At 43.2% G+C, this 67,221-nt stretch overlaps 1 protein-coding gene across 1 annotated transcript; it reads left to right on the top strand.

The window, feature by feature from the left end:
- Positions 1-31,036: 31,036 nt before the first annotated feature.
- LOC137419512 (uncharacterized) lies at positions 31,037-33,256 on the top strand. The gene is made up of 5 exons (XM_078785071.1): positions 31,037-31,070; positions 31,174-31,899; positions 31,948-32,250; positions 32,419-32,991; positions 33,114-33,256. The coding sequence occupies exons 1-5, from the start codon at positions 31,037-31,039 to the stop codon at positions 33,254-33,256; spliced, it is 1,779 nt and encodes a 592-aa protein (XP_078641197.1).
- Positions 33,257-67,221: the final 33,965 nt, after the last annotated feature.

The raw sequence follows: 67,221 nt of genomic DNA, 5'->3' as shown, positions 1-67,221 counted from the left end.
CTCCGGTGGTTGCAGGCAGATGAACCGGTGCCAAAAAAGGGTAGTGATGAGGTTGTTGACAACTAGCATGCGACCCTTATAGTAAAGGTGGGGAGAGCTCTTTTCCATCGGCTCAAACGCCCATCTACCTGGTCAATGATTCTGTCCCAATTGTTCTGGGCATACTGAGGAGGACCGAGGAAGACGCCCAAATACTTGATGCCATTGTTTGCCCACACTAGCTCTGCAGGAAGGGGAGGTGGTGGTAATAATGGTGGCACAGGTAAGTCATTTTTTGGAAAGGGGAAACACAAAGCCTTGCTTTTCCCCCAATTACACCTTAATGATGAGGCAAGGTTGAAGTCCGACAAACACTTTGCCATGGCGTCACTGTCGCATTTTCTTTTTATGATTACACATAGGTCGTCGGCATAAGCAGACAGGGTCAAAGGTGGGTGTCCTGGAGAAAGGACAAGTCCAGGGATATGCTTTCTGAGGGCGATTAAGAGAGGCTCCAAGCCGAGGGCAAATAATAGACCTGAAAGTGGACAACCTTGCCTTACCCCTCTCTGAACCTTTATGGGTGGGCAAAATTTGTTGTTAACTTTGATCAAGCTGGAGATGTTTGCATATAACAAAGCTATGTAGGCTCTAAAATTAGCACCGAGCCCGCAAGCTTGTAACACATGACACAAAAACTCATGATCAATGCTATCAAAGGCCTTTGCAAGGTCAAGAAACACCAATCCAAAATCCTCTTTGACACATTTACCAGTTAACAAATCTCTGATTAGGAATATGTTGACGTAGATGGATCTGCCAGGGATGCCGCAACTTTGATCAGGTGACACCAGGTCCCCAATAACTGTCTTCAACCGGTTCGCAAGGACCTTGGAAAACAGTTTGTAATCCGTGCACAACAAGGAGGTCGGGCGCCAGTTTGACAGGTGTTGGAGATCGCCAGTCTTGGGTAGCAGGCAGAGTACTGCTCTTCTAAAACTGAGCGGTAATTCTCTGGATAAAAGAGACGCATCCAGAACATTGAGCAGCTCTGGGCCCAAAATGTCCCAGAATGCCGAAAGAAATTCGGTGGGTAGGCCATCGATGCCAGGGGCCTTTCCCGACTCCATCTCAGCAAGTGCACCGGTTAGCTCTGGAAGGGTAATTGGAGCATCCAGTTCCAGACGTTGGACCTCAGCCACAGAAGGAAGATGAGAGGTCAAAACATTCATCATTTCGTGAGAAACTGATTTGGCCTTGAAAAGATCAGAAAAGAAATCGATTACATTTAATCTTATATCACTTGGATTTGTTAGGATGTTCCCCCCTGGGTCCAAAACCGAAGATATAAGTCGTGCTGGTTTCTCTACAGTTTCTAGGTGAAAGAAAGACTTAGTTGGGGTATCTGAAACCTTTATATTCTGTATTCTTAGCCTGACCAGTGTGCCCGCTTCTTTTTCATGCATCAAATCCCTTAATTGGGCCTTCTTCTCGAGTAGCAACCGATAGTTCACCGCGTTGCTCTCATTGGCCAACTTGCCCTCTAACCTTAAGATATCTGCTTCCAAGCAAGCCATTGTGATATGTTTTATGTTGGTACTGTGTGAATTAAATTGTTGACAAAATACTCGAATTTGCGCCTTTAGGTTGTCCCACCAAAGACTAATTGAGGAGAAAGAAGATTTTTTAGTACTCATTTCAGCCCAGAAATCACGAAAAGAGTCTGTAAATAAACTATCTCCTAAAAGTTTAACGTTAAACTTCCAGTAACTATTTCTGCATGTGGGTCGAGGAAAAGAAAGATCTAAGGTTACCATATGGTGGTCTGAAAACAATGACGGAAAACAACCTGAAGAAACCACGACGTTCCTAAAGGGTACATTAATGTACCAGCGGTCGAGTCTTGCCGACGACACCCTACCATTGGCACATCGACACCAGGTATACTGGGCTACGTTGGGGTGATGCAATCGCTAAACATCCAATAGACCGGCCGTCTTAAAGAAACGGGATAGGTCCGCATGGGACACGGGGTGGGGTTCTGCAGAATTTCTGTCCTTCGAAGGGTCAAAGGTGCAATTAAAGTCGCCACCAATGCACACACATTGGTCGAGATCAACTGATTTCAGGTGGTTTACCATGGAGGTGAAGAAGGCCTTTCGGTCCCTGCTCTCACTAGGTGCGTACACATTGAAAATGGTACAGCGGAAGTTTTGATGTGCAAGCTGAAGGGAAATAAGCTGGCCTTTTATGACTTCCTGAAAATAGCAAGACTCAAAAGCTAGACCTGGCTTTAGAAAAACCCCAACCCCAGCAGATGAGGCTGACAGATTGCTAAAATAGCATTGTCCTTTAAAGGTTTGGCACCAGTCATGTTCCACATTAGGTTTGATGTGGGTCTCTTGCAGTAAAAGAACATTTGCCTTTTTACGATCAAACAAGTTTTTAACTTGGGCCTGACGGAGGTGACTTGCACCCCCCCCCCCCCCCCACATTCATATTTAAGGTCGCAAAGGAAATGTTTTTCATTCCGTGTTAATGAAAATGCCCTGTGCTTGGGAACACTCTGTACCTGCTCGGGTAACAAACTTTCTTAATCTGTGGAATTGAGATTTCGTCAGGTCAAAATCCTCATGCGCTTTGATTATTGACTTTGCGGTGCAAATGAATGCTGCCAAGTCAGGGAAATAGTCTTTAATTACAATCTTGCTGTGACGATACATTTTGTTAAGGAAGGTAAGAATGGGTTGAGGGGGTACCTGTGAGTGACCTGTCATCACTTGTGACAGCTCGGTTGCCTCACTGTCATCCTCGGACTCAGACATGTCAGATAACATGTCGTCAGGTTCTGGGGTATTACCCGCTGCCCCCGCGATCTTGTCCGGAGGCACCTTCACAAGTTTCCCATGGTGTTCCCATGAGCACTCGTTAACACTTTGGTGGATATTTGTATCTGGGGTTGGAGCTTGGGTTTGAGATCCCAGCAAACTCAGATTTATCGGCCCCGTTTGTACAGTGGGAACGTTTATTGAATCCATAGTCTGCTCGGTATTTAAAGGGGGGACAAGCGGAAAAACATTTCCCAGCTCGAAAATGGTAATACTTTCACTGGAGGTTTCGCACATGGAAACTTCCAGGTGAGAGGTACAAATTTTATTTTTCAGCTCATTTACATAATGGGACTCGCTGGTGTCATTGACAACGGTATTCATGTACTCAGTTAGTGAGGGAATGTCAGAGGGACACTCGAACACATGTGCACCGGGAATGGTGCCGCCCATGACCGCCTTCTTTGCAGCACCAGCGAAATTGCTTAGTACTGGAGCTTTTCGCTTTTTAGAATACAATATGGATTCTTCCTTCATGGGTTCGGGAAAGGGGGCAATGCACGTTGTGTCAGTCACATCGGTGGGTGTCATCACATTGGAATCGGAAAGCACCGGTGTGTCAGACGACTCAGTCGGGGTGTCGAAGGTACGGTCAAGGTGTCAGAAGGTACAGTCGGGGTGTCAGAAGGTACGGTCCGGGTGTCAGAAGGTATGGTCAGGGGGTCAAAGGGTACGGTCGGGGTGTCAGATGGTACGGTCGGGGTGTCAGAAGGTACGGTCGGGGTGTCAGAAGGTACGGTCGGGGTGTCAGAAGGTACGGTCGGAGTGTCCAGAGGTGCGGTCAGGGTGTCATAGGGTACGGTCCGGGTGACGGAAGGTATGGCAGGGGTAACAGGAGATACGGTCCGGGTGTCAGCGAGCACGGTCGGGGTGTCAGAAGGCGCGGTGGAGGGATTGGCCTTTTTACAATCCCTTTCATTATGTCCCGATTCACAATACTTCGGACAAGAGGCCTTAGGACAGAATCTTTTAACGTGTCCGAATTCTCCACAATTAAAGCGTGTTAAGGAGGCTGAGGAAGCATACATGTGGTATTCCCGATCATCCAACGATACTTTAAAGGATATGTTTAAACCTGTGTCGGCTCCGCGATCCGGGAGAATCATGTACACTCGCCTCCTAAAGCTCATTACGTGTTTGACACGATCGCTGCGACACCCAAGCGGATTTCATTGAGATTCGGGAGACAATTTTACCATAACGAGACAGAGCGGATAGGAGTTTCTCGCCTGGCATGAACGGTGGAACGTTGGATATTGTTATCTTGGTAGCTGGCGTATCCATAGGGGATACCGTAATATAATGACCCCCTTTTATGGTTAGACTGGTACTAATGACGTCATGAACGAGCTTTTCTTCTGACACGAAGAGAACAAATTTCTGGTTCATTTGTGATGCCGCTCGAACATTACCGTCTCCTATGATGGATCCCATGGCAAGGATAATGTCCTCAGTAGGAGCTCCTTCAGGCGGAACACATGCGAATGCATGCTTACGCGTTAAGTTTTCGAATGCCTTGTAACAAGAGCGTATGTTCACCATACCAGCGAAATTTCCCCCCCCCCCCCCCCCACCTTGTCCGAACCGGACAAGAAGGTATCAAACCTAAATAATCGAACTGAAGTAAATAATAAACATGCATTATAAGCACAAAAATGGCTTACAAAGCACCGTCAAAGCCAGTAGGCCGCACCCAAAATGGGCCCGCTCTCAATCCTCTCTCTCTCGCAGACAAGGGTGCAGAACGGATGAAACACAATGCCGAAGCACACAGGATGGAAAAGGAGAGGGAGGGGGCAGGGGAGGGCAGGAGAGGGGGGAAAAAACTCGCAACAGACTCACCAAAACACAGAGCAGTTGCTCACAGCCGCCATGACAACGCACCGACAGCCGACAGGTGGTGACAGAGAGGGAGACAGAGAGAGAGAGAGAGAGAGAGAGAGAGAGAGAGAGACACACACACAGAGAGAGAGACACACAGAGAGAGACACACAGAGAGAGACACACACAGAGAGACACACACAGAGAGACACACACAGAGAGAGACACAGAGAGAGAGACACACAGAGAGAGAGAGACACACAGAGAGAGAGAGAGACACAGAGAGAGAGAGAGAGACACAGAGAGAGAGAGAGACACACAGAGAGAGAGAGACACACAGATAGAGAGAGAGAGACACAGAGAGAGAGAGAGAGACTTTGAGTCTTTTTATTATAAAAATATAAAAAGTAACAATATACGTGTTTTACAATCAAATCAATACTGCCAACAAAAAGAAGAACCACCAAATGATCATCAAATAAGAAACATAATCAGTATCTCATAACAGTATTTTCAATTCGTTTTCTTCAACTCCACAAAAACCACCGACACACCAAGTATCAATAAAGTTTTGAAGATTTCCGGTCACGTTGGAAAAGGTAAACTCAAGTTTCAATCTTGCTGAGACCAATGCATTAAAAGACAACATGATATTGCAGTGCTCTGTCGGTTTGCCAGATAGTTTCTCTTTTCTTGTTAAATAAACAAGTTTCGCAGTTGCTATTAGGAAACTAAACAGTTTAGATACAGGATCTTGTTTAGGGGCAAAACAAAAGATGAAATTTCTCAAAGAAAAAGTAATATGCATTTTGTGTGCAATATAATTCAACCAATGAAACAAAGGAAATAATCGTACACAGTCTATGAATGCATGAAACAAATCTTCATTGACTGCACAGAAGGGACAACAAACAGATACAGGAGAAAAATGTCTAATAAACATGTTGGAGGGAACAATCCAGTGGGCCAAACGCCACTGGAGATCACCTGTTCTTTTGGATGTGGGCTCACTGTACATGGCTTCCCAGATAGGTTCGGAGGGGGGTCCTCCGGGTAACAATCCTTTCCATCGGGTAACTCCATTTAGCGACGGGTTCCCATTTAACAGCTTGAGGCACATCTTGTAGATGCCCTTGCTGTCCATTGTCTGGAAAAGCTTTGACCCATCGCTAACAGGGGGCAAATCGTTTTGAATGGGTTCAACAATTAATTTAGGCACTGTCGGCTCATTTGGATCTTCTTCTGTACCTCGAGTCCAAGTTAGGCCAAGTTGCCGTCCCAACTGAATCATTTTCCTCAAAATTTTTGCAATCATCCTATGGGACCAAATCCCTGTCAGGTCGGCGATTTCACTTACGGATTTCCAACCATACCCTGAGTCATGTCGGAGATGCCGCACCTTCACAATACCAGCTGCTATAAAGTGTTGGCAAAAATCTCGACTCTTTGGAATGTCGGGAAAGAGAGGGTTATAGAACAAAGGCTCGTGTGCCAGCATTTTCGTTACATATGTGTCCGCCTGACGACTCACAGAAAGGCTCTGCCAGGCATTTAAGAGGCTTTGGTAAAAAGCAGGGAGAACCGATATGTCGACATGCTGGAGGTTCATTTGAAAGAGTTCAAACCCGTACCCGAGCCTACCCGCTCGCTGCAGTACAAGGCGTGCAGGGAGCCGGCCTGGCAGATGTTCCATGTAGAGGAGACGTTGAATGGACCGCAGCCGGAAGGCCATTAGGCGGGCTTTGATGTCGACGAGGTTGTGGCCACCCTCAGCCGAGGGGCGACATATCACATCGGGTCGTAGCCAGTGGTAGCCTCCCCAGAAGAAGTCCACCAGTTTGCCCTGGAGTGCTTTGAGTAGGGCCTCCGGCGGTTGCAGGCAGATGAACTTATGCCACAACATTGTGGCAACTAAGTTGTTGATCACTAGCACACGGCCCTTGAAGGACAAATGAGGTAAAACCCTTTTCCATCGGTTCAATCTTTCTCCCACTTGCTCAATTACCCCGTCCCAATTTCTTTGAGCATACTGTGGGGAACCAAGGAATATGCCCAAGTACTTAATTCCCTCACTTCCCCACAGCAACCCTGCGGGGAGGGATGGGGGCGGCTGTGGTACAGGCTGAAGAAGGTTGCGATAAAGGGAGGGTATCCATAACGTCTTGCTCTTGTTCCAATTGATTTTTAAAGAGGAGGCAGCGTGAAACTTTGACAGGCACTCAACAACGATATCGATATCATCCTTATCTTTTACAAAGTTGCAGACGTCATCCGCATAAGCACATAGGGTTAGCGGTGCACTCATGGGAGTGAGTGCTATTCCAGAAATCTTCTTTCTCAGTAGATTGAGAAGAGGCTCTAAAGAAAGAGCAAACAATAAACCAGAGACTGGGCACCCTTGCCGGACCCCTCTCCGAACCTTGATGGGGGGAGCCAGCACATTATTAATCTTAATTAAACTAAATACATCCGTGTATAGCAAGGAAATGTAGGAACGAAAGTTTGCTCCGAGGCCGCATGCCTGTAACACATGATGCATAAACTTATGGTCGATACTGTCAAATGCCTTTTCAAGATCAAGCGACATCATTCCAAAGTCTTCTTTAACACGGTTACCATCAATGAGATCTCTAATTAAAGAAATATTATCATGGATGGATCTTCCAGGAACACAGTAACTCTGTTCTGGCAGTACTAGATCACCGATAACCTTTTTTAGTCGATTAGCTAGTACTTTTGAAAAAAGCTTGTAGTCTGTGCACAGCAGGGAGATCGGTCGCCAGTTCACCAAAAGTCGGGGATCTTCAGTTTTCGGGAGCAAGCACACTACGGCTCTTCTTAGACTCAGCGGCATTATACCAGTCTGTATAGAAGTGTCCAAAACATTCAGCAACTCAGGGCCTAAAAGGTCCCAAAATGTCAGAAAGAATTCGGGAGGTAGACCGTCAATACCCGGAGCTTTCCCTGAATCCATGGCAGCAAGAGCACAGGTTAGCTCAAGGAGGGTGATTGGTAGGTCAAGCTCCAACCGTTGAGCCTCAGTTAGGGAGGGGAGGTGAGAGGTTAAATCCATCATTGTATCATTACAAACAGTCTGCTCCTCAAAAAGTTTTGTAAAGAATTCAATAATGTTTATTCTAACATCATCTTCGTTGACAACAACGTTGCCTCTTGAGTCCAAAACAGAAGAGATTAGCCGTGATGGCTTGCTTAAGGATTCTAAATGAAAGAAAGACTTGTTTGGGGTGTCTGATAACTTTACATTCTGTATTCTAAGTCTAATTAATGTTCCGGCTGCTTTCTCTTGGACTAACTCCCTTAAAAGAGCTTTCTTTACAAGCAATAACCGGTAATTGGCGTCATTGTTTTCATGAGCCAATTTATTCTCCAAATGTAGAATATCCAATTCCAACCGGGCCATTGTAATGTGCTTGTCGTTTGTGCTGTGTGATTGGAAACATTGACAAAAAACCCGAATTTGAGATTTCATGTTATCCCACCATATGCTGGATGAAGAAAAGGAAGATTTCTTTGCTACTAGACTTGCCCAGAAAACACGAAAGGCTTCCTTAAACATACCATCTTCTAGAAGTCTAACATTAAACTTCCAATAAGCGCTCCTACTTGCGGGTTGAGGAAAGGAAAGGTTTAGGGTTACCATATGATGGTCTGAAAACACGGAAGGAAAAATATTTGAAGAAACCGCAGTATTTTTAAAGGGTACGTTGATGTACCATCTGTCAAGCCTTGCCAAGGATACTCGACTATTGGCGCATCGACACCAGGTGTACTGGGATGTGCTTGGGTGGTGCAACCGCCAAACATCAACGAGGCCCATTGTGCTAAAAAAATTGGATAAGTGTACATGGGACTCAGGATGGGGTTCGGCAGAATTTCTGTCAACCGATGGGTCGAAGGTGCAATTGAAATCACCTCCGACACACACACAATGATCAAAATCAACTGATCTTAAGTGATTTATCATTGCGGTGAAGAAGGACTTACGCTCTACGCTATCACTTGGCGCATACACATTAAAAATAGTGTAATGGAAGTTATGGCTTACTAGTTTGAGAGAGCTAAGCCGACCATTTATTACCTCCTGAAAATGGCATGACTCACACACGAGGCCTGGCTTCAGCAAGAAGCCGATTCCAGCAGATGAAGCTGATAAATTGCTGAAATAGCATTGGCTCTTAAAAAGTTGATGCCAGTTATGTTCCACATTTGGTGTGATGTGAGTTTCTTGAAGTAAGATCACATCCACCTTTTTCCGTTGAAATATGTTTTTTACTTGGACCTGGCGGAGGTGTCTAGCACCACTACCGTTAATATTTAAGGTTGCGAGTTTTATAGTTTTCATCCTGTATTGATGAAATCAGCCTGTGGCTGGGAACACTCTACACCTGCACGTGTGATGAATTTTCTTAACCTGTGGTATTGTGACTTATTCAGGTCGAATTGTTCAGGCGTTTTAATTATGGATTTTGCAGTGTGGATGAATGCAGCCAAATCGTCAAAATGGTCTTTAATGACTATGTTACGCTGTCTGTATGTTTCGGCTAGAAACGACACGATGTGTTGGGGGGGTATCTGTGACTGAGATGCTGATGACTGTGACAGCTCAGTCACTTCCGCCTCGTCCTCAGACTCTGACAGGTCTGATAATGTCCCACCTGGATCTTGGGCCTTACTTGCAGCTCTCACAAGCTCCTCTGGAGGCATCTCCTGAGATTTCGTTGGGTACTCTGGTGCACACTCACGAGCAGACTGGTGCTTACTTTCTTTATGTGTGCTTTGGCAAATGGCTGCAGATCTCTGCGTAGCCGGGGTTACGATTTCTGTTTGTGAGACAGAGCAATTTGTTTGGTCACCAGTCCGCTCAGCTACTGGAGGGGGGACCGGTGGGGCTTCGCGTTCAGGCTCAAAAATGGCCGCATTGTTCGGATCAATGTCGGCTTTATTCTCAGAGCTTGGGAAATCAGTAACATCTTCTTTACCACTTTGGCGTTCGATATTTTCGTTTGCTGTAAACGTTTTGCCCTCTTTTGCAGAGACAGTGTCTCTGCCCAAGACAGCCTTCTTTATCGCACCATCGGGGCTATTTGTTAGTGGTGCTTTCCGTTTTTTGGTCAGTATGACAAGTTCTTCATTCATGGGTTCGTCAGCAGTACTAGCATCACCAAGTGCCATCTCACTGGGTTTGGGTAGCACCGGGGCGTCGGGAAGCACGGTCGGGGCGTCGGGAAGCACAGTCGTGGCGTCGGGAAGCACAGTCGGGGCTTCGGGAAGCACGGTTGGGGCTTCGGGTAGCACGGTTGGGGCTTCAGGTGGCACGGTTGGGGCTTCGGGAAGCGTAGTCGGGACCTCGGGAAGCACAGTTGGGACATCAGGAAGCACAGTCGGGGCGTCGGGAAGCACGGTCGGGGCTTCAGGTAGCACGGTTTGAGCGCCAGGAAGCACGGTTTGAGCGTCGGGGAGCACGGTTTGAGCGTCGGGGAGCACGGTCGAGGCGTGAGGAAGCACGGTCGAGGCGTGAGGAAGCACGGTCGAGGCATGAGGAAGCACGGTCGGGGCGTTTTCTTTTTTACAGCCCACATTGGTGTGTCCCAATTTGCCGCACTTCGTACAAGATGCTTTGGGACAAAACCTTTTAACGTGTCCGAAGGCTCCACAAAGGAAGCACGTTAAGGTGCCTGACGAAGCGTACATTTGATATTGACGATCATTTACCGAAATTTTAAACGAGATGTTTAGTCCTGTATCGTCGCCGCGATCAGGAAGCACCATGAATACTTGTCTCCGGAAACTCATAACATGTTTCACTCGTTCATCCCGACATCCCAGGGGAATCATCGAGATTCGGGAAACAACAGTTCCATACCGGGTCAGAACAGCCATTAATTTATCATCTGTGATAAACGGAGCGACATTTGAAATAATAACTTTAATCGCCGGTGTGTCCATCGGGGAAACCATGACGAACTGCCCACCTTTCAATGACAGACCGGTACTAACAACATCATGCACGAACTTCTCGTCCGACACGAAAACAACAAACTTTTGGTTCATCCGCGACGCGGCGCGGACATTTTCATCGCCGATAACATTCCCTACAGCTAGGATAATGTCCTCGGTAGGAACACCTTCGGGAGGGACACACACGAAAGCATGCTTCCTTGTTAGGGTTTCAAACCCTTCCTGCCGTGCACGAACACTCGCCATAACGGCGATGTCTCACCTTTCCACCTTGACCAGGCGGAAAGGACACAAAATAAATAAAGTCGAAATGAAATAATGAATAATAAAGTTCACACGACGCGAGTAAGGTAAACAGCACCGACGGAGCAGGTAAACTGAACCGAACGGGTCTGCTCTCACCTTTGGGCTCTTCTCTCACTCTCTCTGTCTCAAGGGGGGGAAAGGGATACAGGTGGTAAAGAAGGACACGACAAAAGCGCGATAGGAAAGGAAGGAATGGGGGGGGGGGACAACACAACACAAGCACGGAGCTACAGCACACGAACACCAGTGCACGCCATCTTGCCACGCCCAACACACGAACGGCCAGCAGGGGGCGCGAGAGAGAGAGAGAGAGAGAGAGAGCGAGAGAGCGAGAGACAGAGAGAGAGAGAGACAGAGAGAGAGAGAGAGAGAGAGAGAGAGAGAGAGAGAGACAGAGACAGAGAGAGAGAGAGACAGAGAGAGAGAGAGAGAGAGAGAGAGAGAGAGAGAGAGAGAGACAGAGACAGAGAGAGAGAGAGAGAGAGAGACACAGAGAGAGAGAGAGAGACACAGAGAGAGAGAGAGAGACACAGAGAGAGAGAGAGAGAGAGAGACACACAGAGAGAGAGAGAGACACAGAGAGAGAGAGAGAGAGACACAGAGAGAGAGAGAGAGAGAGACGCAGAGAGAGAGAGGGACTTGACTTGACTTTTAAGGTCTTTTATTACAAAAGTATAAAAAAAGCACAACAAACCAAGTAATTCAATAGCAGTCAACAAAATAATTAAATCAAGGAATTGAAAAACATGACATTAATTATAATTAGAGCAGCAAAAAAAGTTCATCTCCCTCCACCTTACACAGGATTTCAGCTTTGCACCATTTTTGAACAAAGTGATCAAGCCGAGAAGTCTCTCGGTAAAAATTAAATTCAATTTTAAGGCGGGCAGACACAAGGCCTTTAAAGGCTAACAAAATACTGCATTCCGGTGAGCTTGTCCCAGAGACCCGACTCTTCCGCGTAATATATATCGCGAGTTTCGCCTCGGCAAGTAAAAAATTAACGATTTGAGAACCGACATTCTCGTTAGACACAGGCATGCAGTACACAAAAAGATAAGAAGAAAAACAAAAACCGAAATTCTGGAAGACATATTTCAGGAGTTGAAAAAGTGGAGCCAGCCTTTGGCATCCGACATATGCATGGAAAGTGTCCTCAGAGTGATGGCAAAAAGGGCAGTCATCAGATATCACGAGGTTCAGTCGTTTAAGAAACGCGTTGGAAGGCAAAGAATAGTGTGCAAGCCTCCACTGTATATCACCGGCACGTTTAGACACAGGTAACGCGTACATCGACGACCAGGTAGGAGAGGATGGAGCCCCTGCAGGTAGAAGCTCTTTCCAGTGGGTGGTCAGTGGGCTATTGGGGTTAGCAGAGATGACAACATTAAGACATTGCACGTACAAAGTAGCCTTTGCACAGGCTTGTAGAGGCTTTGTGGAAGGAGCACCAGAAAAACAAAAATCAGGGAAGTCAGGGTGCATTGTTTTTGTGTTCTGAACATCATGCAGTAGAGGCCATGATAAATTAAAAGAGATGAACACTTTAACAATTGAACGAAGAAGTTGTCCAATTAGTCGGGCTGAGGTAACGTTGCATACTTCCGAAATCTGGTTGGGGGTCTGCCATCCAGAATAAGTATGATTAACAAAATCCTTGACAAGAAAAAAACCAGATTCGATAAAAGATTGAATGAGGGACCTACTTTGGCAATCATGGCAAAATAGGCTGTTGTAGAAAACGGGTTCACACATTAAATTCCAAAACTTATATGTATCCTTGTTTCGTACTGGAAGGAGGCACTGACCGGCATTCACGAGACTTCGATAAAAGGAGGGCAGCAAGGAGATGTCTATTCACTGCAGATCGAGTAGAAAGAGCTCGGGGCCACACCTGAGCTTACCCGCTTGCTGCAACAAGCAAGAAGCCAGGGGCCGCCAAGACAGGACTTCCTTGTATAGAAGTTGGCGCAAGGTGGTTAGTCAAAAAGCCAGTATTTTACTGGTAATGTCCACAAGTCCTTGACCTCCTTTATCCAAGGGGACACTTAGAAGATCAGCTCGGAGCCGGTGCATGCCATTCCAGAAAAAATTAACAAGGATATGCTGCAAGTTAATGACTAGCGATTTGGGCGGTTGTAAGACAGTCATCCGATGCCAGAGTTCGGAAGCAGCCAAGTTATTAATTATCAGCACTCGACCTCTATAAGACAGTAGGCTGGACAATCTTTTCCAACAATTAAGGATATGGGCGATGTGATCAACCATCTGATCCCAGTTCTTTAAGGAAAAGGTCTCATTTCCAAGAAACACACCGAGATGTTTAACACCATCATACCTCCACTGCAAAGCATTAGGCAGGGAAGGTGGGATAAATAACCCAGAAGGACCAAGACACAAGGCTTTACTCTTACTCCAATTGACAGTAGCAGAGGATGCCAAATTGAATTCACATAGAGCACTTGTGAGGGCAGCAATGTCAGACTGAGTGTTAACAATCACACACAAATCGTCAGCATACGCAAGCACCTTAACAGGATTAGCAAGAGGTGTCACCAAGAACCCAGAAAGTTTGTGGCGTAAGTGAATCAGCAAGGGTTCAATGGAAAGTGAATACAGGTACCCGGAAAGAGGGCAGCCTTGTCTAATGCCTCGCTGAATAGGAAAAGGTGAACATAAACTGTTGTTGATGTTCACCAAACTAAAGTTGTTGTGATACAGCAGCTTGATACAAGAAATGAAGAAGGAACCAAACCCAAACCCCTTCAAAACTTCAAGTAAATATGAATGGTCAACACTATCAAAGGCCTTTTCCTGATCTAAAAAGATCAGCCCGGTGTTAACATTCTGACAATGACAAATCGAAATCAAATCACGAACAGAAAAAATATTATCAAATATCGATCTGCCGGGAATACAATAAGACTGGTCGGGGGATACAACGTGCCCAATTAAGGTCTTTATGCGATTAGCGAGTAACTTAGACAGGATTTTGTAATCGGTACAAAGTAGAGAGATCGGGCGCCAGTTCTCAACAAGTTGAAGATCTCCCTTTTTAGGGATTAATGAAATGATGGCACGTCTGCAGCTCAAGGGAAGTTCAACAGTTTGTATGCTTTCTATGAAGACAATTAATAGACATGGTCCCAGTAAATCCCAAAAGGTGCTGTAGAATTCCACTGGTAACCCGTCTAAGCCAGGTGCCCTGCTGGTGGGCAAGGTCTTTAAAACACTAGTGAGTTCGTCCAATGTTATTTCGCCTTCAGCAGTCGAATTCTGGGTCTCAGTAAGTGTAGGCAAGGATGCGGTAAATGAATGTATATGGTTTGAGAAAGTGCGCTTGGAGGAGTAGAGGTGAGAAAAGAAAGTCTTAATAGTAAGTTTAATGTCACTTGGATCAGTCAAAATCCTTCCGCCAGCAGAACGCAAGGACAATATTTGTTTTTGTTTTTTTGAGGCAGTTTCCAGCTTGAAGAAAAGTCTGCTCGGGTTATTTAGTTGTTGCAAATGAGTCATTCTCATCCGAAGGAGTGCACCCTTTGCACGTTTGGCCAGTAATTCATTTAACAGGGCTTTCTTTTCATACAGCATCTGCTGCTGCCCATTATTACGAGAGGAGGACACTTTGTTTTGCAAGTGAAGAATTTGTGTCTTCACCAGATCTATATTTACATCGTGATCCCGAGTACTGTGTCGTGAGAAATTTTGACAAAAAACTCTAATTTGAGCTTTAGCGTTGTCCCACCATTGACGTAAACATGAGAACTCTTTATCCATCGTGATGTAATGTGCCCAAAAGGCCCTAAAGGATGCAACAAAGAATTCGTTTTGAAGAAGTGTTGTGTTGAACTTCCAATAAGGGCTCACCACCTTTATGAGTGGCAACTAAAAATGCATAGTGATGATGTGGTGATCGGAAAACCCAGATGGGAGAATAGAGGTGTTGAAGATGAGGTTGAGGAAATGATCAGAAACGTACAATTTATCAAGTCAAGCTAGCGACACTAAGTTGTTAGAGCAGCGACACCAAGTAAATTGTTGCTGCATCGGATGTTGCAATCTCCAAATGTCTGTCAGCTTGAATCTTGAGATTGAGCGAACGAGAGGTCTTGTACTGGCTGCATGTGGCTCAGCCCCATTCCTATCAAGGGAGGGGTTAAGTGTGCAATTGAAATCTCCTCCAAGACATAGAAAGTGGTCAGGGGGGACACCAGCAAGATACGAGTCAAGACAGTCAAAAAAGGAAGATCTTTCAGCATTTGTACTTGGTGCGTACACATTAATTATTGTGAAAAGCTGCTGACCAACAGAGAAAGTCAGCGAAGCTAAATATCCCTTCACAATTTCTTTAAAGGAAACCGAAGTCAAAGGAAGAGTTTGCCGAAAGAAGACGGCTATCCCAGCAATTGGGCTTGATAGATTGCTAAAGAACCAATGCCCTTTAAGAAACAACTCCCACTCAGCTGAAGAACCTTCAGTAGAATGAGTTTCCTGCAACAACAAGATGTCAACCTTGTTGCACTCGATTAGTTGCTTAACTTGCACTTTACGAAGAGACGTGCGACCACCGTTGATATTAAGGCTGGCAATGCATAGTTTCATTGTGATGGGGGCACCGGCAGGACATCAGCCATGGTCTTTGAGTTCGCTCCGAGCACGACTTAGAAATTTCCTTAACCGGTGACATTGAGGGTCTGCAACGTTGTACCGATCCGGTCTAGAAATCATTAGTCGAGCCACTTGAATGAAATCTTCTAGGACTAGAAAATGATCTTTAATTTTGACCCCCTTTTTGCGAAAACTTTTGTGTAAGAAGGCGTGAACGGCATCGGGAGATACTGAGGAATCAACCTCAAGGTTGTGAGGAGGAACATCGCTGCCTGTGTCACTTAGGGTCGAAGCAACAGAAGATGTTCCATCAGACTCGTAACCCATGCTGTCAACCACAAGTTCCCACGGTTCTTCATTAGCAATTTGTCCAGATGCTGCAGGTACAGCCACATCCAGATCACAATCAATTTGTACATCCGGTGCATCGATTTTAACTGTGGCATCTGTGCATGGTGGGGGTTGGGAGAGGGTCTCATCGACTCCACGAAGGATCTCCGGTTCTTCAAGCACAGTGGGAGTAACAGTTTCATGTGTACTCACAACAGGAGTACAGGGCTGCTCAAGAGGCAAGTCCGTGGGAATGGGTTCAGATGGTTGTTTGGCAGGTGTTCTTATCGCTTGCGCATAGGAAGGAGACCTCTTGGGTTTCACTTGATTGTCTAATTTGGTATCAATTGCCCGCATCTGTGCTTTATTCCGGGTTACAACCGTGAAGCCATCATCTGCATCATTCGTCCCTCCTGGGTGAGCATTTTGCGAAGGAAGTGATTCCTGTCCCTCAGGTGAAGAAGAAGAGTCCCGTCTTTCAGTCGCAGGAAGAAATTCCTGTCCTTCAGGTGGTGTGGTGTTCTGATTGGATGCTGAATTAGCATCAGGGAGATTTTTCGGACAATCCCTCCGCAGGTGTCCATGTTGATTACAGGCATAGCACGTTAGCACCTCTGTTGTTGCATACATTTGATAATTGTAGTTCTCATGCTTTATCGTGAATTTAACGTCAAGGTCACGACGGTTTTCATTCAAAATCGTAAATAATTGACGTCTGAAGGAATAAACGTGTTTATAACGATCGTCACGGCACCGTAAGGGAACCATTGAAATGCGCGACACGACTGTGTCAAAATTACGAAGAACAAGCTCGACTTTTTCGTCCTCCAAAAATGGAGGAATGTTGGAAACCAGAACTTTTACTGATGGCGAATCAAACGGTGAAACTGCGATAAAAATATCGGGCTAGACGGATAAACCCGATTCCACAACACTCGCAACCATTGCTTGTTGTAGCACGAAGACAACAACTTTCTTGTTCATTCTCGAAGCTGCGAGGACATTTTCAGCTCTGATAATTTCACCGACGGCGATAATAATCGCTTCGACCGCAACATGAACTGGAGGGACGCATGTGAGGCCATGCTTCCTGCTCAACGATCCGAACACGGTACTGCGAGAATGGACGCTCGTCATGCCGGCCTGGGCCATGATAAGTATGGCGACGGCAAAGTGAGAATGTAGTTAATTCAAAAAACAGATCTCGTCACTTTACACGAAGCGATAAGAACATGCGGATGCAATGGAAAGCAACGAACTCACTTACCATCACCCACCGCATGCGCTCTGTCTCTCTCTCGTCTCAAGGAAGGGAATGGAGGGAAAAGATAATACAGGGGAAAGGTTCGAGCACAGGGGAGGAAACACGAATACGAATGAAGTAATGATATGAGAACAACAGGGGGGTCGTGGTTGGCGAGGGAAAGGTTGAAATAATAAGGGAAAACAGCCGGAACACTCGACAGCCAGAGCAACTCACACCTCCCCGAACTGCACAACTGCCATCTTGCCACGCCCAACACACGAACGGCCAGCAGGGGGCGAGAGAGAGAGAGAGACACATAGAGAGAGAGAGAGAGAGAGAGAGAGAGAGAGAGAGACACACAGAGAGAGAGAGAGAGAGAGACACAGAGAGAGAGAGACAGAGAGAGAGAGACACAGAGAGAGAGAGAGACACAGAGACAGAGAGAGACACAGAGAGAGAGAGAGAGACAGAGAGAGAGAGAGACACAGAGAGAGAGAGAGAGACACAGAGAGAGAGAGAGACAGACACACAGAGAGAGAGAGAGACACAGAGAGAGAGAGAGAGAGAGAGAGAGAGAGAGAGAGAGAGAGAGAGAGAGAGAGAGACACAGAGAGAGAGAGAGAGACACAGAGAGAGAGAGACAGAGAGAGAGAGAGACACAGAGAGAGAGAGAGACACAGAGAGAGAGAGAGACACAGAGAGAGAGAGAGAGACACAGAGAGAGAGAGAGACAGACACACAGAGAGAGAGAGAGACACAGAGAGAGAGAAAGACACACAGAGAGAGACAGACTTTTAAGTCCTTTTATTATAAAACTACAAAAACAAGCGTCAACAAGAATAAACCAAAAAACTGTTTTCAAGAGAATACAACCAAAGTCATAGAAAGTCAAATAAAAGGAGAAACAATCAATGTAAATGTACTACATTCCAAAACAAGAGATTGCAAGGACAAGGAAACACCTACATGTAAATCTCTAATACATTTTCATTTACCCCGCATATTTTTCCCACACACCATGTCTCAACAAAATCCTTCATGTTTGCATTTCTACTATAATACTTAAATTCCAGTTTTAACCAAGTTGTGACCAGGGATTGGAAGTGCAGGATCACATTACATTGCTCGGGTGGCTTGCCCTTAATTTTCGCTTTTCATGACAAATAGATGGCCTGTTTAGCGTCTGACAATAAATAATTCAGAAACATTAACAATTTTTCCTTTGCTGAAGTGACCCCAAGGCCAAAAATAAACAACCAGAGAGAAAAAGGAACATTAACTTGACCAAACACATTGTTCAGCAAAAGAAAAAGAGGGCACAATCGTATGCAATCAACATACCCATGAAACAAATCTTCACTATTATTACAAAAGGGACAGATCACCGATAACATGGCATCCAAACTATTTACAAAAGTGTTTGTTGGCAATACCCCATGAGCCAGTCTCCATTGTAAATCACCCGACCTTTTTGATACGGTGTACCATACATTGATTTCCATTCAGGTTCAGAAGGGGGGGCCATTAGGTAAAAGAGCTTTCCATCTCATAACTCCTGCTGCAGAGGTGTTTACATTAATCAAAGAAAGACAGAACTGGTAAATAGATTTACTCTCAAGACGACTAAATTAACAAGAGCCAGTACTGACTGGGGAAAAAGTAAAACCCAAGAAAGCAACAAGTAAGTGAGGAAGCGAAGGATTATGGGATACCCATTTAACCCCAGTACTCCATGCAACCCAAGTCTAAAGGATGTACGAATGACTTCTACAAGTACCTGACCTGCAGCTCTCATTGATCTGGTACCAGTTATCTCAGCGACTTCCTTGGCAGATCTCCAACCACAATTTGTTGAGTCACGAAGATGCCAGACATTTCTGATGCCACCTGAAATGAAGTTTTGGGCAAAACAACGGCTCTTGGGAACCTGGGGAAAGAGTGGGTTGAGGAATAGAGGTTCTCCTGCAAACATTTTAGCCTCATAGGACTCCTTTTGGCAGCTTACCACTATGGCTTGCCAAGCATTCAACAAGCTCTGGTAGAACAGAGGGAGGTGGGACACATCAACTTTTTGGGATTCGATCAAAAAAGTCTCAAGGCCGTAGCCAAGCATTCCAGCTTGCCTCAGTATTCGTTGTGCCACAGGGCGCCAGGGCAGGTTTTCAGCATTGAGCAGAAGTTGTATTGACTTCAGCCGAAACGCCATCAGCCGACACTTTAGGTCAATGAGCCCTTGGCCACCAAGAGACACCGGGCGGCAAAGTACGTCCATCCGCAACCAGTGGTAACCTCCCCAAAAGAAATTTACCAGTGCCTGTTGAATAGCTTTAAGCAAGCCTTCTGGTGGCTGCAAACAAATAAATTTATGCCACAGGACAGAGGCGACCAAGGTGTTAATAATCAGTATTCGGCCTCTAAAGGACATTTGTGGAAGGAACCTTTTCCATTTGTTGATCCGCTTGGTTGCCTGTTCTACCACTCCTTCCCAGTTAATATGGGAGTACTGATTGGGTCGAAGATAAACACCTAGGTATTTAACCCCTTCTTTTGTCCAGCTTATGTCTTTTGGAAGAGACTGGGGGGGTGGGGGTAACGGGAAGCCTACCGGATGTACCGTGAGCTGAGGACACCCACAGAGCTTTGCTTTTTTGCCAATTGCACCGCAAACGTGAAGCAAGGTAAAACCTGTGTAAGGACTCAACAAGAATGGTTAGGTCCTTATCATTCTTAATGATTACACAGACATCATCAGCATATGCTGATACCATGATGTGGTTCTCTTTGCAGAAAGCACAAAGCTGGAAAGAGAGGCTCTCAGACTTATGAGTTGTGGCTCAAGAGAAAGGCTAAACAGCAACCCTGACAAAGGGCAGCCTTGCCGAACAACCCTCTGAACCTGAATGGGTGAACAAAGACGATTATTTACTGAAAACAAACTAAATATGTTGTGGTATAACAATTTCACAAAGCCTATAAACTTTTCACCAAAACCAAACTTTTGCAGAACATGGAACATGTAAGTGTGGTCAATGCTATCAAACGCCTTTTCAATGTCTAGGAAAATCAACCCAAGCCCTTCTTCCTCCTTAAGGCCACAGTCAATCAAGTCTCTAATTAAAAAGACATTATCAGAGATTGATCTTCCCGGAATGCTGTAACTCTGATCAGGATGGACAACAGTGCCAATGACAACCTTTAGCCGATTGGCCAACAATTTGGAAAAAAGTTTGTAGTCAGAGCACAGTAATGAGATAGGGCACCAGTTCTCTATCCGACCGAGATCACCACCTTTTGGGAGAAGGCATACAACTGCTCTTCTACAGCTGAGGGGTAGTATGCCAGAGCATAGGCTTTCTTGTAGCACCAGCAGTACTTCTGGACCTAAAATGTCCCAAAACGCTGCAAAAAATTCCACTGGAAGGCCATCGATCCCAGGGGCTTCTCCGTGTTCAAAGCTACGCAGAGCTATGCTTAGCTCCTCCATAGTAAACGGCTCTTCAAGACCTTGACACTGGTCACAACTCAACGAAGGCAGGTAATTCGTCATATCATCAACCATATCTTTACACACAGCTTTCTCTGCAAATAAGCCAGAAAAAAACCTTTTCACAAGCATCTTAACATCACTTTCATTTTGTGTAATATTCCCCTTAGCATCTAACAAGGAAAACATTTGCCTTTGGGACTTCTTAACCCCTTCTAATTGGGCAAAACCTTTTTTGGGGGTGTCAGAGAACTTAACATTTTGGATTCTGAGTCTAACTGACATCCCCATTACTTTTTCATGAATCAGTTCTCTTAAACAAGCTTTTTTTCTCCAATAATAACTGAAGTTTCCTGCCATTTTGAGACTTACCCAAGTCTTCCTCTAAGTGTAAAATTTCAGTTTCTAAGAGCGAAACAGCAATCTTACTCTTGCTTGTGGAAAAGGACTTAAAATATTGACAAAAGATGCGAATCTGGGCTTTTAGTGGGGCAACTTAGCATAACAATTGTGCATTTTGTGAGGAAAGCACCAAATTTGGCACACTAGTGGGCTATCATCTTATGAAATGATCTGGATATTGGGCCATCTCAGATTCAGAGATTTGATTTTTGCAAGATTTCGATTCGATTGGGATCGAAGAGAACACCTTCTTCATCTTCTGTACAGTGAAGTTGCCAGCCCTGAATTCTCTGGCTACATCTGGGTGCTTCATTGGAAGTGCAACCATGTCCCTCAGGTGAACAGGGACCCACTTGGCATAGTGTGTGTGGTCTGAGGAATGGAACCATGGGACCAGTTCCGTCAGGCCATCAAGGTACATCGTGAATGAAGCCTGCCACAGAGAACGCACGTAGACCAGTACCAACATCTCTAGTTCCAGCACAGTTGGGAATGTCTTCTCCTCTCTGGTGAAACCAGTCTTCGAACTCAGGCAGGTCTTCTGCATCATCAGCATATGTCATACAGTGGCGTTCATACGCACGGTGTTGCAGGATGTGCAGTGCCGCTGCAGTGATTTGATGAGCTCTTCTTGTGCAGGTGACGTGGGCAGCTCGCAGGAAGGAGTCGGCCGTCCCTGGCGTTGCAATCTCATCTTGCAAATCTGCAAAATCTGCAAATCTTGCAAAAATCAAATCTCTGAATCTGAGATGGCCCAATATCCAGATCTTTTCATAATATGATAGTCTACTAGTGTGCCAAATCTGGTGCTTTCCTCACAAAATGCACAATTGTTATGCTATATTTAGCTTAGCTGCTGGACTATTTCACGTTATCCCACCATAACTGAACAGAAGAGTAACAAGGATTTCTTTGGATGAGTGTTTCCCAAAAACTACGAAAAGCATCCTCAAAATAGCAATCCTCCAAGAAGCTGGTATTGAAAGTCCAATACACACTTTTACGAATTGATGAGAAAAGGATAGACCAAGTACAACCAGGTGATGATCAGAGAAAGTAAAAGGGAAATGATTACAAGACACGAGTACGTTTCTAAAAGTGGATTTAATATACCATCTATCAAGCCTTGCAAGTGTTATTAACCCACTAGCACAATGGCACCATGTGTACTGAGATGTTGTACGGTGCTGTATACGCCATGCGTCAAGTAGACCAAGTGATGAAAAACAATTCAATAAATCTTTATGAGATTCTGGATGTGGTTCTGGTGTATTTCTATCTAAACTAGGTTCAAAGGTGCAATTGAAATCTCCCCCAATACAGATACAATGATCAAAGGCTACTGTGTGAAGGTAATTGGCCAAACGTGTGAAAAAATCTTTACGAGCTAAGCTGCTACTCGGAGCATATACATTGTGTAAGGTAAGGTGAAATCCTTCATAGACCACCTCTAAGGATGCTAAGTGTCCTATAACTATTTCATTAAAATTACAAGAGTCAGGAACAAACCCCGGACGAAGCAAGAAAGCAATTCCCGCAGAAACAGAAGACAGATTGCTAAAGAAGCACTGCCCAGTATTAAGGCGAAGTCAGTCAGGCTGTGAAGTCTCTGTTATGTGTGTTTCCTGCAATAAACATATGTCGATATGTTTCTGAAACAATAACTTTTTAACTTGGAGCTGATGTAAATGGTTAGCACCACCACCATTCATGTTTGAGGTGCCAAACAGCACTTCCTTCCTTTTCATGCCTTACCAAGGGGGGTTTAGCTGCTGTTGAGACAGTTCCAACCTTGCTTTTGTAATGAATTTCCTCAGTCGATGAATTTGTGCTTTTGTTACTTCAAAATCTTTAGAATTTCTAACTATACACTTTGCAGTCTGCATGAAGGAAAGCAAGTCAGGAAAATGTTTTTGAATCATGACATTTCGCTACCTAAATGTCTCGTTTAGAAAGGTCACAATATCCTCGGGGGAGGGGGGGGGGGTATTTGTAACTGCTCAGATGACGATTGTGACGGCTCAGTCACCTCCATGTCATCATCTGAAGCAGACAGCCCAGATAGCATTCCACCAGGTTCGTAAATTTCAGTTTGGACCTTTACCAACTCATTTATGAACTGGTCTTTGGTCTGGGGGGGCCTGGGGAGGTCTACTTCGACATGAGATGGGGCTGTTGCACCACCATCTTGTACAACTACGTCGGGCACCTCCGCCGGGTCCACACAAACTGTATTCTGATCATTTGTTGCAGTGGGAACATTGGGAAGGATTGTCGCACTATTTTGTTGAGGCTCAGGTAGTGGTGGTGATGATGATGATGATGGTGATATCTCCTGACATTCAACCAAAGTCTCATCAATAATAATAGACCCTTCATTTGTACAATTATTTGATGGAACCGTACCACCTTGTGCACTTTGGATTAAAATTCCATCATTGGATGGTAATCCATCTTTTTTTCTCACTACCTTGAGGTTCCTCAGCCACTGCACCACTCGTATCCAGTACAACTACTTTGGGGGCAATAGTGGGGCCACGAGGAGCGGAGGCTCAACGTTTTTTTGCCACAGTCACAAAACCCTCCTCACTCTGTAAGGACACAGTGTCAGCGGAAACATTTGAGACACTGGGTGTCACCTCCTCCACCACACGAGGTAGTGGGTTGTTAACCGTTTTACAATCTTGATCAACGTGGCCTGATTCCCCATACTTACTTTGAACAAGCAGCTTTCGGACAAAATCTCTTTAAATGCCCAAACGCCCCACAGAGAAAACATGTTGAGGTCACTGATGAAGCGTATATTTGATAATCACGGTCATCAATTTTAATCTTAAATGAAATCTTTAAACGCGTATCATCCCAACGGTCTGGAAGAACCATGTGAAGCTGCCCTCGAAAGCTCATCACGTGCTTCGCTTTTTCATGGCGGCACCCGAGGGGGATCATCGAGATTCTCGAAATGATTGTACCATATCGAGACAAAACAGATACGAGTTTTTCATTGGACACGAAAGGAGGACAATTTGAAACGATCATTTTCATTGCAGGGACATCCATCGGGGAGGCCATAACAAAGTGACCACTCTCTGTGGTTAACCCGGAACTCACGACATCGTGAACTAGATGCTCATCCGCAACGAAGACCACAACCTTCTGGTTCATACGTGATGCAGCACGTACATGTTCGATTCCGATAACCTCTCCAACCGCCAAGACGATCTCTTCGGTCGGAATCCCTTCAGGAGGAACACAAACCAGAGCATGTTTGCGGGTTAACGATTCGAACGCAGCGTCTTGCTACGAACGAGTCGTCGCCATGATTAAAACAAAGGAACTCCGTTTTACCCGAACAACTCGGGTTGAGGAGATTAAAAAGAAAAAAAAGGTAGTAATAATTAATCCAAACGAAAGAAAATAAATATGATTTAAAGTGGAACGTCTATACTCCGGTAAGACGCCGGATTAACGACAAAGAGAAAAAAACGAAACCAAAATTTTATCGCGATAACCAATGCCCAGAACGGGGAAAGGCCTACCGCCAATGCCTTCAAATAGCTGTCTCTCTTTCTCTCTTTCTCTCTCTCTCTCTCTCTCTCTCTCTCTCTCTCTCGTCAAAGAGAGGAAAACACGGGGAAAACTCCACAAATACGTACAAGACACAAAGGGAGCGAAATGGGGATAGGAAAGACGCCAACACAGCACTGTACTCACAGCTCAGCGCATACTGCCGCCATGACGACACACCCAAATCGTAACAGCCTGGGGGGGGGGGGGCGGCGAGAGAGAACGAGAACGAACGAACGAGAACAAAAAGAGGGCCGTCTTCACAGCTTGCTCAACGGCTCTGTGTGTGTAGCAATCAATGGCTCGTTTCAGTATTGGGCGCTCAGACGTGGGAAGCGTTGGACTTGGCCACCCTGTACTGCCAACTTCATTCAATGATCTTGTTGAGCAAGCTTAGTGGTGGCCAACTAAAATAAACCATTTATTTTATTTGATCTTTCACCTTGTGTGTTTTTGTGTCTGTGTGGAGGGTTTGAAATCTGGAATCTTCAAATTTCAAGTCAATTGGATGAAAATTGAGGATTTTAGATATTTGGCCTATGTTGACCTTTTCACCGATATTTACCTCATAAGTACTTGGTGGTTGAATTCAGTGACCATATATGCAAATCCTCTTAACATTTCAAGTAGATCGGATGAAAATTGAGGATTTTAGAAACTTGAAAAAGTTGGTGACCTTTGGCCTGTGTTGACCTTTTGACTTTTGCCCCCAAAAAACAAAAGGCTTCTTGTTTTTGACCAACTCTTCCATTTGGTGAAGTTTCATGAAGATCCATTGAAAATTGTGACCTGCAGGCGACTGACATACAGACAAACAGACAGACAAACAGAGAATAATGCACAAGACCAACTAATATCCTTGAAAAATCTTTGATTTCCACAAGTAACAAACAGAGACATAAAACGTATAAAAAAAGGGGCGGGAGTCAAGACAGGGAGAGGGAGAGAAGGACACAAGCTCAACAACAGTAGAGAGAATGGACACCTGTCGATCTGTGGAAGGGGCAAATGCAGAGTTGATATTGAGGCAAACGCGGCGTTGAGGCATTCGGCTTTTTCACGTGCAGTGTCATGTGTGTGGCCATGTGAGGTAAGGGAGGGGAGGGAATGGGAAAAAAACACCAGAAACAAATTTCACCAGATGCTACCAGAACGTGGAGGAGGGAGACAGGTTTGAGAGTTCAGTCTTGAGAGTGGAGATATTATTTCCTGGCTCTTCTGAGGGTAGACCCACACTTGTTCCGAACTTTGTGAAAGGAAATTTTGAGAATTTTTTAACGCCAGTAAATTGCAGAATTTTTTTTGGGATTAATTTTACAATCCTTATTTTATTGTCCCCCGTCGCACAGCGGAGCAAAAGGGGGACTATGGTTTTCCCCTCCGTCCATGTGTCCGTGCGTGTTTGCGTGCAGGCGTGCGTGCGGGCGTGCGTGCGTGCATAAGCAAAGGACCGCATTCGAATTTGGTGTGTGGGTGCAACCCACGTCAAAATCCAAGATGGCCGCCACCATTTATGTCTGATGCCATGTATATCTGAACCTTGTGAGATGAATATCTTGAAAAATAAGCGAAGTACCAACTTCTAATTTGGTGTGTGGGTGTATCTCGGCATAAGGAAGAAGGCTATTGAAAATTGGGTCGCCACATCAAAATCCAAGATGGCCGCCACCATATATATATGTCTGAACCTTGTGAGCGAAATATCTCGAAAAATAAGCGAAGTACCAACTTCTAATCTGGTGTGTGGGTGTATCTAGGCATAAGGAAGAAGGCTATTGAAAATTGGGTCGCCACGTCAAAATCCAAGATGGCCGCCCCCATGTATGTCTCAACCTTGTGAGCGAAATATCATATCATAGCATGTTTTCTGCGTCTTACACTTTGTCAACTCACATCACTTCACCGATGGGGGACCTAGGCGTAACGCTTGTTTAAATTGAATGAAACACTTGAAAACTGTTGAACACAAATCGCCATCTTCTTACTTTCAATAACCTGTGGTTTGGCAGTGCATGGACATGTTAAATTGGGTGGTGTATAAATATAAAGCAGGGCTTGGACATGTTAAATAGGGTGGTGTATAAGGGTGATGTAAAATACATCTTCAATGGCGCTTAACATCTGGAATTTTCTTTTTAACAACCTTTAACTTCATGATTATATTTAAATTGAAGGACAGTGTTGAAGAATAACTTAGCCTTGAAGTAATTGACAAACTCAAGAATCAATGTCCAAATGTCAGAAGATGATTGACTCATTTTTAATTCGCACGGAGGACTTCACTTAGGTTACAAAGAAGATATACGTCAAAAGAATGCAGAAAACCACTTGGCAAGAATCAAAATCCAAGAAGAGCACACACACACACACACACACACACACACACACACACACACACACACACACACACACACACACACACACACACACACACACACACACACACACACGCAAAACACACACACACACACATGCATATAAACACACACACACATGCATATAAACACACACACACATGCATATAAACACACACACACATGCATATAAACACACACACACACACACACACACACACACACACACACACACCCCAATTCCAAAGCAAAATCCTGAATCTTTGGTCCAGCAAAGCCTTCTTATACTTGTGAAGAACAATGAGAATGAGAATGGGGCTGGGCTGAGGGGAGGAGACAGGAAGAGGGAGGAGCGTAGATTTGGGGTATGTGGAATGAGATAAGGAGTTCAACAAGATTCAAGAAACCTTTGCAAATTTAACAGTAATTTGTGGTCTCTTGGTGCCACCTCTTGGATCTCCATGGTAAGGAAGGTCCTTCCTTGAACATTTTGTGATGAGGGGAACACATTACACAGCTCGTTATCTCCTTGACTCAGCTCTGAATGTCCAAGTGCCTGATTTACATGTCGTTACAAGGCATCTGCCATGTCTTATCCTTCAGTACAAACAAGTTTTATGGCTTTAAAGAAAACAACTCGGCCCCTTGACGAGGACCATCTGTGTCACTGCAGGAGAAAGTACTGAGAAAACAACTCCTTGACGAGGACCACCTTGACGAGGACCATCTGTGTAAGCTCTCAGCCAGCTTGGGGGAGGTTGGGTCACAGAAAGTTTAATTCTCAGTACTTATGAAGATGCAGTTATATCTAATTGTCTTAAATACATTTACCATTTTGTCTCTTTACTATCACATAGGATGTATCGAATTAATAGAGTATTAACTTCAGTTTGTTGGTTTGAAAGAAAGTGTGTAATTGGCTTTCCTGGAGAAAAGGAATTTTATGACACTGGTTGCTGAGGTAATTATCTGGTCCTCAAGAGGGAGGGACGGTGCTTGAATCAGTTACAGATGTTAAAACGTTTGCAATATGTTTTTTTAACACACTACATACTTATACAGACTGACGAGCAATTCAAGAGTTTTTGTTCTGTAGTATAAATCATTGAGTATATGAGTTAAAGTTTAAATCCATGGAAAGTAATATGAAATCATAGGAGAGAAGTATTTTGAACAAAGTATCTTTTGTGAAACTTTAATTATCGGCTCATCAGGTGTGGATACTTCATGCAACACGAATTTGGCCTTCACATCTCCAAGATAAAGTTTTTCAAAAGTTACAAACTGCAGGAAACTTTTCCCAAACTTATATACATGTTGAAATCTGAATACATACCTTATTTGTTGAATATAATGAATGTCCACATCATATGTATTGTATAAATAGTACATTTATTTGTTGTACAGATATTTAATGAAAGAAGCTTATTCTTTAGTCTATCACAAATCAAATTGCGAAACTCTGATAAGGGAGCTCACAACTCGAGCTGGCAGGTTGCCCTGGAAACGAGTTCGCCTGCAGCCGTAGCCTGATTTACGACTTTCAGTCCAAAGCTCTCAGTAAAATAAATGTTTATAGTTGGTAGGCCTTATAAAGAAGCAATTTATGCTGATCTACATAATATATTAATGAAGTTTTCAGCCTTATAAAAGAAGCAATTAAAACTCAAATCTTGCAGCAAGCGGTTGAGGCTCAAGAAAGTCACTCAGTTCAGAAATTTAGTACGCAAATAATGAATTCCACTTCCACAACAGTTAACCCTCGTTAATTCGGCCGAATTTGTTCCCTGCACCCAATGTCGGATTGGCGAGATTGTCGGATAAACTATTTTGATCCCAATCCCCCAAGCATTCAATTAGCATCTCCATGGAAACAGTAATTGATGATGTCGGTAAGCGTGCATGTTGTCGGCAAGCATGACGTCCGTTGGCATGTTATCCCGATTATGATCAGTAGCCTACAGAAACTGGGTGTATTGTACAACAATTGTTGGAAATGAAAACATAAGATCATTACATAACTTGTAATATTTTTATTTACACACATCTGGTTTCAGCCGAGAGAACAGACCAGTCTCGTCCATATTGTAGACGTCCTTCAGATCGTACTTGGAAAGGATTCATCTCAGGTCCTGTTTCCCCTTGTCGACGTCGTTTGTGTTCACTCTCGCAGAATCGTCATCTATGATGTGTTTTGATATGCCACAGTGTTTCTTGAAACGATCTAACCATTGTTTACGCTGTAATATCTCCACTCTAGTCAGATGTACTGAGACAGAGAATACCACATTCTTGCAGGCAATTTCAATAGAACACTTGCAAGTACAAACTACAATTACACCACGTACATTTCAACAAGACACTCTGGACGTCCACACAGGTTCTTTTTGCACTTGGAGAGTTCTTCCGACTATTTTGTCATGTGGGTTCTTTGATGATAGTGAAGAGAAGCAGATGGGTATTTTAAGGTGATCATAGGTCATTGTAACCCAGACAAGTAGATGCCGCAGTCCAGACATTTCACAGGTTGGAGCTTGAAGAATGTGGAAGTCTGAGATAAGAGGACGGAGTTTGCACTTTGGCCAGCAAACTGCTTAGAACAGATAAAAAAAGGTCACCACACGAGCTTCTGTCTGTTCTAAGCTCCAGCACCATTTTATTTAATAGTTCTAACGATTATATAATTTTCACAAGGCTCATCTTCATTATTATTAGCATTAGCACATTAATAATTGTAATGTCTTGCTATTGTCAGAGTTTTAGACTCAAGCAATTTGGATGTAAGTGAAAACTCACTTAGAGGGACATATTCAGATCAGCAATCATACAGAAGTACTGAAAGACTTCCACACCATCCACTCGAGTAGGAAAAATTGTCAACGGCAAACTCTTCCCCAAATTTCTTTGCCTTCTCCATGATCATCTCTTCGTTGACTTGTAGGTCTCTTGATCCAACGTCATTAAACCACTTGAGGAGGGCAGCTTCCAACTCTGGGCTCTTTACACGCTCTGCTCGTTGTCGACTGACTTGTGGACTCTGACAGAGACAGCCACTTGTCTTTCTGTTTCAGGATGTCGAGACAGGTGACCTTCCAATGGTGATTCCCCACTCCAATGAAAAGTGGCTTCAGATGTCTTCCTGTGTAGCCTTTGGTTGGGCTTGCTTGTACAAGCAGAGTTCCTTCTTCCTTCCTGCAGTGATTTCAAGTCTGGCTCTTTTCGTCGGCGGTCGTGACATTTTGTCTGTTTGCAAAGTTGGAATGATGAAGGGACAGAATTCCCTCCCGTTTATACACAGGAATAGAGAAATTACCCCATCTCACTGCCCGTTAGATGGTTTCACGTTGGTCATTAATTGCTGAAGAACATCGATTGCTCCACTGTATCATTGTGATCCAGCATATTTGCATATGTTAACTATGAGTGGCCTTGAGCTGTTGCACTGTTACCACTGCAATCCCTGATGGACCTTTGATCATAAACTTGACAAAAATGGTGTTTTGTGAGATCAAACGATGACAGTTTATTTTGGTTAGGAGTCCATCTCAGCCCAGTTGCTAATGACTTACCGTCTCGGTAAATATATTATTCCGAACCACCACTAGTGTTTGCATGCCTCCACACCGGTGCATTGCTGATTAGGCAATCAGATCATGGTGCCTGGTGAAGGCTAATTGACTGTGTTGTTTATCGGATTATAGAGACCATTTTACGTGTTTTGATGGTTTTGTAATGCATTTCCCCTGCCCGAGTCGGATAGTGCGATTTCTGGATGAGAGGGATAAAGTGAATGGCGGAAATATCTTCCCAGGATGTTTTGGTCGGATCGTGAGATTTCCGGATCAAACGGGGTCGGAATAAAGGGGTTGAGTGTATCCATTCCATGGCGTAACATGTTCTATGGACTCTCGAGATTGTTCTCAATCTCATTTCCCTGCAAAAGACTGACGCTGATTTGTACACAGGTGATATCTATCCTGTAAAGGTGGAAGGCAGACAACACAATAATGATTCATCTGTCACAGAAGATTCAAGATTTGCTTCTGCAAAGGAAGGTTCAGATGATATTCACATGACAAACGGAAGTGCTTCGTGTGTTGAAACAGGTGAGTGGAAATATTTGTGTTGAGAAAATATCTATTTTTTGGAAATGTGTTAAATATTTCACATTTTGATTTTGACACAAAAAAATGTTGTTCTTTGTTTCAGTGGAACAATCCAGAAGTAATATGGGACAAATAAGGTACATTCACAGCTTGACAGTGATGAAGAAGCCTTTTTTGAAGAAACAATCACAAAATCAAGACTCGCTTTCGATGAAATACAAGTCCATGTCTGGGCCTCGCAACACCAAGATTAATATTAAATTAAACAAACAGAAAAACGTTGTAGAAAGGCAAAAACGTTATAAGTGTAATGTGTGCAGAATGGATTTTGCTTCAACAGTTTACCTCAAAATACACATGATGGTACATACAGGAGTGCGACCCCACAAATGCTCGATATGCGATAAAGATTTCTCTCGAAAAGTCAGTTTGAAATTACATATGAGGATCCATACAGGAGAGCGACCTTACAAATGCTCGATATGTGATAAAGATTTCTCTCGAAAAGTCAGTTTGAAATTACATGTGAAGGTCCACACAGGAGAGCGACCCAACAAATGCTCCATATGTGATAAAGGTTTCTCTCAAAAAGGCAAATTGAAATTACATATGATGGTCCATGCAGGAGAGCGACCTTACAAATGCTCGATATGTGATAAAGATTTCTCTCAAAAAGTCAGTTTGAAATTACATATGAGGATCCATACAGGAGAGCGACCTTACAAATGCTCGATATGTGATAAAGATTTCTCTCAAAAAGGCAGTTTGAAATTACATGTGAAGATCCACACAGGAGAGCGACCCAACAAATGCTCCATATGTGATAAAGGTTTCTCTCAAAAAGGCCAATTGAAATTACATATGATGGTCCATGCAGGAGAGCGACCTTACAAATGCTCGATATGTGATAAAGATTTCTCTCAAAAAGGCGAATTGAAAAGGCATATGAACATCCACACAGGAGAGCGACCACACAAATGCTCAATATGTGATAAAGGTTTCTCTGAAAAAGGCAAATTGAAATTACATATGAGGATCCATACAGGAGAGCGACCCCACAAATGCTCGATATGTGACAAAGGTTTCTCTCAAAAAGGCAAATTGAATTTACATATGAGGATCCATACAGGAGAGCGACCTTACAAATGCTCGATATGTGATAAAGATTTCTCTCAAAAAGGTGAATTGAAAAGGCATATGAACATCCACACAGGAGAGCGACCACACAAATGCTCAATATGTGATAAAGGTTTCTCTGAAAAAGGCAAATTGAAATTACATATGAGGATCCATACAGGAGAGTATCCTCATGAATGCTCGATATGTGATAAAGGTTTCTCTGAAAAAGCCAAATTGAAATTACATATGAGGATCCATACAGGAGAGCGACCTCACAAATGCTCGATATGTGATAAAGGTTTCTCTCTAAAAGGCAGTTTGAAATCACATATGAGGATCCATACAGGAGAGCGACCCCACAAATGCTCGATATGTGTTAAAGATTTCCCTCATCGCAGCAGTATGAAATTACATATGATGATTCATACAGGACAGCATCCTCATAAATGCTCAATATGTGATAAAGGTTTCTTGATGAAAAGCACATTGAAAATACATATGATGATCCATACAGGAGAGCGTCCTCACAAATGTTCGATATGTGATAAAGGTTTCTCTCGAAAAGGCGATTTGACATTACATATGAGGATCCATACAGGAGAGCGACCTCACAAATGCTCGATATGTGATAAAGGTTTCTCTCTAAAAGGCAGTTTGAAATCACATATGAGGATCCATACAGGAGAGCGACCCCACAAATGCTCGATATGTGTTAAAGATTTCCCTCATCGCAGCAGTATGAAATTACATATGATGATTCATACAGGACAGCATCCTCATAAATGCTCGATATGTGATAAAGGTTTCTCTCAAAAAGGCAAATTGAAATTACATTTGAAGATCCATACAGGAGAGCGACCTTACAAATGCCCGATATGTGATAAAAGCTTCTCTCAAAAAGGCGATTTGACAATGCATATGAAGGTCCAAACAGGAGAGCTGAAAAATTGAAATACCAGGGCATGACAAATGAGGTTAAGAGGGTTTCGAAATTGAAGAAACTTGAAATTGTAGCTGTGATCATCGGAGCAACTGGGAATCCGGATGATCAAGAAAACTCTAACTGAGCACTTAAAAAGGAATATGTCCCTGGCAGGAAATATCAGGACAAAAAATCTACAGGTGGAGGCTGTCAGAGCTTCAGTGAGGATTCTAAAAATAGCCCTTGGACCAAAGCTATGAGAATTATGTTTCACAAACTGGTTCTTGAATAATAGTCCTTTACCGGAAAAGGAGGTGGAGATTTTGAGTTCTGGGAGACCTGCCTACCACCTCCTAAAATCTGCCTATGGAGATAACAACCAACGAGACCATCCTTACAAATGGTGACAAGGATGTGACAAGGATTTTATTTCCATACGAAGCTTGAACTTCCATCGTGCAACCCACTCTGGAGTGCTCGCATAAAAGTGCTCTGAAAGTGGGAAAAGTTTTGCTGATAAAGGTTTGTTAAATTCACAGAGCAGTACCCATAATGGGTTGTATGTGCCCTCTTGTAAGCGATCCTCAGCAGTAGGCAAGGTATAAAGTGAACCAGTAAGGAGAAAGCTATCATGAAAGCATACAGCCCTTTCGCCAAATACATTGTAAGCACAACTCCTTGGAGTACCACCTGTAACCCCTGACAACCAGCCAGCACCCCAAACCCGTTGATCAAACCCATACGGCTATCTCTCACCAGAATGTCCACAGCAATGACTGCAAGTTGGTGTCAGAAGGCAAGAAGAATCTCAAAATTCTGACCCCACCTGTGTCCTCAAACTAAGTTTGAAGAAAATTGCAGCTTAAAAAGATAAGTAAAATTTATTAATTTGGCTCTCCATATTCTCATCATCGAGAATTGTTGAAAAATTGATGCCAAGAACTCAAATGGCGAAAATAACTTAATCTCTCAATTTGATATTGGAACTCATCATGCTCCTTTCAGGGCCTTTTTTTGGTTTCCAGTTTGAAATTATTGTCTCTGTTCTTGCCATGTATCCAGGAACTTCCATTTGAGTTTTTTGATTGTGACCAGTGTTTGGGAAATTTTTTTTCTATCTGATGTAGTTGTTTTTCTTGGTTTTTTTTTTTGTTATGCTCTGATGGCATCTTTCCATGGCAGTTTGAGCATTTATTTTTTACTCGATCTTTGCTGTCGTCCATGTTTAATTTCCATGCGTGATATGTGGAGAACACCCTTGATGTAAAATTGTTTATCAGGAGAAGCCTTCTGCCTATGTTTTTCATTAAACTTGAATTTGTGAAGGGTTTCCCAATAAAGAGACGTCTTCAAAGCACAAATGCACTGTCTGTGTTATTGTGAAAATGTAATGGCACATTATGATCAATTATCAGTCAGTGGAGACTTTCGATTTGTCCATATCCCCAAAAGTAATCCTTATCAAATCAAGAGTTATTCACCAAACGAGTTGAAAGCCTTTTGTAGCATTTTCCATCATTACATGACTGCACTTCATGCCATCACTGTTTGCTGACAAGCAGCTCAGTTACATAGGCCCTTATGTGGAAGGCCACACATCTGGTTGCCACCACATTTTTCTCAACATCAATCGCAATGCATTGTTTTTGTCCGGAATACCTTTGAAGACAGACTTCCAAAGAAGAGTATAGAGGAACAAACCCCTGTGACCCGCACCCCCAAAGGTTGAGATTCAAGTCGATGTGGCCACTGGCTCGACCAAGCAGTAATAATTATTCCTACTGACACCAATTCCAAAAACAGATCCTTGCAACTGCAGACCAATCAGCCTGCTCCCAATCATCAGCAAGGTCATGGCATCCATCAAAACTTCTGATATTAAGTCCTTCCTCTTCTACAATGGCTTGATCTGAGATCATCAATATGGATTCAGACCTGGTCATTCTACTCTCGACATCCTGCTTCGGCTGTCTCAACAATGGATGGATGTCATGAACTCCAGACAGGAAATCAGAGCCGTCTCCCTTGGCATATCTCATGCCTTTGATATGGCATGGGACCCCACGATGTGTACCAAACTCTCCTCTTGTGGTATCTATGGAAATCTCCACGCAGGGCTCATGGAATTTCTCCTGTCATATTCAATGTGGGGCTGCAAATGGAATTCCCTCATCTCTTGCTGAACAGGCTGGAGGTCCTCAAGGCAGTGTTCTGTGTCCTGTGGTTTTTCACATCTTCATCAATGATCTTTATGACTCTCTGGAAAATCGTTATCTGTTTGCTGATGACTCCACCCTCGACCGGTGGAGTCATCCATCTCTCATCGCTCAGATCGACAGTTCCAGACAAAAAGCAGTCTCTTAACTCTCTGCAGACTTGGATAAAATTACAACCTGGTCAAAGACATGGAACATGTCTTTCAATCCTGATAAATCTCACACTCTCACCTTGTCTCTCTGAAAAGACCTTCTGGAAAACCCTCACATCTACTTTCTCAACAATCCTCTTTGAAGAAGTTCTGTCACTCAAGCATTTGGTCTCACTATATGCCATGCTCTTTGCTGGGAAAGTCACATGTCCAAACTGGCCTCCAAGGCCAATCACCAACTGGGCATTTTCCATCAAGCGAAGTCGTACCTTGGCACTGTTAAGCTGCTCACCACCTACAAAGCTTTCATCTGCACTTTGATGGAGTATTTCTCTCCCCTCTTGGCTGGTGCTCCTGCTTCGTACCTGGTGCGGCTTCCCTCTGGAGAAACCAAGGCTTTTCGGATTGTTGGTATCTCCTGCGATGAAGCTGATTATGAGTGCCTTTCACTCTCTCGGTGCAGGCAGGTTGGCAGTCGCTTTATCTTTTATAGACACCCCTCCGGCCTTGCACCCCCTGTTTTGTCTCCCAAATATTCCTGCATGATGCACCCCCATTAATCCACCCTAAATCCACCTCCTGTTATGGATTCGTCACTTCCGTTGTGGTGGTTTGCATCCACTGTAAATATTTCTGATTCCATGTACTATTATTGTGTTCAAAAGGTTTATTGTCCATGAACTGTTTTCAAAAGGTAAAAAAAGTTAATGTTAAAAGAAACAGGAAACCGGATCTGGAACCGGAAGACGAGGACAAGGAGGAAGGAGAGGGGAAAAAGAGGCGGAGCGAGTGAGGTCGGAGAAGAAGCAGTCACTTCTTCGTCCTGAGCGAACGTTGTCAAACGAAAGTCGCTAGTGTACTTTCGGGTTTCCCGGGGAAGGGATTCCTTCGACAGAGGTGTTATCGCTGTGACTGATCAGCCTGCGTGTCAGGTTTGGTGTTAGATTCCGAGGAATCATCGTCGTGTCATTACGTCTCGAGTGCGAGCCGTCGGCCATTTAGACTCACGCGCTTTGCTCATCGCGAAAGGTCTTTGCTTCGCGTCAGCCGTTTTCACCATTCAGTCGTCTATCTGGGATGTGTGTGTGCAACGCGGATTTTGAAGGCAAACCTGAGGTTCGCCGATTTGGAGCTGTAAAACCTCCATACCAGAGGGTGAGATTTCCCAGTCGCCTTGAGTGCGCCTTTAGGCAGCTTTGGGTCGCGTGACTCTTTGCGCTGCTTTGGCCGCGTTCGCCTTTGTGCAGTTTTGGCGGCGTGACTGGGCCTGTCACCTGAACGGGATTCAGGTTTCGATTCAACATCGTTCTGCCGATCGCTGGAGGGGATCAACTCTGAGCTCGAAGATGGGAATATAGAGACATTGGGGAATGTTCTTTTTCACTCACTTGGAGCACAGTGAGTTACTTTATACTCGCTGATGGTACCTTCATAAGATATACATCGATTGTACTTTTGATTGCTATTATTGTTGTACTGTTATTCTTGTGTGATTTTTAATACAATATTTGCTTGTTTGTAACAGTTGGTGTGGTTTCACCATTGATTTTTGCCACAGAATAACACATTTTTCTGCCGTGACTCCTCTCGGGGCTCGGCGTTACATCGTGACCAGGTGGCCTGGGAAGATCACGTAACAGAAATTGGGGGCTCGTCCAATTGACTTGGGGGCTTGAAATTGGGTCTTCATCTGGGATTAAATTCCCTAATAACATTCGTCTGGGATATAATTCCCTAACATTTCCAGAATTCCCAAATTTGGAATTTTTCTAACATTCCCAAATTTTCCAAAAAATTTGGATATTTTTGTGTGAAGGTTAACAGGTGCTAACTAATAGTCACCATGGTGTTTGACGCAGAAAAGTTTGCGGCGTCCCCTAATGAGGCACAGTTCCTCATGTTAAAAAGATCGGAACTCTTGAGATTGGCCAAACATTTTAACTTGGAGGTCCGATCTCATATGAAGAAAGCAGAGATGCAGACATTGGTGGTAGAATCTCTGGTGGGACAGGGAACATGGACAGAGGTTGCCTTGGATTGGTTACCCAAGGAAAAAGAAGATGCAGAGCGCCAGAAAATGGAGATGCAACTGCAGAGCCAGGAAAGGTTAAAAGAGTTGGAATGGAAAGCCGAGGAGAGAAGAGCAGAGGAAAGGAGAGCTGAAAGAGAACTCTTGGAAAGAAGAGTAGAACAGGAACGAGAACTCGAGGAAAAAAGGGTAGAACAGGAATGAGAAGTCGAGGAGAGAAGAGCAGAGGAACGGAGAGCTGAAGAAGAAAAAAGATCAGAGGAAAGGAGAGTTGAAAGGGAACTCATGGAAAAAGAGTAGAACAGGAACGAGATCACGAGGAGAAATGAACAAAGGAAAGAAGAGCCAAAAGGGAGTTAAAGGAACGTGACATGGAGTGTCAGAGGGAAATTAAACTCAAGGAACTGGAATTAATGAGAGGACGGGGAGAGGTAGCATCCATGCTGGCTGGTTCGACAACTTGTCAGAACACCTGGGATGTTGGTAAGCATGTGAGGCTGATTCCACCCTTCAATGAAAAGGAGGTAGCCAAGTTTTTTTTACACTTTCAGAAAGTGGCTCAAATGCTAAAATGGCCTGTGGGGTCCTAGAATATGTTAGTGCAAAGTGTTTTGGTGGGTAAAGCTCAAGGTATATTTTCGGCTTTACCGATTGACCAATGTGTAGATTATGAGAAAGTGAAGAAAGCCATTCTCAAAGCCTATGAATTGGTCCCTGAAGCTTACCGGCAAAAATTCGGGAATGCCAGGAAGAGGGAGAGTGAGACCCATGTGGAGTTTGCCAGAATGAAGGAAACCATGTTTGATCGGTGGTGTGATTCGAAGGGGGTTGGGAAAGTCTTCAACCTGTTGCGACAATTGATCTTGGTGGAGGAATTCAAACAGTGTGTCCACGCAGATATTAAAGAACATCTGGAGGAAAAGAAAGTACCAAAGTTGTATGAGGCAGCAACCGGCAGATGACTATGCCTTGACACACAGGATGGGGTTCCACAAACCTAACTTCCTGCCTAGAGTTTGCCAGGTGAGGTACGGTACATCCGGTGCAGAGGACGAATATTCATGGGGCGGGGGGGGGGGGGGGCTAGAGATGACTAAGAGGACAACTCTGATACCGCGACTTTTAGGGATCAGAAGACTACAGTTCCAAGACAGACTTATCTTCCGGCGGGCTCGAGGCAGACCACGAGTTTTTCCTCCGGGCCTACTGGCGCTTTTTGCAAGAAACCTGGACACTTGATGTCCCAATGTTATGCCCTGGAAAGGAAAAATCAGGAGCGGGGTCAAACTAGTACAACTCAGAATGCATTGGCAAATGCGAGAAATCATCCTTGGAGGACAGTGCCTTGCGAAGGTTCCCATGCCAAAGTTACGGCATCACAGACCGACCTTGTTCAAGAAGGTTACAAACCTTTTATTTCAGAGGGGTTTGTGTCACTGGATGGAGACTTGACTAACCAGAGACCTGCTCAGGTATTGAGGGACACAGGAGCACATCAATCTTTAATGCTTGAAGGCATTTTGCCATTGTCAGAGAAGACGGTAACTGGTGTTCATGTTCTTTTACAGGGGGTTGATGGCTGTTTTAAAGCCCCACTTCATGTCATCCATTTTGAAGTCTAATTTGGTGTCAGGATCGGTCACTGTAGGGTTACAAGCCACCCTACCTGTAGAGGGAATATCTTTTGTTATCGAGAATGATTTGGCCGGTGGTCGAGTTTCTGGTAATCCAATGTTTGTTGAGAAGCCTAGTATGGAAAATAACGCTGCACCATTCGAGCAGGAGATTCCGGGTATCTTTCCATCCTGTACCGTGACTCGTGCTATGGGTAGGAAGCACTCTGAAGAGAAGAGGAAGGTACTGACGTCACACTTTGCACAGACACTTCTTGTCAAGTCCCCTGAAACTAAGTGTCAGCGCACACAAGTCAGGGATGGAGGCAATATTGGCAAGCTCTTTGTAGGTGGACTGAACTTCAACACAAGGGAACATGTTCTGGACTCTGTCTTCAGCATTTATGGACCGCTCTTGGAAGTGCTGCTGATAAAAGACAGGGAGACGCAAAAGTCAAGATGGTTTGGCTTTGTCACGTTTGAAAACACAAAGGACGCCAAAGATGCAGAAAAGGATTTGAATGGCAAGGATTTGGATGGTCGGACCATAACAGTAGAGAAGGCAGGCCATGGGCATCGAGGGGGCTATAGAGGAGGAAAATGTGGATGTAGTTTCAGGGGTGGCTATGGCTTGCGGGGTGGAAGTAGTAGTTTCGGTGGTGGCCGCAGTCGAGATTACTATGGAGGCTCCCAGAGTTACGGCAGCTCCCGAATGGATGATTATCAGGGTAGTGGCCGAGAAGGAGACCGCTATTCCCATGACTACAGCGACAAGTGCTCCAACCGTGATTATTATGAAAGTTAGGAAGAGTTTGAAGCACTGAATGCTGCGGAACCGCCGAGCCAAGATTCCTACATGGATTAACCGTGAACTCCACGTTCCTAAAGGCATCCATGTCGTGAATACTTCTCGGCCTCACCACCCAACCACCATGAAAACTGGCTCTCAGCTCGGCCTCCCTAAAAAAGTGCTGTAGATTTGCTTGACTTTGGATTTTTGATCACAAACAACCCCTTCACCTTCATTCAAAAAATGAAAAATAAAAATCAGAGGTTGAGGAGATGGAGTTTGGCTTTGCAGGAGTTCAACTTGGAAATTGAGCATGTAAAGGGCAGGGACAATGTCGTTGCTGATGCTTTGTCCAGAGTGAACTAACTATGGAAATCTCTGTAGGTTGTTTGATTATAATCAAAGGGATGGAGGGTGTGGATATTGTCGTTGTTATCGTTGCTCACATATAATTATCACTATCACTATCACTCACTACGATAATTATCGTTGCTGACAGCAATTGATGATTTGGGTGTGGGTTTACTTTGGTTTGTGGGAAGAGTTTTGCCTACAAAGAAAGTTTCACTCTGTTCAAACTTTCTTTCTTGAGGGGGGGAAGTGTTACGGATTTGTCACTTCTGTTGTGGTGGTTTACATCCACTGTAAATATTTCTGATTCCATGTACTATTATTGTGTTCAAAAGGTTTATTGTCCATGAACTGTTTTCAAAAGGTAAAAAAAGTTAATGTTAAAAGAAACAGGAAACCGGATCGGGAACTGGAAGACGAAGAGGAAGAAGAGCGGAAAAAGAGGCGGAGCGAGTGAAGTCGGAGAAGAAGCAGTCACTTCTTCGTCCTGAGCGAATGTTGTCGAACGAAAGTCACTGGTGAACTTTCGGGTTTCCAGAGGAAGGGATTCCTTCAACAGAGGTGTTATCACTGACTGATCAGCCTGCGTGTCTGGTTTGGCGTTGGATTCTGAGGAATCATCGTCGTGTCATTACGTCTCGAGTGTGACCCATCGGCCATTTTGACTCGCGCGCTTTGCTCATCGCGAAAGGTCTTTGCTTCACGTCAGCCGTTTTCATCATTCAGACGTCTATCTGGGATGTGTGTGTGCAACGCGAATTTTGAAGGCAAACCTGAGGTTCGCCGATTTGGAGCTGTAAAACCTCCATACCAGAGGGTGATATTTCCCAGTCACCTTGAGTGCGCCTTTACGCAGCTTTGGGCCACGTGACTCTTTGCGCTGCTTTGGCCGCGTGCGCCTTTGTGCAGTTTTGGCGGCGTGACTGGGCCTGTCACCTGAATGCAATTCGGGTTTCGATTCAACATCGTTCTGATGATCGCTGGAGGGAATCAACTCTGAGCTTGAAGACGGGAATATAGAGACATTGGGGAATGTTCTTTTTCACTCACTTGGAGCACAGTGAGTTACTTTATACTAGATGATGGTACCATCATAAGATATACATTGATTGTACTTTTGATTGCTATTATTGTTGTACTGTTATTCTTGTGTGATTTTTAATACAATATTTGTTTGTTGGTAACAATTGGTGTGGTTTCACCATTGATTTTTGCCACAGAATAACACATTTTTCTGCCGTGACTCCTCTCGGGGCTCGGAGGTACACCGTGACCAGGAGGTCAGGGAAGAGCACGTAACACTCCTTCAAATTCAGATTTCTTTCCTGAATAAAACATCCCTGTCATGTCCTGCTTGTTTATCCAGTACACCCCACCCCAGCCCTCTCTTTTTCAGAGATCTCCCGATGTCCCTGTTTCTTATTGTTGTTGTACTGCCCTCTCTCTACCCCTGTTGTGTCCCGCTCCCCTTTTTATATGGTTTGGCGTTGGATTCCGAGGAATCATCATCGTGTCATTACGTCTCGAGTGTGACCCGTCGGCCATTTTGACTCGCGCGCTTTGCTCATCGCGAAAGGTCTTTGCTTCACGTCAGCCGTTTTCATCATTCAGACGTCTATCTGGGATGTGTGTGTGCAACGCGAATTTTGAAGGCAAACCTGAGGTTCGCCGATTTGGAGCTGTAAAACCTCCATACCAGAGGGTGATATTTCCCAGTCACCTTGAGTGCGCCTTTACGCAGCTTTGGGCCACGTGACTCTTTGCGCTGCTTTGGCCGCGTGCGCCTTTGTGCAGTTTTGGCGGCGTGACTGGGCCTGTCACCTGAATGCAATTCGGGTTTCGATTCAACATCGTTCTGATGATCGCTGGAGGGGATCAACTCTGAGCTCGAAGACGGGAATATAGAGACATTGGGGAATGTTCTTTTTCACTCACTTGGAGCACAGTGAGTTACTTTATACTAGATGATGGTACCATCATAAGATATACATTGATTGTACTTTTGATTGCTATTATTGTTGTACTGTTATTCTTGTGTGATTTTTAATACAATATTTGTTTGTTGGTAACAATTGGTGTGGTTTCACCATTGATTTTTGCCACAGAATAACACATTTTTCTGCCGTGACTCCTCTCGGGGCTCGGAGGTACACCGTGACCAGGAGGTCAGGGAAGAGCACGTAACACTCCTTCAAATTCAGATTTCTTTCCTGAGTAAAACATCCCTGTCATGTCCTGCTTGTTTATCCAGTACACCCCACCCCAGCCCTCTCTTTTTCAGAGATCTCCCGATGTCCCTGTTTCTTATTGTTGTTGTACTGCCCTCTCTCTACCCTGTTGCGTCCCGCTCCCCTTTTTATATGTTCCCTGTGTCATAGGGGCCCCGACAAGGTGTACAAAAAAAGTTTCGCTGTCATCTCCCCTTCTGGCCAGCACTGTTCTTGGTCAGTTTCTCACAGTGTGGGCGTTTTGACTGCAAATGGATGAGAATGAACATGAAGCATATTTGTTGTTCTCCGTTGAAGCATTTGAGTATGGTGATGGCCTGTCTGCATGGAAACTGGGCCCTCCTATCGATTCTGCACAGTCTCGTTGACTGTATATTATAATTGTGATGTGCTCAGTTCCAGAAACAAGGAAATGAATGACTTCGGTGGCACTACAATATCGTCAGACTTGTCCTTGTTCTGAACCATCAACTGTGAAATGACGTTGAGGCCAATTATTGGGTCTGTCACCGGTCCCTTACTGACCAAAACAGGGACTAAAATGGACTCTTCTCTGCCACCGTTTTTAAGCTTAAACGCTGCTTCAAACCATCCTTCAAATGGAATGGGGCTTCCATTTTCAGCCTTTAATCACAATCCATCCTGAAGGATTTTTTCCACTGGACTTACAATGGTGTCTGGCAAGTTATCTTGTCGCCAGTCGCTGCTTGCTTTGCTTACTTGTGAACCAGTATCCCAAAGGTCCTGAACCTCAATGCCATTCAGATCACAGAGCGTTATGAGTTAACCACAGTCGTTCAATGACGAACACCGACATTATTTAATCCAAACAATGGACGAGTTGGTTAAATCATGCATCAGTTCAACATTAAAGTGAATAATCGTAGAAATAAAAACGGGACTGTGGGTTTTGAAGTTTCCTGGATCAGGAGCAACAGTGACTCATTCGTATTTTTGATGGACCACAAGGTTTCTCAGACCTTGATTTTTTTTTTATGTGAAAAAACTTTGGTACATCACAGGTGATGAAGGTTGTAGTCAAGTTTCTTCAAAATTGTGGTTGTAGTTTCCGAGAAGAAAGTAAATACCTATTTTGGGTCGGGGAAACCTCCCCATCCCCACCCCCCTCCCAAGTTGGCACCCCCAATGAGGGCATATTTTGATGTGGTCAATCAATCCATCTTTATTCGGTATCAGATATGCAGTTTGTGGTCAGGTTGGTCAAAATCATGTGTTTGGTTCAAGTAATAATGACTAAAGTGTTTGTGGACTCACTCACTCATTCACTGACTCACTGACTCACTGACAACTCACTGACTCAATGACAACTCACTGACTCAATGACAACTCACTGACTCATTGACTCACACTGACTCCTTCACTGACCCACTCACTGACTGACACTCACTCACTAACTCACTGACTGACACTCACTCACTAACTCACTGACTGACACTCACTCACTAACTCACTAACTCACTGACTCACTGACCTGACTCACTCACTCACTAACTGACTCAGTGACCTGACTCACTCACTGACTGACTGACTCACACTCACTCACTCACTGACTCACACTCACTGACTCACACACTCTGACTGGCTGTCTCACTGACCGACCGACTGACTCACTCAACTCGATGACTGACTCAGTCACTGACTCTCACACACATGCACTCACTATCTGACTCACTCCCTCACACTGACTCACTCACTCCCTCCCTCACTCCCCAGCCAGCATATACAGCTGTGGCCCAGCTGGAAAATATGTGGTTTGGATGGGCTCAAGTGGGCTTGTGTTCTGGGTGTGTTTTTTTAACTGGGATCCACATGGGTCTCTTCTGGGCTGCCGATGTCATTCCACAACGAGGATGACACACTTTGACGTCATATCCCACTTTGCAAAGCTGGCTGGGGTTATGCGTTTTCTTCGTTTAGGTGAGCTGAACAGGCCTGGGCCCAATGTGGGTCCAGGTGGGCCAAGCCAATGTTAGTTTCAGAAGCTAAAAAAAAAATGGCAGCCAGCAGCTGGCAGCTGTGTTGTCGAGACCAGTAATATTGTGAAAATCTTATCTGCCGGTATATATATAAAAGCGAAATGTCCGTTTGTTTGTTTGTTCATTTGTGAATCTACTCCTCTGTGCTCCCAAGGTTAATCAGCACAAAACTTTATGGGATAACATATTTTACCACCCTGCACATAAATTGGGGTATTAAAACAGTTATTTTCTCACAATTCAATAACTTAAAACCAACCGAGCTGCCACCTGTCACCATTATCTCCGAGGGTTGATCTCTTCGAGTTCGATTATAGACGAGAGGGCGTACTCGCTATGCCGTGTACAGAACCTGGCCGTGCCACCATATAGTACAGCGGATAAGCTCTCGTATTTTAACAAATTGTGCATTTTTTGAGAAAAGCATGAAATTTCTGGCATAGTTAGTATATACCATAAGGTTTATTTTCAGATGTGGAGGGAAGTCAGATTTGACCTCTGAGGACCGTGAGAGGTCAAATCCAAAATGGCCGCCAGTCCACCGGGTCTAATGTTCAAACACGCTTATAGGTGTCATTTCCAACTAAATTGGGGATGCCCATTCATTTTGTGATACTTTTGAGATCGCCAGAACTCAAGGACATGCATTTAGGTCACGGTCAAGGTCAAATTGCGTTAAATATCTATTTTTATGATACTGCAGTTGGAACTGCTATTGGAAAAAGTTCATTTGAACTTTTAAAACTTTATTTTTTCAGGTATAGGGATAGGTACAGAACACCCAAAGACCAGAAATGATGAAAAAAAAGGGTTTACACTGCAAGGAGTGATGCAATAACCTCTGAAAAAATAACTGTAGTTAGCCAAGTATGTCCACCAAAGCTTACATTAAATCAAGGGCAATGATGAAAATTTGTAATGATCTAAATCTAACAGTCTCCAGAACAGAAGCACAGTGCAGTGCACTTGAATGCAGCTTTGGCACACTTGCAGCGTCCAGTGCACCCTTTCCTGCAGCCACAGTCGATCAATTCATGGCACGATTTTGATGCTTCAGGAAGAGTGGTCCAAAGAGGCTGCCACCCAGTTGTCTCCTTTGTCTAGCCCCAGTCAGGTGTGTCTGGCATCTCTGGATCCATGACCAATGCTTGGTTACAACAGTTGGCCTGGTAGCAAGTGAGCTTGATGTGCTGCTTGAGTGTTACCTGGGTTGGAGGAATGTTCTCTAGAGTTCTACACTTCTGTGTGAAGAGCTGTTTCCTGGCATCATTCACGTCTGTGCTCTCACTGGTTCTATCGTACATCAGCACCACAAATCGCTCTAGCAGTAACATTGAGCCTTCACTGACCTCACTTGGCATGCCTAGGAGTTCATTGAAAGCATCATTCACCTCTGGGCATCCCCAATTTAGTTGGAAATGACACCTATAATGTTTTTCTACACTATTTGGTTCCAAAGTTAAGCGCGTTTGAACATTAGACTCTGTGGACTGGTGGCCATTTTGGATTTGACCCTCTCACGGCTCTCAGAGGTCAAATCTGACTTCCCTCCACATCTGAAAATAAACCTTATAGTATGCACTAACTATGTTAAAAATTTCATGCTTTTGTCATAAAATGCACAATTTTTGTGTTTATCTGCTGCACTAATAGAGACCCGGCCGCCATGTTTTTTGGGGGCAACAAGTACATGGATGCGCACACTAACGCTATGGTGTCGAAGAAGGAGTGGCCGTTTAAAGTTGATTTTTATTATTTGTTTCTTTTTGCTTTAATCTAATAAACGAACAATATAGTTATTACTCCCGCCAGGGAGTAATGCATTCGATCATGTCCGTTCGTGTGTGTGTTCGTGTGTTTGTGAACAAGATATCTGGAAAAGTTCTGAACGGATTTGGATGAAAGTTGGTGGGATGATTTCCCTTGGGATAAGGAAGAATTGATTAGTTTTTGGTGAAGCTCAAGATATTATTCCAGATCCAGGAATTTTATGATGGATTTTTTTACCATTGGAAGATAGGGCTCAGCAGCGGCCACCCGCTGCTGCTGTTGCTCCTGCAGCCACGGGAGTATGCGCTCTACTGAGTGGCATTCTAGTTGCCACTATTTTTCATACATTAAAGCACCAATCTTAATTGAAGTTGGCAACCACACGAATGAACGAACGATACATTTATTTATCGAAAAAAAAGTTCTATTTTCCTGATTATTAATGGAGTATATAACAGTTGATTATAAAACACCCATGATAAAACTAAGTTCTACTCAGTCATCTGGACATTCACTCTGCTCACTGTAATGGGAAGGGGGGCACAATCACACTTATACAGTCACGTGAAAAAGTAAGTACACCCCATGTAAAGTTTAGACTTTTTCAATATATTTCAACAAACAGCTATTTGATCTTAAATTCAAAAATATTGATTGATAAAGGTGATATAATATAACAAATATCATGAAACATTTACATTTTGTAGTCCATTGTATAATTTATATAAACATAAATGCAAATTTCACATGTGGAAAAAGTAAGTACAGCCCTACATTTATCACTGCTTCAAATACCTAAAATTAGAATCAGGTCCACCAGCTCAGGTGCAAATGATTAGAACATCGTTAGAGAGGATCTTGGAGGAACCTGTCTTATTTAAACCTCAGACATTTAGTTTGGTTTGTTCTTTGTTGTTGAAGTGGGTGGCGTCACCATGCCTAGATCAAAAGAGCTCTCTGAGGCCTTCAGAAAGAAGGTTATATATGTCTACGAGTCTGGGAAGGGATTTAAAAAGATCTCCAAACAATTTGAAATCGATCATTCGACTGTCCGGAAGATCATCTACAAGTGGAGAAGATTCCAAACAACTGCCAACTTGTTCAGGTCAGGCCGCCCCAGCAAGTTCAGCCCGAGAGCAGACCGCAAGATGCTGAAAGAAGTCTCTAAGAACCCCAGAATGTCATCACGGGACCTACAGGTAGCTCTTGCCACTGTTGATGTCAAAGTGCACGAGTCTACCATTAGAAAGAGGCTGCACAAATTTGAAACCATTGCTGTGCAGAAAGAACATCAGGGCAAGACTAAAGTTTGCCAATGAACACCTAGGCAAAGACCAGCACTTCTGGAACAAGGTGCTCTGGACAGATGAGTCAAAGGTAGAGCTGTTTGGCCACAGTACCAGAAGACATGTTTGGCGAAAACCAAAGACAGCATTTGACCACAAGAACCTGATACCAACTGTAAAGCATGGTGGTGGAAATATTATGGCTTGGGGCAGCTTTGCTGCATCAGGGCCTGGGCAGCTCACCATCATGGAATCCACTATGAATTCTTCATTGTACCAGAGGATGCTTGAGGATAATGTGAGGCCATCTGTCGGAAAGTTTAAGCTCAACCGAAGGTGGACCTTGCAAAATGACAATGACGCTAAACATACCAGTAAATCCACCGAGGAATGGCTGAAAAGAAAGAAATGGAGGGTTCTGGAATGGCCAAGTCAAAGCTCGGATCTAAATCCCATCGAGATGTTGTGGGGGGATTTGAAACGAGCTGTGCATGCACGAAACCCATCAAACATCGCACAGCTGAAAGAATTCTGCATGGAGCATTGGGCAAAAATTTCTCTCAGTCGATGTCAGAGACTGGTAGACAGTTATAAGAAACACCTACTTGAGGTTGTTTCTGCCAAAGGGGGCAATACCACTCGTGAGAGCCAAGGGTGTACTTACTTTTTCCACATGCAAAATTTGCATTTATGTTTATTTAAATTATACAACGGACTACAAAATGTAAATGTTTCATGATATTTGTTATATTATATCACCTTTGTCTCTCAATATTGTTGAAATGAAGATCAAATAGCTGTATGTTGAAATATGTTGAAAAAGTCAAAACTTTACATGGGGTGTACTTACTTTTTCACCTGACTGTATGTTGATAGTATAAAACTGCAACATAAAAAACTGAGGCACAGTGACAAGAAAGATCACTTTCATATTTAATTTAATTCATTGCAACTTCATTTATAATTCAAGCCTTAATTAAAAAATAATAATAATTAAAAAATACAAAATCAACCACCCACTCACCCAAACATCCACCCACCCAGCCAGCCAACCACCCAACCACACACACAAACAAACAAACACCCCAACAAATAAACAAACAAACACCACATCCATTCTGTACATGACCTAACAAAAATCCAAAGCAGATTGTTGGATTTTGTTGAGGCTGCACATGTGCGTTGCTAAAGGCATGTTTTGGAATTGACCTTGTGATGGTAGCCTGGATCGATGGGACCCCATTACATCACAGGGTCTCAAGATGGTACTGCCCATGGAAAATGTAGAAACATATTTTGGGTCAAAAAGCCACTAAAGAAAACACCAAAGGGAAAATGTGTAGTTGTTTTAGACTTCTCTAACATCTTTTGATACGTGGGGAAAAAAGTCTTCAAGGTTTGCTATCCTTTAATGTACACCGGTATAAGGGCAAAATTAACCTGATGCAAGAATATGCATAATATGACCAACAGTGTTTTTGAAAACAATGATACATATCTCCAATAAAATCTATAATGTTATTCATTAGAGTCCAAGAAAAAAAAATTCGGTTATGTGCACATTCAACATTCACTGTCCCAGAAACAAAATTGGTTTTGTAAGCTGGTGCCACTTAGAGACTTGATTGTTTTTGACATATCTTTCTGTATGCAGTCGCCCGTGGTGGTGCAGCACACTCTGCACAAAAAATTTACTTCTTATTTTGACCAACTGGCTGCCATGGTCATCTTCGTCTGCGAGGTCTTGCTGATGAAAATGATCAGCCAAGTCAGGAAACACAGACCCCTTGACAGTTTCCAGTACCTCAATCTGAACTTTCCCTGTGACGTCATGTGACAATGTCATTGGGCCATTAACTGCCAATGTTCTTCTTTAAAAAGAAAAAAGAATGAATGAGAAATAAATACACATACCATACAAGTCAATTTCAGAAATAAATCCACAATTCTCTGTGTTTCGCTGCAATAATAAACGATCGTACAACCATGCAGTAAGAGTAAGGCCTCGTGTAATGCTTGGCCACAATGGCATGAATGGAAAGGCCTTTGTTTCAAAGATTGAAAGAGGTGCAAAGAAACATCAACTCCGCCTGTCATGCCTGTGCCTGTCTAGCCCTACAAGCAGGGCTGGATGGCTCTCTTTTACCATGGGTCTTATTCTAATGGCGACAACAATAAGACCCATGACATAAAAGAGAGCCAAACAGCCCTGCTTCTTGTTGTATGCTTGTCCGCCACTCTCAATGAATCTGACCAAATTCCGACCAAAATTTCTACTTTTAAAAATAAAAATACAGATAGAGCACTCACCTCTGAAAACAAACATCTTTCTGGTTGCTGCGATTTGTGCACACGTAGCAGGCACAACTTTTCGGAATGTTGCCACGAGAAAATATTCGCGACACAACTCGGTCATGTACACGTACACGTACATGTACGTTGTCAACAAATGTTGCCCCCAAAAACATGGCTGCCGGTCGTCCTTGTCGGCACAGGGTCACGTGGTATGTACGCCATCTCGTCTACAATATAACTCCATGGTCGATCAACATATACAAATCTTTATAAAAAGCCTTAATTTTTATCTATTTAAACACGGATATCGATATGATTAGTTTGATGGTGGACTCCGATCATCAAATATGTTATCATATGTGAGAAACAACTCTTAATTGAGACGTTACCATGATTGGTAATTTCAGCAAATACGGAATCACATGACCTCTCAAGTGTGCCAACTATTCAAAAACCGAAAATAGAACAACACAACCTGTACATTGTTTTAAAGGTAATTTTACTGCTCATCTAACAACATCACTCTCAAGTGTGAAAAAATAGATTGTAGAAAAAAGGACGCACGTGACGCCAACGACAAACCACCACTTGCCAAAGGGTGAACCTCCAATGATTACCTCATATTCACAACAAGGTGAGTTGTTGTTGCACACCACTCCTTTCCGATGCCATCTCCAGGCGCTGCATAACGTCATTACCGGGCATCGAAGGGGGCTCGGCAATGACGCACGCTGAAATGGAGTACTCAGTTTTCACTCTGTTTGTTTGTTTGTTTGTTTTCTTGGTTGTCCGGGCAATATCTCAGCCATCCTTTGAGCTAGGAAGCTGACATGTCGGCACAATAGTGAGCAAGTCCTTTTTCAAAAACGGTATTTTTTGTTTTTTGATTAATCAATTAATTGACGAGTTATTTAATTATTAGCGATTAATTAAGTACTTATTTATTTCCTTTCTCTTATGGCCATGATCTCAGGCACCTTTTGAGTGAGGAAGATGATATTTGGACATGCCAATGACAGTGATTTGCCTGTAAAAGATATTTTTGATTTCTTGATTAATCAATGAATAGATTAATTATTAAATTATTCAATTAATGACTTTTTTTTTTTAAAGTTACACATTCTGATGAAATGGTGGTGGTTTACGTGTTCTATTCGTGAATTGATTAATTATTTCATTTTTTAAATGATTATTATTTATTTATTTTCATAAGAAATTATTTCTTTATTTTATTTCTCATCTGGGCAATATCTCAGGCACCCTTTGAGCGAGGGAGCTGATATTTGGCCATGACAATGACCAAGTGATTTTGGCTGTAAAGTGTATTTTTGATTTTTTGATTAATTAATTAATCGATTAATTATTTAATTATTCGATGAATGACTTAATTAATTCTTTTTTTAGTTACATATTCGGATGAAATGGTGGTGGTTTGTGTATTCTGTTAGCCAATTGATTAACTATTTTAATTTTTTTATGATTAGAATTTTTTTTTTTCATTATTAATCATTTTTTATTTTCTTTCTCATCTGGGCAATATCTCAGCCACCTTTTGAGCTGGGAAACTAATATTTGGACACAACAGTGATCAAGTGATGTGGCTATAAAGGATATTTTTGATTTATTGATGAATCATTTAATCGATTAATTATTCATTGTTTAATAAATTAGTTATTTAATTTTTTATTAATGACTAAATTAAATTTCTAAAAGATGCATCTTCGGATGAAGCACTGGTGGTTTAGTTATGCTATTAGCCAATTATTCATTAAGAAAATATTTTATGATTATCTTTCATTGATTTTAATTATGCAAATAATCAATCAATTATTGTACACCTCCCACCCCCCCACCCCCCAAAGCAGGCTCCACGAGCTGCACTGCGGTATTGCTGGGCGCCCGAGGCGCTGCGGCAATGCCGCGCTGTAGGATATTTAATTATTTGGCAAGGCGGCGGTGTACTTTGAATGTATCTGCACTTGTTGTACACCGCACCTTTCCTATGCCATCTCCAGGCATGGCAAATCGTCATTGCTGGGCACCGAAGGGGGCTCGGCAGTGACGCACGCTGAAAGGGAGTACTCAGTTTTCACTCTCGTTGTTTGTTTGTTTTCTGCTTGTTTGTTTTCTTTCTTGTTTTCTTGGTTGTCCGGGCGATATCTCAGCAATCCTTTGAGCTAGGAAGCTGAAATTTCGGCACAGTAGTGAGCAAGTCCTTTGTCAAAAAGCGCATTTTTTGTTTTTTGAATAATCTATTAATTGAGGAGTTATTTAATTATTAGCGATTAATTAAGTACTTATTTAATTAATCAAATTTCCTTTCTCTTCTGACCATCAACTCAGGCACCTTTTGAGTTCGGTAGCTGATATTTGGACATGCCAATGACCAGGTGATTTGGCTGCAACGGATATTTTTGATTTATTAATTAATCAATTAATCGATAAATTATTTAATTATTCGATTAATGACTACATTTTTTTTTTTTTTAAGTTACAGATTCCGATGAAATGGTGGTGGTTCAGGTGTTCTCTGACCGAATTGATTAATAATTTAATTTTTTTCATGATTATTATTTATTTATTTTCATTATTAATCATTTATTTATTTTCTTTCTCATTTGGCCAATATCTCAGGAACCTTTCGAGCTGGGAAGCTAATATTTGCACATGACAGTGACCAAGTGATGTGGCTATCAAGGATATTTTTGATTTATTGATTAATCATTTAATCGATTAATTATTTATTGATTAATTGATTAATTATTTATTGATTAATCAAGTAATTATTTATTTTTTTATTAATGACTTATTTAATTAAATTTCTAAAAGATACATCTTCGGATGAAGCACTCGTGGTTTAGTTAAGCTATTAGCCAATTGATGAAGAAAATATTTTCTGATAATCTTTAATTTATTTTAATTATACAATTAATCAATCAATTAGTGTACACCTCTCCCTCCCAATGCAGCCTCAATGAGCTGCAATGCGGTATTGCCACGCGCCGGAGGCGCCCCGGCAATGCCGCGCGCCAGAGGCACCCAGGCAATGCCGTGCGCCAGAGGCGCCCCGGCAATGCCGCGCTGTAGGATATTTAATTATTTGGCATGGGGGCGGTGTACTTTGAATGTATCTGTACTTGTTGTACACCGCTCCTTTCCTATGCCATCTCCAGGCATTGCAAAACGTCATTGCCGGGCACCAAAGGGGGCTCGGCAGTGACGCACGCTGAAAGAGAGTACTCAGTTTTCATTCTGGTTTCTTGCTTTCTTGTTTGTTTTCTTGCTTTCTTTCTTGTTTGTTTGTTTTTTTTTTTGTTTTTTTTTTTTGTATACAAGATCGAGGCTCGTGAAAGAGCGAACATTTATCACACAGAAAGACAAACCGACACATAAAACATATAACATAGGGAGCGGTAGACAAGATGGGGAGAGAGGGGGAAGGACACAAACACAACATTTGAGAGCAGGGAACGAGAGACATGGAGACATCGAGAGATCTGAGAGAGGGCGAGGGCTTTGGGGGGGGGGCGTGGGAAGGGGGCAGTGGGAGAGGTATAAAACATATGGACACTGCCAGGACTTCCAGGAAAGAAGTTGGAATTTCAAACAAGGTGGATCTGGGGTGAATTAGCGGGGGTAGAAAAGATCAAGGTTTTGGATGGGGGAAGATAAGAGATGGTGGTGAACAGCTGTTTTAAAGACCTGGAGGGAGGAGTGGGATTGAAGGGAGTGAGGGAGTTTGTTCCAGAGGCGGGAGAAAAGAGGAATGAAAGAGTGAAGGTGAGTGGAGAGCCGAGATTTCGGCAGTTTAACCATCAGAGGGTTGCTGGCAGATCTTGTGTGACCTGTAGGAATATTTGGGGGACAGAGCACAGAGAGAGCTGGGGGTGCAAGGCCGGAGACGAGTCGGTAGAAGACAGAAAGACCACCTACCTGCCTGCGGTGAGTGAGTGAAAGGCCCTCAGAGATAGCTTCATCGCGGAGATTCCAATAATTCTGAAAGCTTTGGTTTCAACAGCGTGAAGCCGAGCTAGGTGTGAGGCAGGAGCACCGGCCCATAGGGGAGAACAGTATTCCATTGAGCTGCGGATGAAAGCCTTGTATGTGGTGAGGAGCTCAGGTGTGCCGAGGAAGGACTTCGCACGACGGAGGATGCCCAGTCGGCGACTGGCTTTGGAGGCCAGCTTGGAAATGTGGTTTTCCCAAGAAAGATCATGGCAGATAGTGAGACCCAAAATCTTGAGCGACAGAACTTCTTGGAGAGGATTGTTGAGAAAGTAGATGGGAGGGTTGTCCAGTCGATCTTTTCGGAGAGACATAGTAAGAGTGTGAGATTTGTCAGGATTGAAAGACATGTTCCACTTGTTTGACCAGTCTGTGATTTTGTCCAGGTCTTCAGAGAGTGAGGAGGCAGCAGACTGCCAATCTGAGGGAAGAGGAATGGAGCGGCAGAGAGTGGAGTCATCAGCAAAGAGATAGAGAGGATTTTCGAGAGAGTCAGAGAGATCATTGATAATAATAATAATAATTCATTTATTTTGTATAGCGCTTTTCCAGAAGCCCAAAGGCGCTTTGACAGAGTGGAAAACATAATGCATAACAATACATGAAAACAACAATTGCAAAAAGACAAGAATCAAGAAAACAAACAGCAGCGATATACGGCATATATATAAGACAAGAATCAAAAAGACAAGACAAGAATCAATAGGGAAATATTTAAAGCAAAAGGAGGGAGAAGGAGAAGAGATAGTCAGGGGTTAAATGCTGTGGGTTGAATGTTGAATGCAGCGTTGAACAGGTGGGTCTTTAGTGATGTTTTGAATGTGGTGAGTGAGGAGGAGTCTCTGATGGTGTGAGGTAGTGAGTTCCAGAGGGTGGGAGCAGCGATGGAGAAGGCCCTGTCCCCCCAGGATCTGAATTTGGTCCGGATGGAGGGGGTCAGGAGGTTGGTACCAGCAGAGCGGAGGTTGCGGGTGGGAGTGTGTCTGGAGAGGAGGTCAGCCAGGTAGGATGGGGCCAGGTTATGGAGGGCTTTGTATGTCAAGAGGAGGATTTTGTACTGGATTCTCTGGGGGATGGGGAGCCAGTGAAGCTTGTAAAGGACGGGGGTGATGTGGTCACGGGTCCGGGAATGAGTGAGTAGACGGGCAGCGGAGTTCTGAATGTATTGGAGTTTATTGGTGATTTTTGAGGGTGAACCATAGAGGAGGCTATTGCAGTAGTCCAGACGGGAGGTGATGAAGGCGTGGATGAGGGTTTCTGCAGCCGTGGAGGAGAGGGATGAGCGGAGACGGGCAATGTTTTTCAGGTGAAAGAAGGCTGACTTTGTGATCTGTTTAGTGTATTTGTCGAAGGAAAGGGTTTGGTCAAAGATGACGCCAAGATTCCGGATGTGAGGGGAGGTGGATACTGGGATACCGTCGATGTTGAGGGCAAAGTTATGGGTGGATTTTGTGAGCGTTTTTGGGCCAATGATGATTATTTCAGATTTATCACAGTTAAGCTTGAGGAAGTTGATTTGAAGCCAGGATTTTATTTCAGTGATGCAGTTTGTCAGGATAGAGTGGGTGTCGGTGGAGACGGACTTGGTGGAGATGAAAAGCTGGATGTCATCGGCGAAGCAGTGGAATTGGAGACCATGACGGCGGATTAAGTGACCGAGCGGGGACAGGTAAAGGATGAAGAGGAGGGGGCCAAGAACTGAACCTTGGGGGACACCTTGGGGGAGGGGAGCAGTGGGGGATTTGCAGTTATTGATGGAGATGAACTGGCATCTGTCAGAGAGGTATGATTTAATCCAAGAGAGGGCAGTGCCGGTGACGTTAAAGGTGGATTCAAGTCGGGTGAGGAGGATAGTGTGATCGATGGTGTCAAAGGCAGCGCTGAGGTCGAGGAGGACGAGAATGTTGAGGTTGCCAGCGTCAGAGGAGAGGAGAAGGTCGTTGGTGATTTTGAGGAGAGCAGTTTCAGTACTGTGGTTGGAGCGGAATCCGGATTGGAATGTTTCATACAAGTTATTGGCAGAGAGATGATGTTTGAGTTGAGTGGCTACAGCGCGTTCCAAAACTTTTGACAGAAAGGGTAGGTTGGAGATGGGTCTGAAGTTGTTTAGGGTGTCAGGGTTTAGACCAGGTTTTTTTAGAATGGGGGTAACAGCAGCAATTTTGAGGGAAGGTGGGACGATGCCTGTAGACAGGGAGGAGTTTATTGTTGCAATGATAAGTGGAGAGAGAGCAGGGAGGGAGGCTTTGACAAAGCTGGAGGGGATGGGGTCAAGAGTGCAGGTGGCAGTTTTCATTCCTATGAGGAGTTCAGAGAGGTCAGTAGGAGAGATTGGGGAGAACCGAGACAGGGGATGGCAGGACAAGGGGGGGCAGGTGGTTGGAGGGGGAGCGGGTGCGGCGGTGGTCAAGCTGTTGTAGATGTTGTCAATTTTGCGTTGGAAGAAAGAGAGGAAGGAGATGCAGTTGTCTACTGTGAATGACTGGGTGGTGGTGTTCAGGGGGCGGAGGAGTTTGTTTATTGTCGAGAAGAGTGCTTTTGGGTTTCCGGAGCCAGAGTGGATAATTTGAGAGTAGTAGGCAGAGCGGGCGTGGGAGAGGGCATCTTTGTAGTGTTGTATGTGGTCCTTGTAGGCTTGGGAGTGAACTGTGAGACCCGTTTTATTGCGGAGTCTTTCAAGTTGGCGAGCACGAGTTTTCATCAGGTGGAGTTCAGGGGTAAACCAGGGAGCAGAATGGGTGAAAGAAACTGTTTTGGTTTTTACAGGCGCAAGCTGGTCAAGGCAGGAGGAGAGAGTGTGGTTGTAGTAGTCAGTGAGGTCGGAAGGGGTGTGGAGGTCAATGAAGGGAGAAGTGGACATTTTTTCAGAGAGGGTGGATGAGAATGAGGTAGGTGAAAGAGCGTTTAGCTTACGGAAGTTGATTGTGCGATAATGCCTTGGTGTTGGGGCGGGGATGTTGATGGTCAGAGTGATGGCTAAGTGGTCAGAGAGGGTGAGGTCGGAGCCATAGAGATGGTGCAAATTTAATCCAGTGGAGCAGACAAGGTCCAAAATGTGACCACGGATATGGGTAGGAAAGTCGACATGTTGAGTGAGGTTAAAGCAGGTGAGTAAATCAGTGAAGTCAGTGGTTATTGTGGAGTCAGTGGAGTCCATGTGGATATTGAAATCACCAAGGAGGAGGATTGAGGGGGAGAGGGAACATAGCTGGGTCAGAAAGTAGGAGAAGTCAGACAGGAATGATGGGTGTGGTTTGGGAGGGCGGTAGACGACAGCCATGACTGACTGCGTGTGACCAGAGAGTTTTAAAGCCAGGTGTTCAAATGATGGAGCAGATGAGATGGAGATGAGGTTGGTCTTGATGTCTTGACGGTGGATAACGGCAATTCCACCACCTCGGCCCTCCGAGCGTGGTTTATTGACGTAGGAATATCCATTGGGTGTGGTGAGGTTGAGTGTGTAGTAGTCCAGACCAGTGATGAAGACCAGAAAAAGCACGGGGCCCAGAACACTGCCTTGGGGAACTCCAGCCTGAACAGGAAGAGGAGATGAGAGAAACCCATTCAGGGCCACACGTTGACGACGACTAGAGAGGAAGTCCGCCAGCCATGCGTGGAGATTTCCATGGATACCAAAGGAGGAGAGTTTGGTGAGCAGAGCGGGGTGCCAGACCGTGTCGAAGGCACGTGATATGTCGAGGGAGACAGCTCTAATTTCCTGTTTGGCATTGAGGACCTCCATCCATTGTTGAGACAGCAGAAGCAGCATGTCCAGAGTAGAGTGACCTGGTCTGAAACCAAATTGATGATCAGAGATCAAGCCATTGGAGAAGAGGAAAGATTTCATATCAGAAGCAATGATGGATTCCATGACTTTGCTGATAATTGGGAGAAGGCTGATTGGTCTGTAGTTGCTAGGATCTGTTTTTGCACCTTTTTTGTGCAAAGCGGTGATGTTGGCTGATTTCCAAGCAGATGGCAGTTGACCTTGAGCAAAAGAGAGGGTGAAGAGAACAGAGAGAGGGTGAGATAGAGCAGCAGAGCAGGATTTTAGCAGCAGAGCTTTCTTGGTTGTCCGGGCGATATCTCAGCCATCCTTTGAGCTAGGAAGCTGAAATTTAGGCACAGTTGTGAGCAAGGCCTTTCTCAAAAACGGTATTTTTTGTTTTTTGAATAATCAATAAATTGAGGAGTTATTTAATTAATTATTAGCGATTAATTAAGTACTTATTTAATTAATCAAATTTCCTTTCTCTTCTGACTATTAACTCAGGCACCTTTTGAGTTAGGAAGCTGTTATTTGGACATGCCAATGACCAGGTGATTTGGCTGCAAAGGATATTTTTGATTTATTAATTAATCAATTAATCGATTAATTATTTAATTATTCGATTAATGACAAAAAAAATCTTTTTTGAAAGTTACAGATTCTGATGAAATAGTGGTAGTTTATGTGTTCTCTGACCAAATTGATTAATAATTTAATTTTTTTATGATTATTATTTATTTATTTTCATTATTAATCATTTATTTATTTTCTTTCTCATTTGGCCAATATCTCAGGCACCTTTTGAGCTGGGAAGCTAATATTTGGACAGGAGTGACCAAGTGATGTGGCTATCAAGGATATTTTTGATTTATTGATTAATCATTTCATCTATTAATTATTTATTGATTAATCGATTAATTATTTATAGAGTAATCAATTAATTATTTATTTTTTTATAAATGACTTATTTCATTAAATTTCTAAAAGATACATCTTCGGATGAAGCACTAGTGGTTTAGTTATGCGATTAGCCAATTGATGATGAAAATATTTTGTGATAATCTTTTATTGATTTTAATTATACAATTAATCAATCAATTAGTGTACACCTCTCCCTCCCAATGCAGCCTCAATGAACTGCACTGCGGTATTGCAACATATTTAATTATTTGGCATTGGGCGGTGTACTTTGAATGTATGTGTACTTGTTGTACACCGCTCCTTTCCTACGCCATCTCCAGGCATTGCAAATCGTCATTGCCGGGCACCAAAGGGGGTTGGCAGTGACGCACGCTGAAAGAGAGTACTCAGTTTTCACTCTGGTTTCTTTCTTGTTTTCTTTCTTGTTTTCTTTCTTTCTTGTTTGTTTGTCCGGACGATATCTCAGCCATCCTTTGAGCTAGGAAGCTGAAATTTCGGCACAATAGTGAGCAAGTCCTTTGTCAAAAACGGTATTTTTTTTTTGATTAATCAATAAATTGAGGAGTTATTTAATTATTAGAGATTAATTAAGTACTTATTTCATTAATCAAATTTCCTTTCTCTTCTGACCATTAACTCAGGCACCTTTTGAGTTAGGAAGCTGACATTTGGACATGCCAATGACCAGGTGATTTGGCTGCAAAGGATATTTTTGATTTATTAATTAATCAATTAATCGATTAATGATTTAATTATGAGATCAATGACAAAAATTTTTTTTTTTTTTAAGTTACAGATTCTGATGAAATAGTGGTAGTTTATGTGTTCTCTGACCAAATTGATTAATAATTTAATTTTTTTATGATTATTATTTATTTATTTTCATTATTAATCATTTATTTATTTTCTTTCTCATTTGGCCAATATCTCAGGCACCTTTTGACCTGGGAAGCTAATATTTGGACATGAGTGACCAAGTGATGTGGCTATCAAGGATATTTTTGATTTATTGATTAATCATTTAATCGATTAATTATTTATTGATTAATCAATTAATTATTTATTGAGTAATCAATTAATTATTTAATTTTTTATTAATGACTTATTTCATTAAATTTCTGAAAGATACATCTTCGTATGAAGCACTAGTGGTTTAGTTATGCTATTAGCCAATTGATTATGAAAATATTTTGTGATAATCTTTTATTGATTTTAATTATACAATTAATCAATCAATTAGTGTACACCTCTTTTTCTTTTTCTTTTTTTTCTTTTTTTTTGTATACTGAATCGAGGCTCGTGAAAGAGCTAACATTTACTTCACAAACAAATCGACCAGACAAACAAAATACACAAAAAGAGGGAGCGGAAGACAAGATTGGGAGAAAAGGGGAAGCACACAAACACAACATCCGAGAACAGGGAGATGTGTGGAAGGGAGAGGGCCCGGGGGGAGGAGGCATGGGAAGGGGGGGGGGGGGGGGAGAAGTATAAAGCACAAGGACACCAAGGACTTCCAGGACAGAAGTTGGTATTTCAAAAAGTGGAATTGGGGTGAAATTAGCGGGGGTAGAAAAGATCAAGGTTTTGGATGGGGGAAGATAAGAGATGGTGGTGAACAGCTGGTTTAAAGACTTGGAGGGTGGAGTGGGATTGAAGAGAGTGAGGGAGTTTGTTCCAGAGGTGGGAGAAAAGAGGAATGAAGGAGTGAAGGTGAGCAGAGAGTCTTGATTTTGGCAGTTTAACCAAAAGAGGGTTGCAGGCAGATCTTGTGCGACCTGTAGGAATATTTGCGGGACAGAGCCCAGAGAGAGCTGGGGGGGGCAAGGCCAGAGAGGAGTCGGTAGAAGACGGAAAGACCACCAACCTGCCTGCGGTGAGTGAGTGGGAGGCCCTTGGAGTTAGCTTCATCGCGGGAGATTCCAATGATTCTGAATGCTTTGGTTTCAACAGCGTGAAGGCGAGCTAGGTGTGAGGCAGGAGCACCAGCCCAGAGGGGAGAGCAGTATTCCATTGAGCTGCGGATGAAAGCCTTGTATGTGGTGAGGAGCTCAGGTGTGCCAAGGAAGGACTTCACACGATGGAGGATGCCCAGTCGGCGACTGGCTTTGGAGGCCAGCTTGGAAATGTGGTTTTCCCAGGAAAGATCATGGCAGATAGTGAGACCCAAAAGCTTGAGTGACAGAACTTATTGGAGAGGATTATTCAGAAAGTGGATGGGAGGGTTGTCCATTCAGTCTTTTCGGAGAGACATCGTAAGAGTGTGAGATTTGTCAGGATTGAAAGACATGTTCCACTTGTTTGCCCAGTCTGTGATTTTGTCAAGGTCTGCAGAGAGTGAGGAGGCTGCAGACTGCCGATCTGAGGGATGAAGAATGGAGCGACAGAGAGTAGAGTCGTCAGCAAAGAGATAGAGAGGATTTTCAAGAGAGTCAGAGAGATCATTGATGAAGACCAGAAAAAGCACAGGGCCCAGAACACTGCCTTGGGGAACTCCAGCCTGAACAGGAAGAGGAGATGAGAGAAACCCATTCAGGGCCACACGTTGACTACGACTAGAGAGGAAGTCTCTCAGCCATGCGTGGAGATTTCCAGGGATACCAAAAGAGGAGGGTTTGGTGAGCAGAGCGGGGTGCCAGACCGTATCGAAGGCACGTGATATGTCAAGGGAGACTGCTCTAATTTCCTGTTTGGCATTGAGTACCTCCATCCATTGTTGAGAAAGCAGAAGCAGCATGTCCAGAGTGTAGTGTCCAGGTCTGAAACCAAATTGATGATCAGAGATCAAGCCATTGGAGAAGAGGAAAGATTTCATGTCTGAAGCAATGATGGATTCCATGACTTTGCTGATCATTGGGAGAAGGCTGATTGGTCTGTAGTTGCTGGGATCTGTTTTTACACCTTTTTTGTGCAAAGCGGTGATGTTGGCAGATTTCCAAGCAGATGGAAGATGACCTTGAGCAAAAGAGAGGGTGAAGAGAACAGAGAGAGGGAGTGAAAGAGCGGAAGAACATGATTTTATGACCCGTGGGCTGATGCCGTCAGGTCCAGTTGCAGAATCAGAGTCGAGGGTTGAAAGAAACTTTTCCACCTTGTCAGGAGGAAAGGACACAGAGTCCAGGAGCAGCTGGGTACGACTGGGTATGGTGGGTACAGAGAGGGATGGGTTTGGGACACAAGATTTAGAGGCAAACACAGAGTTGAGGCATTCAGCTTTTTCACGTGCGGAGTCAGCCATGTGGCCATTTAAGGTGAGGGAGGGGATGGAGGGGGAACAAACACCAGAAACAGATTTTACCAGACGCCACCAGGATTTGGAAGAGGGAGACAGATAAGAGAGTTCGGTCCTGAGGACGGAGAGATATTGTTTCCTGGCTCTCCTGAGGGTGGACACACACTTGTTTCGGTCTTTGTGAAAGGAAATGAGATTTCCTTCCGTTGGATTTGCTTTCCAGGAGACGAAAGCAAGTTGTTTCTGGGCAATAGCCTCACCACAAGATTCCATGTACCATGGACGGGAGGAAGGGTATGACAACTGAAGACGAGAAGGGATAAATCTGTGCATGAGAGAGAGCAATTTACTTTGGAAGAATTCCCAGGATGAGTTGATGTCAGAGGCAGTAGAGATGGGAGACCAGTCCAGATGAATGATGGCTGCTTGAAGACCGTGCCAGTTGGCCTGTGTGAAATGCCAGACTCATCGACGCTGAGGAGGCTCTCTGAAAATGGTCAGAGAGATGTCCACTTCAACAAGCACATGATCAGAAGAGCCGATTGGAGCAGAAGAAGAGCAGCAGACATTTTCAGGGAAGTTTGTCATAACCAAGTCCAGAAGAGAAGATTCTCCGTTGACTGAGATCCGGGTCAGGAAATTGACAGATTGTGTCAGTCCCAGTGAGTCACAGAAGTCCTTTGCTGAAGAGCCATGGCTGGTGAGAGTGGTACCCTCCCCCAGCCAACTGGCATGGTGACAGTTGAAATCACCACATATGAGGAAGAGAGAGTTGGGATGGGTAGATAGAAGTTGGTCCATATTATCAGACAGCGAGATGTAGATGGAGTCATCACTGTTTGGTGGATGGTACAACACGCATATGAACAAAAGGTGGGAGCGAAGGGGAAGCCGTAGCCAAAGGTATTCCTGGGGGTGAGGTGGAGAGAAGGCAGTGCAGCGCGAGTGAGGAAGAGAGTTTTTTTTATAAAGATAGCAACCCCACCTCCAGGACGAGGCTCAGGTCTATCATACCGGAGGAGGGAGTAACCTGGGAGAGATACCAAGGAATCAGAGACATCATGAAGGAGGAAGGTTTCTGTTAAGCAGATCACATCTGGTTTGTCAAAAGCAACCTGTATGGAGAGATCAGTTAAGTTTGAGCGAAGTCCCCGGATGTCTGAGGTCCATACTGTTAAGGAAGAGGAAGGGGGAGCATCGGATACAGAACAGGGGGGGGGGGGAGTGGTAGGACAGGATGTGGAAGAGGAGGGAGAGGTAGGGAGAGCTGTTGCAGGTGTGTCAGAGATTACAGAATAGCTTGGAGAAAGGGAAGAATGGGGCGGACAAAAGGTTTGATGGTGTTTGGGTGAGGCGCAGTGAGGTGTTATTTGAGGAGGGGGAAGAGTGAGGCAGAAGGTTGAGGAAGATGAAGGTGAAAGTTGGAAGGGGGAAGAAGTGGGGAGGATGCTTTGAGGAGGAGGGGTGAGAGGGGAGTCTAGGAGGGGAGGAGTGAGGGAGAGTCTCGGAGGGGAGGGGTGTGGGGGGAGTTTAAGAGGGAAGGGGCAGGGGGGGGGATTTGAAAGGGATGGGTGTTTGGGAAGATTTGGGGGGGAGGGGCAAGGGGGTAGATTTGACAGAGATGGGTGATGGGGAAGATTTGGAGGGGAGGGGTGTGATTGGATTTTGAAAAGTGTACGATTTATGGGAAACGAACATTTATTGCAAAATGAGTTTCTTGAGACATTCGAGTCAAAAATACGTTTGAGGACGCTGAAGGATAGGTGGAGTTCTGGAGAGTTTAGGGAATGAATGAAAGATGCACTGTAAGAGATGGAATTTTTTTTTTGAATGAATAGAATTGGTGAGCAAGTCAAAAGCATCCTTTTATAGAAGAAGTAGAAAAAAGTGTTATAGAATATGACATAATAATAAAGTTCTTCAGGGGACAGATGAAACATGTATTAACAACTTGATCACGTGATCTCGAACAACGTGGTCGAAGAACGAAAGAACAAATAACGAAGAACGAAAGAGCAAAAGAAAGAAGAACAAATAAGAACGCACAAGCGGATAAGAACAGGGAAGGAAAAAAAATTTTTTTTTTTTTTTTGAGATTATAAAACAAGGGAGTATGGGTGAAAAGACCCTGAAAAACAGAGACCGTAAGTAGTTGCAGCATGATCGAAGAACCGCTGAGACAAAAACAAAAGCCTCAAGCCAAGGTCTGAGGACACGGTAGCCGACTAGTACTACACTAGGCCTCAGAATATACGATACGAAAAAACCGACGATTCTGTACACAGGTATGAAAAACAAACACCGAGAAACCTATTAAAGTCACCCCAATAGGTACATGCACCAAAAGAAAGATAAAGATACGACAAAAACACAAATTTTAAAGCTCACTTAGCTTCGAAAGCGTGAGCGCATGGAACAGCTTTGAAAAGACGTGACCTCGCCGTGATCTCCCTCACAATGCAGCCTCAATGAGTTGCACTGCGGTATTGCCGGGCGCCGGAGGCGCCCCGGCAATGCCGCTCTGGAGGATATTTAATTATTTGGCATCGGGGCGGTGTACTTTGAATGTATGTGTCCTTGTTGTACACCGCTCCTTTCCTATACCATCTCCAGGCATTGCATATCGTCATTGCTGGGCACCGAAGGGGGCTCGGCAGTGACGCACGCTGAAAGAGAGTACTCCGTTTTCACTCTGGTTGTTTGTTTGTTTTCTTGTTTTCTTTCTTGTTTGTTTGGTTGTCCGGGCGATATCTCAGCCATCCTTTGAGCTAGGAAGCTGAAATTTCGGCACAGTAGTGAGCAAGTCCTTTGTCAAGAACCCTATTTTTTTTTTTTGATTAATCAATAAATTGAGGAGTTATTTAATTATTAGTGATTAATTAAGTACTTATTTAATTAATCAAATTTCCTTTCTCTTCTGACCATTAACTCAGGCACCTTTTGAGTTAGGAAGCTGATATTTGGACATGCCAATGACCAGGTGATTTGGCTGCAAAGGATATTTTTTATTTATTAATTAATCAATTAATCGATTCATTATTTAATTAGTCGTTTAATGACAAAAAATTTTTTTTTTTTTAAGTTACAGATTCTGATGAAATAGTGGTAGTTTATGTGTTCTCTGACCAAATTGATTAATAATTTAATTTTTTTATGATTATTATTTATTTATTTTCATTATTAATCATTTATTTATTTTCTTTCTCACTTGGCCAATATCTCAGTCACCTTTTGAGCTGGGAAGCTAATATTTGGACATGAGTGACCAAGTGATGTGGCTATCAAGGATATTTTTGATTTATTGATTAATCATTTAATCGATTAATTATTTATTGATTAATCGATTAATTATTTATTGAGTAATCAATTAATTATTTAATTTTTTATTAATGACTTATTTAATTAAATTTCTGAAAGATACATCTTCGGATGAAGCACTAGTGGCTTAGTTATGCTATTAGCCAATTGATTATGAAAATATTTTGTGATAATCTTTTATTGATTTTAATTATACAATTAAGCAATCAACAAGTACACATACATTCAAAGTACACCGCCCCATGCCAAATAATTAAATATGCTGCAGCGCGGCATTGCCAGGGCGCCTCCGGCGCCCGGCAATACCACAATGCAGCTCATTGAGGCTGCATTGGGAGGGAGAGGTGTACACTAATTGATTTATTAATTGTATAATTAAAATCAATAAAAGATTATCACAAAATATTTTCATAATCAATTGGCTAATCGCATAACTAAACCACTAGTGCTTCATCCGAAGATGTATCTTTTAGAAATTTAATTAAATAAGTCATTTATAAAAAATTAAATAATTAATTGATTACTCAATAAATAATTAATCGATTAATCAATAAATAATTAATAGATGAAATGATTAATCAATAAATCAAAAATATTCTTGATAGCCACATCACTTGGTCACTCATGTCCAAATATTAGCTTCCCAGCTCAAAAGGTGCCTGAGATATTGGCCAAATGAGAAAGAAAATAAATAAATGATTAATAATGAAAATAAATAAATAATAATCATAAAAAAATTAAATTATTAATCAATTTGGTCAGAGAACACATAAACTACCACTATTTCATCAGAATCTGTAACTTAAAAAAAAAAATTTTTGGTCATTAGTCAAATAATTAAATAATTAATCGATTAATTGATTAATTAATAAATCAAAAATATTCTTTGCAGCCAAATCACCTGGTCATTGACATGTCCAAATATCAGCTTCCTAACTCAAAAGGTGCCTGAGTTAATGGTCAGAAGAGAAAGGAAATTTGATTAATTAAATAAGTACTTAATTAATCGCTAATAAATAAATAACTCCTCAATTTATTGATTAATCAAAAAAAAAATAGCGTTTTTGAAAAAGGACTTGCTCACTATTGTGCCGAAATTTCAGCTTCCTAGCTCAAAGGATGGCTGAGATATCGCCCGGACAACCAAGAAAGAAAACAAACAAGAAAACAAACAAGTACACATACATTCAAAGTACACCGCCCCATGCCAAATAATTAAATATGCTGCAGCGCGGCATTGCTGGGGCGCCTGCGGCGCCCGGCAATACCGCAGTGCAGCTCATTGAGGCTGCATTGGGAGGGAGAGGTGTACAATAATTGATTGATTAATTGTATAATTAAAATCAACAAAAGATTATCACAAAATATTTTTATAATCAATTGGCTAATCACATAACTAAACCACTAGTGCCTCATCCGAAGATGTATCTTTTAGAAATTTAATTAAATAAGTCATTTATAAAAAATTAAATAATTAATTGATTACTCAATAAATAATTAATCGATTAATCAATAAATAATTAATAGATGAAATGATTAATCAATAAATCAAAAATATCCTTGATAGCCACATCACTTGGTCACTCATGTCCAAATATTAGCTTCCCAGCTCAAAAGGTGCCTGAGATATTGGCCAAATGAGAAAGAAAATAAATAAATGATTAATAATGAAAATAAATAAATAATAATCATAAAAAAATCAAATTATTAATCAATTTGGTCAGAGAACACATAAACTACCACTATTTCATCAGAATCTGTAACTTCCCAGAAAAAAATTTTTTGGTCATTAATTGAATAATTAAATAATTAATCGATAAATTGATTAATGAATAAATCAAAAATAGTATTTGCAGCCAAATCACCTGGTCATTGCCCTGTCCAAATATCAGCTTCCTAACTCAAAAGGTGCCTGAGTTAATGGTCAGAAGAGAAAGGAAATTTGATTAATTAAATAAGTACTTTTAAAAAATACCGTTTTTGAAAAAGGACTTTTTTTTTTTTTGGTTTGTTTTTTTTGTATACAAGATCGAGGCTCGTGAAAGAGCGAACATTAATCACACAGAAAGACAAACAGACACACAAAACAAATAACATCGGGCGCGGTAGACAAGATGGGGAGAGAGGGGGAAGGACAC

The sequence above is a fragment of the Myxine glutinosa genome, chromosome 1, assembly GCF_964187855.1.
Source record: "Myxine glutinosa chromosome 1, kmMyxGlut1.1, whole genome shotgun sequence".
Classification (NCBI taxonomy): Eukaryota; Metazoa; Chordata; class Myxini; order Myxiniformes; family Myxinidae; genus Myxine; species Myxine glutinosa.
Note: the sequence above shows the minus strand (reverse complement) of the source record. Positions and strands in the feature narration are given on the sequence as shown.

Excerpts from the sequence above, each read along its gene's own strand:
- LOC137419512 (XM_078785071.1), top strand. The coding sequence starts at position 31,037 with ATGACAAACGGAAGTGCTTCGTGTGTTGAAACAG. Across the intron at positions 31,071-31,173 it reads TGCTTCGTGTGTTGAAACAG|TGGAACAATCCAGAAGTAAT; the intron begins GTGAGTGGAAAT and ends TCTTTGTTTCAG. Across the intron at positions 31,900-31,947 it reads ATGCTCCATATGTGATAAAG|GAGAGCGACCTTACAAATGC; the intron begins GTTTCTCTCAAA and ends TGGTCCATGCAG.